Source organism: Rosa chinensis, chromosome 2, assembly GCF_002994745.2.
Source record: "Rosa chinensis cultivar Old Blush chromosome 2, RchiOBHm-V2, whole genome shotgun sequence".
Classification (NCBI taxonomy): domain Eukaryota; kingdom Viridiplantae; phylum Streptophyta; class Magnoliopsida; order Rosales; family Rosaceae; genus Rosa; species Rosa chinensis.
Genome location: NC_037089.1, coordinates 75,044,438 through 75,107,465, shown reverse-complemented (window position 1 = coordinate 75,107,465; position 63,028 = coordinate 75,044,438). Strand labels below are relative to the sequence as shown.

The 63,028-nt window shown below is 37.7% G+C and overlaps 7 protein-coding genes across 8 annotated transcripts; 5 read left to right on the top strand and 2 right to left on the bottom strand.

Annotated features, from left to right (window-relative positions):
- Positions 1-1,763: 1,763 nt before the first annotated feature.
- LOC112184999 lies at positions 1,764-2,360 on the bottom strand. The gene has a single exon (XM_024323216.1). The coding sequence runs from the start codon at positions 2,358-2,360 to the stop codon at positions 1,764-1,766; it is 597 nt and encodes a 198-aa protein (XP_024178984.1).
- A 7,530-nt stretch (positions 2,361-9,890) lies between these two features.
- On the top strand, positions 9,891-13,673 carry LOC112189956 (L-ascorbate oxidase homolog). Its single transcript, XM_040515376.1, has 8 exons — positions 9,891-10,427; positions 10,589-10,698; positions 10,950-11,220; positions 11,683-11,785; positions 11,891-12,236; positions 12,517-12,882; positions 12,972-13,050; positions 13,201-13,673. The coding sequence occupies exons 1-8, from the start codon at positions 10,287-10,289 to the stop codon at positions 13,411-13,413; spliced, it is 1,629 nt and encodes a 542-aa protein (XP_040371310.1). The 5' UTR covers positions 9,891-10,286; the 3' UTR covers positions 13,414-13,673.
- A 1,671-nt stretch (positions 13,674-15,344) lies between these two features.
- LOC112184998 (glycine-rich cell wall structural protein 1) lies at positions 15,345-16,487 on the top strand. Its single transcript, XM_024323214.1, has one exon. It carries the CDS (start codon positions 15,345-15,347, stop codon positions 16,485-16,487), a length of 1,143 nt encoding a protein of 380 aa, XP_024178982.1.
- A 1,155-nt stretch (positions 16,488-17,642) lies between these two features.
- Positions 17,643-23,601, top strand: LOC112185830 (DNA repair protein RAD16). The gene is made up of 16 exons (XM_024324152.2): positions 17,643-17,976; positions 18,237-18,344; positions 18,695-19,806; positions 20,014-20,136; positions 20,220-20,293; positions 20,457-20,520; positions 20,632-20,778; positions 20,861-20,946; positions 21,235-21,304; positions 21,397-21,522; positions 21,971-22,201; positions 22,394-22,498; positions 22,577-22,729; positions 22,864-22,952; positions 23,067-23,147; positions 23,228-23,601. Exons 1-16 carry the CDS (start codon positions 17,931-17,933, stop codon positions 23,298-23,300), a joined length of 2,688 nt encoding a protein of 895 aa, XP_024179920.1. The 5' UTR covers positions 17,643-17,930; the 3' UTR covers positions 23,301-23,601.
- A 116-nt stretch (positions 23,602-23,717) lies between these two features.
- Positions 23,718-28,786, bottom strand: LOC112185831 (dihydrolipoyllysine-residue succinyltransferase component of 2-oxoglutarate dehydrogenase complex 2, mitochondrial). Its single transcript, XM_024324154.2, has 15 exons — positions 28,637-28,786; positions 28,198-28,260; positions 27,993-28,070; positions 27,762-27,822; positions 27,660-27,684; positions 26,782-26,849; positions 26,601-26,675; positions 26,360-26,415; positions 26,194-26,238; positions 25,791-26,066; positions 25,609-25,703; positions 25,126-25,216; positions 24,865-24,975; positions 24,219-24,413; positions 23,718-24,133 (listed from the first exon to the last, which is right to left on the bottom strand). The coding sequence occupies exons 2-15, from the start codon at positions 28,231-28,233 to the stop codon at positions 23,942-23,944; spliced, it is 1,404 nt and encodes a 467-aa protein (XP_024179922.1). The 5' UTR covers positions 28,234-28,260; positions 28,637-28,786; the 3' UTR covers positions 23,718-23,941.
- A 2,381-nt stretch (positions 28,787-31,167) lies between these two features.
- On the top strand, positions 31,168-33,462 carry LOC112189545 (B-cell receptor-associated protein 31). Its single transcript, XM_024328889.2, has 2 exons — positions 31,168-31,577; positions 32,829-33,462. Exons 1-2 carry the CDS (start codon positions 31,295-31,297, stop codon positions 33,218-33,220), a joined length of 675 nt encoding a protein of 224 aa, XP_024184657.1. The 5' UTR covers positions 31,168-31,294; the 3' UTR covers positions 33,221-33,462.
- An 18,276-nt stretch (positions 33,463-51,738) lies between these two features.
- Positions 51,739-58,076, top strand: LOC112189342 (dirigent protein 1). Of its 2 annotated transcripts, XR_005807098.1 has the most exons (2): positions 51,739-52,575; positions 58,055-58,076. XR_005807098.1 is itself a non-coding variant. In XM_024328653.2 (1 exon), exon 1 carries the CDS (start codon positions 51,883-51,885, stop codon positions 52,417-52,419), a length of 537 nt encoding a protein of 178 aa, XP_024184421.1. In that variant the 5' UTR covers positions 51,739-51,882; the 3' UTR covers positions 52,420-52,679. The 2 variants fall into 2 exon arrangements, 1 of the variants encoding a protein (XP_024184421.1); XM_024328653.2 differs by lacking the exon at positions 58,055-58,076 and having other exon boundaries at positions 51,739-52,679.
- Positions 58,077-63,028: the final 4,952 nt, after the last annotated feature.

The window sequence follows — 63,028 nt, the reverse complement described above, 5'->3', positions numbered from 1 at the left end:
ATGGAGAGGAAATGGTGAGACAAAGAAGATGAGATGGATGAAGGAATGTATTTTGAGAGTGAGAGGAGAAGTGTATTTATAGCCCAAAAAATGATGAATGGAGGGTGGAGATGAACATAAATGAAGGGCTAGATATGTTAGACAAATTTGTAAAAAATATCTTCCCACTTGTTTATCACTTGTTCAACTTGAATTGATTTTCCTCCTCAAGATTTTCCACTTGGTTGCAACTTTGATTTTCCTCCTCAAGATTTTCCACTTGCTTGCAACTTTGATTTTCCTCCTCAAGATTTTCCACTTGGTTGCAACTTTGATTTTCCTCCTCAAGATTTTCCACTTGCTTGGAGGTCCTAAAAATAGAAACTAATAAGAAAAATAGAAACTTTCCTAAAATGAAAAATGGCAACTTACTAAAAATGATAAATAGAAACTACAAAAATATAAACTTTCTACAAATAGGAACTTTCCCAATCAAAGAATGGAAACTTTCCTAAACAGGATTTTAATAAGGAAATAACGTAAGAAATGTAGGGAAATGCAGTTAAAACGTCGCATTAAAATGCTCCTATCATGTACTGTGCCACAATGCCACATTCTTGCAAATATAGTGCAAATGGACCTTTGTGCTGGCCTTTTTCTGAATATTTTCCAAAGTACTCAACTCCTCTACCAGATCTAACAACCTTTATAAGTCTTCCAGTTTGTCTTTCAACCTCAGTTTTAAAGATTTTGAAGGTATCCAAGGCTTGTGATTTTTCAGAAATCAAATAAATATAGCAATATCTTGAAAAATCATCAATGAAAGTAATAAAATAACAATTCCCACAGATGGTATTTACTGAAAAAGGGCCACAAACATCAGTATGCACTAAGTCAAGCAAATTTTCACATCTTTTTTAACCTGTCCTTCTAGAGTTAGTCATTTTTCCCTTCAAACAATCAATGCAGGTTTCAAAATCTTCAAAGTTCAAAGGTGGTAAAATTCCTTGTTTAATCAGATTCTTCATTCTTTCCTTAGAAATATGGCCAAGTCCTTTATGCCATAAATAAGATGAAGAATTATGATCAAATTTTCTTTTGACAGCAGGAGTACTTTTGTTCAACATGAAAATTTCCTGATTTAGATTTGAAACAGATGATGCATTAACACAATCCACAAACTAGTAACCATCTATAATTTTAGCTTGACCAAAACATACTGAATCATGATAGAATAACATAACTTTATTGTCACTAGAGAACTTGAAACCATTGTTTGATACAAACTGAGAACCAGAAATAAGATTCCTACTTATACTAGGGATACAATAAACATTGTTTAATTCTAGTACATTATTGTTCCTAAACACAAGCTTGACAATTCCTACAACTTTTACAGCTACTTTTTGGCCACTTGCAATGCACACCTTTGTTTCATTCCTGTTTGGGATTGTTATTCTTGATAATCCCTGCAATGAATTGACAATATGTATAGGTGAGCCAGTGTCAAACCACCATGAATTGTGACGTAGAAAATAATTTGTTTCCAAATTAAAGACTGATTTTGACAGAAAATTACCTTTCTTAGTTAGCCAAGCCTTGAAACCCTCACAATCTTTCTTAAAATGCCCTGATTTCTTGCAAAAGAAACATTTCATCACTATAGCCGGCTTAGAAGACTTACCCTTATTGTTGTCAGTCTTAACTGTAAGTTTTGAGGTGCTGCCTTTGTTGCAATTGTTTCCAAACCTTTTCTTGTGCTGCATTTTGGTGACTAAATTCACTTAAATATCTTTTCCTTTCTTCTTGACTTCATCTTCGACTTCAACATAGAGTGAGATCAATTCATTCACAGTCCACTGCTCCTTCTGAGTCTTGTAGAGTGATTTCAGATTATCATACTCTTCTGGTAGTTTGTTTAGCAGCATGTAAACCATAAATGAATCTTCCACAGCCATATTCAGTCCCCTTAGTTTTCTAGCAACATTAGAACCTCTCATGATGAATTCTCTAACACTGCCTTTCCCATTGAACTCCATTCTCATGAGTGATTTCATGAGATTATTTATCTCATCCCTATCTGAGATTTTAAACTTCTTAGCAATGGAGTTAAAGAACTCCTTGGCATACTTAGAATCTGGAATGCCTCCTTTCACATTGTCAGGTATGCTTTTCTTGATCATGATCAAAGCCATTTTGTTGTGTTTGTGCCATTTTTCAACCTTCTCTTTGGCCTCCCTGCTTACAGTTGGTGTCAATTCCTCAGGTGGATCCTCCTTGAGCACATGATTATAGTCAAGTATTCCCAAGTTGAGCTCAATGTCTGATTTCCATTTTCTGAAGTTTGATCCATTCAGAAGCTTAATTTGGCTGATACTCATAGGGAAATGCTGCATATCAATAAAATTTAGTAAACATTCTAGTTTGCCAAATACCATAATATTTTCGAGTCCCAAAATGAAATGAAAGTTCATGTTTTGAAAATTCATCCATGCCAAATCATATAAACAGAAAAAATGAAACTCAATCACTTTCAAGATTCTGACAACCTTTGTGGTGTACTCATCTCTAATGATATCTAAATGTTCACAGTTCTGCATATGCACAATCATAAACCAAATGCTTGATGCATGTTTCTTTGGAAATTAACATCAATTTGATTTTAAGTTTTATGATGTGATCTTCGGGGCCGGCCCTGAGATATCTGGGGCCCTAGGCGAACAAAAAAAAAAGGGCTCATGAGGTTGTGATCTATATTTTACTTCTTTTAGCCCCATAATTCTTTTTAGTGAAGTAATAAAATTGTAATACCCAGTTTCCCTATATTGTTATAGTATATGAAATTATTGGTGAGATAAAGAAATAAATGTTGTACCAATTATGAAAGAGACGCTGATGTTTGTGGTGGTTTGGAATTCATTTTTGGAATTGACTTCTTGTTCAACATTAAGAAGTTGCAGCAGCAGTGGCCATTTCTGTAACTGGAGGAAGCAAAGCATTAAATCACACTTAGAATTCAATCTCTGCATGTGCTTATCCAACAAGTGGACTTAGAAGAGGTGCATAAGTCATTAATGACTTTTGCTTTTGCTCTTATCATTTTGGTGTTGATTACAAATTTACACAATCACATACAAACATCAAACATGATTACTGCAGACATTGATTTTATTTTTGCTTTTGGTTTTTACTTTTGTTAGGCAACTCCTTTGTATTTTTTTTTTGGGCAATAACTCCTTTGCATTTTGAATTGAGGGAAATTTAGGCAGCAATTATCCACTTTCAGTTTCAAGGCATTCACTGACAGTCCTAACTGTGTGGATATATATGAGTTCACCAGATACAGAAATCACTTGCAGATTTGAGTTTTGAATAAAAAACTTGATCTTGGATTTTGATTTCTGCTATATATGTGTTTGGTTACTTTTTTGAGGCAACTCCTTTGTGTTTTGAATTAAGGGAAACTTAGGCTGTAGTTGCATGAGTTCATTGCAGTAGCCATAACTGTTAATTTGATTCTTAACCTGACATAGCACCTCATAAAATTTCTATTGGAAAAAGGATTAAAATATGCTTAATTCTCATAATCACTTATTAACAATTAGATAAAGTCTACATAAGAGCCTCTTAGCAATATCAAAAATAAAAGCTTCATTCAATTTTTTAGAAACTTTCTGCCCCGCAGCGTAGATCTATATTGAGTCCCTAACTAAACATGTCTAAATCCCTTAAATATGCATAATTACAACCGTGATTTGCAGATATACAAGATGCTTCAACTTGAACCTAGTGTAGATCTCTCTCATTGCTCATTACATTTCACAGCCGGCTTATACGCATGGAATAGTGCAGAGGTCATGGTAATCCAATACTTAATAATAGTCATCAATAGTAGAAGATATGGATCTCGACGGATCTTTCATTCGATGGAATATTGAATAAGGTGAAAACGACTGAAAACAATGGCACAATTGATTTCATTCGATGGAATGCCCCAGGTTTGTACGAATTTGTGGCTCTCATAAGGCCACCTCTCTTCTTGTTAGCAGCTGTAAACTTACAGCCTGCGCATTCCATTTCCAGCCTCATCTGACCATAAAATCTGAATGTTAGGTTTTTCGAGTCTTTGACAAATACAATACAAGACTGATGAGTGAATGACTGGCACAATTAGCAAAGGCCTTTCATCCTTGGTCCCCTTGATTCGTTAATGCTTTGGACATGTGCAGAACCCCCAATCACATCTCAGTGGTCCCAAATGTTTAATACATAAATGGAGTTGGCTACCTCATTTATTTTGTTGCAGTCCAATTGCAAAACTAGAGTACGTTAACCTGCAAAGCTCAGACTATTAGATTGAGTGGTAGATATACAACCAATTTCTAAGCTATATGGTAATTGAAGCATTCAATAACAGAATGAATGAGATATAGGATTGAACTAGGACAAGAAGAAGTAAAATTGCTAGAATTGTAGGCCTTTCCATGTAAGAACAAGAAGCAAATTATAGCTAGTGAATATCTATTTCTCTTAGATAGTAACTGATCGAATTCAATGGCTCATTCTTGCCAATTACCAAGGCTTCTGTAAAATTTAAAATTGATGAATAACAGATCATAAACAAATCAAACAAAGTATTGATGCTGACTAAAAAAAAACATTGAATTAAAAATTGAAAATAAGTCATCTAATCTTCCATAGGCTTTCCAATTCCTTAATTGAAAACAATATGTGAAAGCCGGATTGCTTGCACAATTTTTTTTTCTCCCTCTCTTTCTTTCTCTAATTTTCTACATTGATATAAAGAAGGGAAAAAAATTTTGAGGCCCATGATCATCAGGAGCCATAGGCACATGCCTATTGGGCCTATACCCAAGGCCGCCCCTGGTGATCTCGTATGAAGTAGACAGAATAGGTAGATAGTTTCTTGTATACTATGCTACTTTGATAGCATGAAGTAAATGAAACTTATTCTGTCAGGTTTATTCATGTCTTTATGATCTTCCCAATTTTGGAGAATTTTTTTTTTTTTCATTAAGGACGATTAGACCTGTCTCAAAGGGATATGTCTAAGATTTTCCTCCTCACCCGGATCCATCTCAAGGGGATATTACCTCTCCAAGATCTGTCTAGAGGATATTTTACCTCACTTGAATCTTCCTCAATGAGATTTCTTCTCACTTGGATTTAGCTCAAAGAGATTTCCAACGGTGCTGGAATAGCAATCAAATTTAAACGATATATATTGAAACTATATGCAGATTACTGTGTGATCCCAGAATTCAAATTGCAAAACACACAGAACATGTAATTCACATGAATATAGACATGCTCTGATACCAATTGTTAGAACTGTACATGAAAATAAATACAAATCTACATCCCAATGAATACATGTAGATAGACATTTCTATGCAAAATAGAACTAGGATTGATACAGCATCAACAATACCAGATTTCCAGAAAATATTAAAACTAGAATAACTGCATACTTACTTGAAGAATTTGATTCATTCATTTTGATCTTCTCCTGATTACACCTTTATGATTCTCTACAAGTAGATGTGACTAATTTATGAATGAGAAAAGGGACTTGTATCAGCAGGGACCAAAACCTGATTATATATGAAGCTTAGCCATGCATGACAATTTCTTCCATCAAGAAACTGTCATGCCATTTCAACTGCTTTTTCAAATTTCTCTTGATCAGATTTATCCTAATAACTGTACTCATTTGAATTTAAAATCAAAACAGATTAATGAGGTGGACTAACATGATTTAATTAAGTCTGCAACCTCAATTTGATAATTGAATTCCATACCAGTCACATATATATGTCTATGTCCAGCTTAATACAATGTCTTGTTCTTAAGACATCTAACACAAATATGCACCATAATAGCTCGGATCTCAGCTTCCACTTGGAGAATGGACAGTCTGATGGAAGTAAGAGCTCTAAGAAAGAACCCATCACAAGTTCACAACACACAATTGGGCTTTGGGCTTGACATACTTCAACACATAAAACTTTCTTCAATTTTGGGCTAATACATACTTCAACTACTCCACATAACTTTTTGGGTCCAATGAACCAAAACCAGGATGAACACAAGTGTAGCTTTGGCAGTTCCCAGAAGCAGATGAGCCCATGGGTTGATTAGCTCATGGTGGTTCTTCTAGTAAATGCCGATAACAAAAGAAAACGCGTCAATTGTCAATTGTTTATGCTAGAAAATCACCTATGACATAGACTTGTATTTTCTCTGGAGATTTTCATTAACATTAAAACATTAATTACGATGAATCATGAAAATATGAAAAGTGAGATGAATCATGGAAATATGAAGAGTGAGTTGGTGGTTGTGGTGCTATTTTTTGGAATTATAAGGGTAAATTTCTTGGTGCTTTTGTCTTAAATCTTAAGATTCCTAGTTCGATTGCAACAGAGATAATGACTCTCATAAAGGCTATTGAGTTTGCTTGGGTTCGGGATTGAAAACATATTTGGTTGGAAGTTGATTCATCTCTAGTACTTAATTATATTTGTACGCCTTCTCTTGTCCCTTGGTCTCTTTGAGTTTGTTGGTTAAATTGCTTATACGAAATTTCTCAGTGGAACTTTAGAGCTTTTCATATTTTTCAGGAAGGGAATAAAATAGTTAATGCTTTGGCAAATCATGGTACGTCTTATTCTAATTTGGTGTGGTGGGATAATGCTCCACCTTTTTAGTATTGTATTGTAATAGTGACATTCGAGCATCTTTAACAGACTCTCTATTTTGACTCTTTAGCTATTTTAGAGAGCATGTTTAGTTTTTTATCAATTTTAACAACTGCACCAGACTCGTAAAGTGGCTCTTAAATATAGAGAGCGAGATGAGACTCTCTATAATTTAAAGAGGTTTTTGAATATAAGTCCAATTTCATTCCTTCATAATGGATGCAGTCTATAGGTAATTTTCTTATCAATCTAGGTCCATTGACTTTTGTCATTATATTTTCATGCCCATTTTGCCCCTTGAGTTAAATATAGAAACAAATTAATTGCTTTTAAGCATTAATTTATTCCTTTTTTTACAATTTGAATTTTGAACTTATGATGAGCCTGCAAATAATTCAAAATATAATTAGTATTATAAAATTAGTAAATAAAGATGGGAAATCAACCTAACTAGGAGGTACAAAAAAAAGTTCATCAAAACATTCTAGCTAAAAGATACGTATAACATAAGTAAGAGATATAAGTTTAAGGATTTCTTCTAGTGTAGGTATACCATAAGTAAGAGATATGTACCTAAGTAAGAGATATACGATTATGGATTAATGTTATTTGATTCCAATAATCGAGATATGTACCTAAGTAAGAGATACAAATTTACGGATTAGATTTCTTCTATTGTAGGTATACCATAAATAAGAGATATGTACCTAAGTAAGAGATATATGTTTACGGATTAATATTATTCGATTACTGTAATTGAGATATGTAACTAAGCAAGAGATATGAATTTACAAATTAGTTTTTTTCTATTGTAGGTATAAATATTAATCGAGATACATACGGTGAGAAAAACTACCTATTTATGAGGTATACTGAAATGCAAAATTTTGGAGCTCTTAATACATCTACCACAAAAATTGCATAATTTTTTACTTTGTCAAGAGGAACCCAAAGGCTTCCTAGGCCCAAGATAAACTCCTTCGGCGCATGTGAAATGCTCCAACTGTGCATTGCAACACAGTGCCTGGCCACTTTGACAGCTTCGGGATTCGAACCTAGGTTGGGGAGCACACCCAACTAGGCAAAAACCACTAGGCCACTTGCAGTGGTTACAAAAATTGCATAATGTTTACCTTAGAACAAGATTACAATAGTGGTTTGTCAACCAACAATACATATATATATACATGTGTGTGTGTGTGTTTTCCTTTCTAGGTTAAAGGTCAGTTAAGAACGAAATGTAAAAAGAAAAAATGAAGAAGAAGAAGAAGATCAAAATGAACAAGAGCTACCACCTACGGATGGAAGGAAAAAATATAAAATCGAACACCAAAATGATCACAATCGTATAGGACCGACAAAAAAATACCTTGACCATAGAAAACTTCAATGTTAAAGAAGGAGAATCACATTCATAAAAAACATAACATTACATACAAGAGCCATAACAGCCATAGCCATAGAAGCTTTGGTGTTGAAGAAGAAAAGCATTATCAAAAAATTGCTTTACAAAGATTCCTAACTTATAAAAAACTTCTTTTAAATTAGAATAATTTTAGGAATGATTTACATTAAATATAGTATTGATGATTCCATAATTTTATGCTAGATCAATAAGAATAATTTAAGAAAGACATATATCAAATATGATATTAAATTATTAATCAGATTGCTAATTTTAATCCTATTCATTCTTGTCTTTTATGTGCAAAGACATTCAATAAGGGCATATTAGTCATGTAAGAAAGAAAAATTGATGAGGGTTGAGTCAAGAAGATGGAAAAGATTTATTACTGAGGTGGCAGCTGAGTCATTGGACCACAATTAATAAAAAAATTGATGCGGACTACAATCAATATAGGGTCTAGCTTTTGGATTTTAATCAAATTACAATTAACTCTAATTTAAAACATTCATTTTAAGTTATTTTATGTAATTTATAAATACATATAAACTATTTAATCTTCATTTAGAAAATAATATAAATTTAAAACTACATAAAATATAAAGCACTTATACAGACATATTTCTAAATTGATTAGCTAAAGACGTACATCAACTACTCCACATAACTTTTTGGGTTTAGGGAACCAAAACCGGAATGAACACAACTACACAAGTGTAGCTTTGGCAGTACTCAGAAGCAGATGGTGTTGACTAGCTCATGGTATTTATTCTAGTAAATGCCGATGACAGAACAGAAGTAGAAAACGCGTCAATTGTCAATTGTTTATACTAGAAAATCACTTATGACACATACTTGTATTTTCTCTCGGAGATCTTCATTAACATTATAACACAATAATCTTACAATATCCAGAGCAATAATCATTTGAGTTGGGAATAGAGATCCCATACTAAAACATATGCACTTGAACCAATATTTCAGGTTATAAATGGATTAGAAAACACTTTATTGTGTCGGTGGGTTGCTTAAACAAAATGCTAAACTACTAAAAGCCATGAAACAGAAGGAGCTTAGTAGCTTTGTGAATCTGGGAAGTACACTAATCTTGACTATAAGCATAGAATATTAACATATAAAATGTGTACATGGCCAGCTTGCTGCATGTTAAATTAATGTTTTGGAACCCAAGTCTTCCATGGTCAGTAAGATCTGTTGCCCTTTTTTAATGCATGGGCATCATTCTAATTTCATTGTCCAACTTCTGATTCAGTGCTTGAAGTCAGGACTCAGGAGGAGTAACCAATCCATTATCATATTGTCTGCTCATCAAAGACAAAGGCTCATGGTATAATTAAGATACCACCATAGGTCATGTTACATCGCAGCTGCACCAGTACTAACTGTACTATGCAGAACCTGTTAAATCGGAAATCCGAGATCTAAACCTAAACCTTCATTCAAACAATTTGGCTTCGTATTATAAAATAATTAACTCTAAATTAGCAAGAAGTGTTTCGAAGCGATGTTTCAGTGAAAATGCAACATAATAATATGGATTAAGAATTTTACTATACACATGATAAATGTTAAGCTCTTTTTACTTAAAAATGATTTCTACATAAGCAAATGAAGCAACCAAGGAAGTGACTTTCCGAAAATCCCAAGAGACAAATCAAGAAATCTCTATATTTTCCCAATAATTAAATAGAATAGCTATTTTGAAAAGAAAAAGACCAAAAATTTTAGATTTACTTCACTCAGTCCAAGATACGCGGCATGGACAGAGGCAGTGACTGCAAGATGCCAAGAACTAATCTTTCATACAGATACAGCTCATAGACACTAACAATTGGCCATTTTTTCTTTCTAAAAACAAAAGACCAAATCCCATCAAGAAAAGCAAAGACAGATCCAGCATTATAGATAACAGACTAGACTAGCCGCTTCTGAGAACCCTCTATATAACACCTTCTTTTTCTTTCCTGAAAGAAAATTAAAGAAGAAAGAAAAAGCAGAGGAAGGTGAGGGCTTTACAGTGGGAAAGAGAGGCAAAGACTGAATCTTTATCTCTTCTTGAAGGTTCATATTTGCATTTCAGTAGTCCCATTTGTTATCTCCATTTCTTTCAGGAAGAGATATAAGATTGGGTTTTGGGAGAAGAAGAGAAGAAAGCTCATATGGGACTCTACACAAGTGTGTGTTGTGTCTTATTGGTTGCTTTGCTTACTGTGAGCTTCACTAATGGGGAAGATCCATATAGGTTCTACAACTGGAATGTCACCTATGGTGATATCTATCCCCTTGGTGTAAAACAGCAGGTAATTTCTCTCTCTCTCTCTCTCTCTCTCATATTCATACACAGTTACACACACAAACAAGCACATTTTGTCTTTGTGCAGTTCCTCTCATCTGGGTATCTTTTGTATTGAGGAAAAGAACAATGAGTCACTGCTAAAATGAGTTTTCAAACAAATTGCAGGGGATATTGATAAATGGGCAATTCCCAGGGCCACAGATTGATTCTGTCACCAATGATAACCTTATTATCAGTGTTTTCAACAGCTTGGATGAACCTTTTCTCCTTTCTTGGTTAGTGCTCTTCTCCCTTATAAATGCATATATTGTCTATTGCTAAGCACCAGTTACTAACTGTATAAATGCTTTTAGCTTATTAAAAAGTGAAGGCATGATTCAATCACCTATTGAATATGCATGTTTTAGTCACTTTAGTTGAATATAGTACTTGGGCCAATTGCATGTGACATAAAGTGAACACCTTTGATTGCCTAAAACTCTAATGATAATTGGTGTGACCACTAAATGCTGCAATTGTTGTGTAGGAATGGAGTGCAGCAGAGAAGGAACTCATGGCAAGATGGGGTCTTTGGCACAAATTGTCCCATCCCACCAGGACAGAACTTCACCTATGTTCTCCAGGTCAAGGATCAAATTGGAAGTTACTTTTACTTTCCTTCCCTTGCCTTCCACAAAGCTGCAGGAGGATTTGGTGGCATCAAAATAGCAAGCCGACCTCGTATTCCGGTACCTTTTCCTCCTCCTGCTGGAGATTTCACCATTCTGGCCGGAGACTGGTTCAAGCAAAATCACACTGTAAGTAGCATTGCTTGGAGGTTATGTTAATTAATTATCCACGAACACGTTTTGATGTTGCATCACAAAGAAGTGCAATTTATGAGGAAATGTTTTCTAATCGGATAGTCTATTTAGGAGCTAGTGGCGTCTATCTCACCAAGCTGCAAAGTTGTCCCTATTGATTTAATTTGGCCCGGCCACTTAGTTTAGTCATATAGTTTCCTTGAAATGAATACAAGGTGCTAGATGAAATGCCTCATAGGGGCCAAAGTAGGCACCTTATTGTATTTTCCTGCCTTCACAAAGAAAATTCACAAATCCGCTGCCATTGCTAGGCTGACAATCTGGAACAATTGGTTAATTGATTACGTGGAATATTGTTTGAATCTGTAGTAAATATGTGTTAACTTTGACCACAGATCTAGTAGAAAATGAGGCATTTGATTTATGTTAATTGATGGGCTTGTCTGTATGTTACAGGATTTGAAGGCAATTTTAGATGGTGGGAATAATCTTCCCTTCCCCGACGGACTTCTCATCAATGGCCGAGGATCAAATGGGAATACATATACAGTTGATCAAGGTAGCTAGTCAATACAAGTTAAGAACCATTTGCGTGTGTGGTCTGGATTCTGGAATACAAGAGAAGACTCACAACTTTGATTCATGTGTTATACTTGCTTTTCAGGCAACACTTACAGGTTCAGAATATCAAATGTTGGAATTGCAACATCCATCAATTTCAGAATCCAAGGTCACAAGATGCTGCTGGTTGAGGTGGAAGGCATTCACACCTTGCAAAACACGTACAGCTCTCTTGACATTCATTTGGGGCAGTCCTACTCTGTTCTGGTCACAGCTGATCAACCACCACAAGATTACTACATTGTTGTCTCTACGCGTTTCACTTCACAAGTGCTCTCTGCAACCTCCATTCTTCACTACAGTAACTCAGCGGGAAGTGTTTCTGGTCCTCCACCTGGTGGCCCAACTACTCAGGTTGACTGGTCTCTTGAACAGGCTCGGTCTTTCAGGTACTTAATGTCATCATTGTGTTCTGTTAGAGAGCATATACCTTGTATTGGTAGTCTAACTTTTGAAATAGATTCTGCCTTGTTCATTTATTTTGGTAAGTATGAGATGTCATACAAAAAGATTATATCTTTTGCACTATCATTCCAGTCATAGTATTATACATGTATCAAACTTCAATCTTCATTTAGGAAATTGTAATTCTATACCTATTAAGTATCGAATGTGATATGCACAAAAAATGAACCTCTCTGAAATCATGTGTTCTATGTATCTAATCAGGCGGAATTTGACAGCAAGCGGACCGAGGCCTAACCCTCAAGGCTCATATCATTATGGATTGATCAACACCACCCGTACAATCAGGCTTACAAACTCTGCTCCGTTAATCAATGGCAAGCAAAGATATGCTGTAAATAGTGTCTCCTTCCTCCAACCTGACACACCACTTAAAGTTGCTGACTACTTCAAGATCTCCGGAGTATTCTCCATTGGAAGCATCACAGATAGCCCCACTGGTGGTGGTGCTTATCTCCAGACTTCTGTCATGCATGCTGATTTCCGAGCCTTTGTTGAACTCGTGTTTGAGAATCCGGAGGAGACTTTGCAGTCATGGCACATTGATGGTTATAGTTTCTTTGTTGTTGGGTAAGTCAACTTTTCTATTTCAGAAGTTCAAATGAACTATTTTCGCTGTTTGTTAAGTTTCTTAAACAAGATGGTTTTGATATGGACAGTATGGATGGTGGAGAGTGGACACCAGCAAGCAGATTAAGATACAATCTGCAGGACACTGTTTCTCGTTGCACTGTTCAGGTAAACTCGACAAATATTTCCCAAATATTCTTACACATGACAAAAAAAAATTGGCTAAGTTTAGCAGTAGTTGTCCTAATAACTATGTAAGTTATGTGTTCATGGTTTGTTTTAATGTGACTTTTCTGACCTCAATTCGACATTTCACAGGTGTATCCCAACTCATGGACTGCAATTTACGTGCCTTTGGATAATGTGGGAATGTGGAATGTGAGATCTGAGAATTGGGCAAGACAGTACTTAGGCCAGCAGTTCTATCTTCGTGTATACTCACCAGCGAATTCATGGAGAGATGAATATCCAATTCCAAAGAATGCACTTCTGTGTGGTCGGGCATCAGGCCGGCGAACTCGGCCTCTGTAAGCAAAATTAGTAGCTTTGTAAACTGTCGAGAGTGGTTGTCAGGGCCTTAGATGTGAACTAGGAAAGAAGATATATATGTCTGCAGAAGTTGTAGTCAGGGCTTAACTCAAGCCATTTCCAGACTATACTTCTAGGGAGGTTGGTTGCGCTTATCGAGGAATGATTCATTTCTTTTTGTGTGATCCATTATGAAACTCATGGATCCTGTATTCTTTCTTCTTTTTCCACCATTTTTAATCAAAAACATATATTTAGCCCAACTCTGTTCCTCTTGAGTAAATTAAGCGCTGTTAGATACTGTCATTCTTTACAGCATAGAATGTCCACAAGCACTGAGTTTACATCTCTTTGGCTAGCAGAAGATCGAGGTTACTGATGAATACGGAATACCGTTTTGGCCAGACTGAGCATTTTGTTATAGCAGTTGCATCTAACCAGAATCTCGCAAGCAATTACAAACATAAACACACTAAAAGCACCTCGTATGAATATGTAAAACATCCAGAATACGTGCATTGTATACAGCTCTTAGTCTCTAAGCTACTGCATTACCTGACAAATTTCATAGAACCTAGTAAATGCAAATATTATGGCACTGAAGTAGTGAAGGGGACTACAAAGTTGACTAATTTCGACACACTATCTCCCAGATCACAAACCCTACAATTTCTTACCTAAGTCAGCCTCCCCTCCATCATAGATATAGAAGACGTTAATCAAAGACAGTAAAAGATCTAATAGTTGAGGTACATTAAAGCTTGATTGACTACAAAATGCTGGTATATCATTATCTGAAACAATAGTTTCAACTTTCAACCAAACTACCTCCGGTGAATTCATAAAAGCAAAACACTGTGGATTTTTGAGGAACACTAATCTCAGTAGATCTCTACTTGTCATGGAGCTACATCTAGATCGGCCTAAATTGATAAGAAAAGATACATGGATCGCATTTCTTAGTGAGATGAGATATTTACAATACAATCATGGTATGACCTACATACATACAATTGCTACTTTCATCAATTACTCAAATGAAAATTCAATTTACCATTTTGAAAATATTGTACACTTTAATTACAAGATTTTCATGATAAGTTACAGCTTAGACAACCTTTAACTTGTGGTTAAGATCGACAAAATGCTACTTAAAATTAACATGTAGGAGAAACATGCATGTGTCGAAGAATGTCTGGTTTTGAGATATTTACTATAAGAAATAGCGTGTCCGAGACATACTATTGCCCATCATACCACTGCACACTGGCCACTGCCGCCATAAATATCCACGTCAGGAACCATGTTCATCTATTTTCACTTGTCGAGTATATATATGGAGATCGAACACCATCGAGATCCCACTGGACGAGGCCACTTGGATTTGCAATTTGCAGAAGGGGTAGGTAGTGTTCATTAACTTCATTTAATCTCAGCTACATATCAACCCCTCAATAATGGTCCAGCGTCGGTGGCTAGCTAGCTAGCTAGAATTGACCGACTTCAAGTCTTCAGTATCTCTGGCCTCACACCAATTAAGTAGTTAGGTATCTAAGCATGCAATCATTTATATCTAATGGATTTGGAGAAAGAGAATACGCTAGGTCCCAACTGTTAAAATCAATTGCCTTTCGAATAAGATTCAGGGTGAGACTTGAGCCAAAGTCAAATGGTCGTTATAGATATTTATGAACCCAGGTCATCGTCTAATTTGACTTATTTCCCATTTATTGTTCCCGCCAATTCCCCAACGGTTCCGACGCGTCCAATGAAGGCTTGAACATGCACACATTAAAAGCTTTTTGGTGTTATCAGTGTATAAGTGGCTGGTGATCGACATGAAGCCTATATAAAGGAGATGGTATTAATCGAACAGAGCAGAGCAAGCTAATCCAGCTAGCTGATAATTCAATCGCCTTGAGAGAAAAGAAGACATGGGCGTCTCTCGGAAATGGCTGTCTTCGAGTCTTCTTGTGCTCTGCATTGTCTTCCAGTTGAGTGCTATGTTCGCTCAGGGTGATGACAAGGTTGACAAAGCTAGATTTCGTGATGATGATTGTGGATGGGGTCGCCGCTGTGGTGGTCGCTCTGGTCGTGGTAGGGGTGGTGGCATTGGAGGGGGAGGAGGTTTTGGTGGCGGTGGAGGTCGTGGTGGAGGAGCTGGAGGTGGTATTGGTGGAGGTGGAGGTCATGGTGGAGGAGCCGGAGGTGGTATTGGTGGCGGAGCTGGCGGTGGCTTTGGTGGTGGTGGTGGGGCTGGTGGAGGAAGTGGTGTTGGGGGTGGGGCAGGTCATGGTGGAGGTTTTGGAGCTGGAGGAGGTGTAGGCGGTGGAGCTGGCGGAGGTGTAGGAGGTGGTGCTGGTGGAGGCGGTGGTAGCGGAGGTGGTGGTGGAGTTGGCGGTGGTTCAGGGCAAGGAGGAGGCTTTGGAGCTGGGGGCGGCGTAGGTGGTGGAGCTGGAGGAGGTGGAGGTCTAGGAGGAGGTGGTGGCGGTGGATCGGGAGGCGGTGGTGGTGTGGGTGGTGGTTCTGGTCAAGGAGGAGGTTTTGGTGCCGGCGGTGGTGTAGGCAGTGGAGCTAGTGGAGGTGGAGGTCTAGGAGGAGGAGGTGGTGGAGGATCTGGAGGCGGTGGTGGTGTTGGCGGTGGTTCTGGACATGGAGGAGGTTTTGGTGCCGGCGGTGGTGTAGGCGGTGGAGCTAGTGGAGGTGTAGGAGGAGGTGGTGGCGGAGGATCAGGAGGCGGTGGTGGTGTGGGTGGTGGTTCTGGCCAAGGAGGAGGTTTTGGTGCAGGCGGCGGAGTTGGTGGAGGCATTGGTGGCGGAGGAGGTGCAGGAGGAGGTGGTGGTGGAGGAGCAGGAGGAGGGGGCGGTTTGGGTGGTGGTTCAGGCCAAGGCGGAGGTGTTGGAGGTGGAGGAGGCATAGGTGGCGGAAGTGGTGGTGGAGTTGGCGGAGGTAGAGGCGGTGGCCACGGAGGAGGATTCGGAATTGGAATTGGGATTGGTATTGGAGTTGGTGCTGGTTCTGGTTCTGGTCAAGGAGCTGGCAGTGGAAGTGGATCCGGTGGAGGTGGTAGACATTAAGACTTGTTTGATTTAGAAACAACTGCATGCTTAAAGCATCAGTGTTAAATACTTGAAGTGAGAGTTTATTTAGTGAAGTTACTACATGTATTTAGCCACATTGAGGCTCTGAAGTATCAGAAATCAATTGTATTATCAATATCAATGCAAACCATTACCTAAAAATGGGCTACAATTTGGTCAAATTGCATTTTCAATCCATGTAGTTTGCTTAATCCATAACACTTGCCTATGCACTAAAATCTCCAAATTAAGTTACTTCATGTGGCTCAACTCCCTACATTTAGGCCATTGATCATATAAAGCACTCCAGCCCAATAAAGCTTCACTCATTCCTTCAACACATCCGGTATACTTCCAATATTGTTGCACTTGTTTGGGAATCTGATATAAATTATGGAGGTATTCTATATGCTATCTAGTCAAGGCATGCTATTTTGTGTCCTTTTCTATTTTGTATTTTGCCATTTCTTAGAGAAAGTGAGCTAGTTGGTGGAAAAATGAAACACGCTGACCAAAACAGTATTACTAATAGGCTAGGGGTTGAAAAGAGACAAAAGCGTATCATTGTTATCGTACATAGTCCTAACGTCATGAAAATAGACCAAATTATAAACAGAAGAAGTTTTCTTTAAAATTAAGTCGGAAAAGAATAAGTCGAACATGAAACTTTTGCCACACTATTTTGTCAAAATTTAGTTATAAACGCTAGTGAGCTACACATATAAGACGTGTTTAATCAGATAACTCGAGCCAAAGTTTTTTTTTTTTTGACTTTCAACGCATGTGAAATGAATGCTCCAACTATGCATTGCAGCACAGTGTCTGGTCATTTTGACAGTTTTGGGGTTCGAACCTAGATTTGAGAGTACACCCAACTAGACAAGAACCACTACGCCAGTTACCGTGGTTAACTCGAGCCAAAGTTAAGAAAGACGAATCCGTACCGTGCTTTGACTAGCCGACTCTTCTATTTTTATCTTAAAATTAGTATAAAAACAAAGCTTGCAAAGGAATGTTTGACAAGAAAAGCTTGCATAGGACGATTGACATCCCTAATTATCCTCCAAAACGACAGAAAAGGCAAGACTAATTTTCCATGGAAGTTAATTCCAAGGAACCAAGTTCCAAAGAGTCGCGTCCCTCCGAAACCCCTTACGTGTCGCAATTCCACCCCCTTCCCACCACCTGATGCAATCCCGACCCTCTACTCAGCTCCAGCTCCCACAAACCAACCGTCTAGATCTCTCTACTCCCTACCGCAGCCGCACTAAATCCCAGCCCCTCCAGTTGGCGACGTGTATTAAGTTCCCGCTGCTTCCCATGCTATATAATAATGGCACTTTCCCGCCGATCCCTTTGACGATTTTTTTGTCTCTCTGACTCGCAATCAAGAACCCTCTTTTTTTTTTTCCCGGTGATCGGCAAAACCCTAATTCCCTAATGGAGCTCCGTTCTCGTAAAAGGCTCTCCGGCGCCGATTCCGATGGTATGTGCCCAGACTCCCATTTTGTTATATCTGCTTAGTTTGTCCGCTACAAAAAAAAAAGTTGGGGACTTTTCGGTTGCCGAAAAGGTTTTGTAGTCTAAAGTATTGAAATTTATGAATGTTGGTGAGGAATTTGGGGTGGGAGATGTGATTTTTGTTTTGGGTTTTTTTTGTTGTTGTGTGGTGGTGGGTTTAATTTTGTGTGGGAACTGGGAAGTTTGCCCTAAAAAATGTGCGTTGGAATTGGTTGTGGAAAGCAGGGATTGAGCAGCGTGAGGAGGATGGGAATAGCGAGAGCAGTGGGAGCTCTGATGAGGAAATCTACTTGCCCATTTCTTTGGATTCGTCTTCGGCGTCTGATAGTGAAGGTAAATTGATTGTTTGTTTGTTTTGGTTGGTAAATTGATTGAGGTGAAAATGTAGCAAAGCCACGAAGGTGAGGTTGATGTTTTGTAACTAGAGATGAATGAGAAATTCTGGAAAGAACTCGTCTTTGTTGAATGTGGTGGTGGAATTTTAGTTATGTAATCGCTGTTTTGATAAAGGTTTTAGTGGAGTTTACTATGGCTGTTTTTTGGTGGATAAATTTTTTTTTTTTTGTTAATAACAAGTTCAGCCGAATAATCAGCATTGGTGGGAAAAGGAAAGCAATGGCTGTTTGATGTAAGATTGGAGTTTGTTATGAAGGTGGCTTGACATACATTGAATTTCTGTGCAGGTGAAGATAACCAACAGAATGAGGAGGTGACTATTAACTTAAATGATAGACCAAAGGGCAAATTGAAGCAGCCTCTGCGAAAAAAGGGGAAGGTCGAGCAAAAGAAGAAAAGAGAACAACCAAGTTCGGAAGAGGAAGTAGTGGATTATGGCAGTTTTGATGAATTACAATTGACTCCACAAAAAGCAGTTGAAATCGACTTTCTTGGCTTGACAAGGAGAATCAAGAAAAAGAAGTCAAGATCTGGTGGGCGAAAGCCAATTCTAATGTGGAATGTCTGGGAAGAGGAGCATGATAAATGGATTGATGAGAATTCATCAGAAGATTTTGATCTCAATATTCAGAATAATGTGGTAAATGAAGTTGCTGAGACACCGTCTGATTTGATTATGCCTTTGCTGAGGTATCAGAAGGAGTGGTTGGCCTGGGCTCTGAGACAGGAAGAGTCTGAAACTAAAGGAGGAATCCTTGCTGATGAGATGGGAATGGGGAAGACTATACAAGCAATTGCACTTGTACTTGCTAAACGGGAGATCAACTGGACATTTTATGAACCAGGATCCTCTACAGGCTTGCCTCACATTAAAGGAACCCTTGTAGTTTGTCCTGTGGTTGCTGTAAGCCAGTGGGTAAGTGAGATAGAGCGCTTTACTTCAAAAGGAAGTACAAAGATCCTGGTGTATCATGGAGCCAATAGAGAGAAGAGTTCCAAACAGTTCTTGGAGTATGATTTTGTCATTACAACGTACTCCACTGTTGAAGCTGATTATAGGAAGCATGTGATGCCTCCCAAAGAAAAGTGCCCATATTGTGGGAAGTTGTTTTATGAGACAAAAATGTCTATCCACTTGAAATACTTTTGTGGGCCTAATGCTATCAGAACTGAGAAGCAGTCTAAGCAACAAAGGAAAAAGCATCTGCCATCAAAGAAGACATGTGAGCCTTCTAAAGAAAAGATCAGTGGAAGTTCGGGCACGAAGAAAGGAGCTCGCAGAAAAGGATCAAAGCTGCAGAAAGATGATGATATGGATTCAGAAGATGTTGTACGGGACATGAACAAAAAGAATTCAGTTTTGCATGCTGTGAAGTGGAACCGGATCATTTTGGATGAGGTGCGTCATAATTGTTTTGGTACTATGGTAATGGGGATAAATAAAATAATGTCTATTTTAAATAACAGGAATAATAACCAGCATCTTTTAGTCAATTGTGGATGTGGAAATTGCATCAATTAAATTGATTCCTTTGATTTCTATCCATGCTTTGTTTAATAATGTTCTGCTAACTTTTACTGTGCCTGACATCTTGTTCAAACATAGGCACATTATATAAAATCTAGGCGTTGCAATACTGCAAAAGCTGTTCTTGCTTTAGAGTCTACATATAAATGGGCTCTAAGCGGCACGCCCCTGCAGAATCGTGTTGGAGAACTTTACTCATTGGTAAGTCGACTATACTTAGTTATATTGACTATAATCAGGGTTTCTTGGTCATCCAACAACATATTTGAATTTGATTCACACAGGTCCGCTTCTTGCAATTAGTCCCATACTCATATTACTTGTGTAAGGACTGTGACTGCAGAACTCTTGATCATAGGTACGTCCTAAGAATGAATGTTACTATGACTTGCCTGCCTAAAGTTGTTGGATACATTACTGTTAGACATATAGGACAAGGGGACAAAAATCTAATAGCTATACTTTTATTTGAATTATCATTTGGCTTAAATGTTCAATAAGTTTTTGGTTTCTTTTTGCAGTTCCACACCACAATGTTCGAATTGCCCTCATAGTTCTGTTAGACATTTTTGTTGGTGGAATAAAGTGAGTCTGCAATTTATTATCCTTCTTTTTTCTTGTCATTTTTGCATCGTTTAATATATTCACTGAAATATTTATGTGCTTACATGTATTGTGATCCTTGATCCTTGCAAGAATGTGGCCACACCAATACAATTATTTGGAAATTCATATAATGGAAAAAGAGCCATGATATTGCTAAAACACAAGATCTTAAAGAACATAGTGCTGCGACGAACTAAAAAGGGAAGGGCTGCTGACCTTGCACTTCCTCCTCGAATTGTGAGTTTTATTGCAATATGCTTATCTTTCAAATTCTGAAGTCTAGATTTTCTGATGTTCCTTTTCTATTGTACTTACGTAGGTTTCATTGAGGAAGGATACCTTGGATATCAAAGAACAAGATTACTATGAGTCATTATATACAGATAGTCAGGCATTATTTAACACGTATGTCAACTCTTTCATCTTTTTCTTTTTTGGGAATTTCTCATGTTTTATATGTTTGTTTTTATGTTTCTAGGAAGTTGACGTTCCAGCAAAGAATCGTTGCTTGAACTGTGTTCTAGTTCAGTCCATCTAAAAGAAAAATAGGATCATGTTTTGTTAGTATGGGCAATGGTTTGCCTCTTTTGGCCTATACATGCTTATCTTGATTCTTGAGGCTACTGGCCTTGATAATAGCCTTGAACTTTCCTACTAAATCCTTTGGCATGGTGTATGTTTTGTTCCATACAGATATGTTGATGCGGGAACTCTTATGAATAATTATGCTCACATCTTTGATCTTCTCACACGCTTGCGGCAGGTAGTATAATCGTTGAAATGTGGAAGTATTCTTTAAGCATTCTTGATTTTGAATTGTAGTTATGGCTCATTTTCCTTGTACTTGCGCTATAGGCTGTTGATCATCCTTACCTTGTTGTGTATTCTGCAACTGCTGCTTTAAGAAATGGAAACAAGGCTAATATTGATAACACTGAGAAAGTTTGTGGCATTTGTCATGATCCAGCAGAAGATCAAGTGGTTAGTTGATCCTTTCTTCAAGCTAATAGCTTTGTCATGTAAAGTTGATTTTTTTTTTTCCTTCATGATTGTGGGATGCCAATTATGGTTACTATTTTATGATTATGAAAGAGTGGCTCAAGTATATTATTTGCTAGTAGAATTTGGCCAATAGACAAAGTTGAAACTGGAAATAGTTATTTAACTTCATTGTTGGGAAGTAGGAATGTGTTTTTGCTCTTGGTGTATGTATATTCTGGATTTTTACCTCGGCAGTTCTCCGAAGAGAAGAGTTTCTTTATTTAATTTTGCATCAATTACTTTACCTCCTCTGGTAGTAGTGAATAGGGAGCTGATTGACCAAATATTTTCAAAGATTTGAAGTTACATCCTCAGCAATCCGCTGTTTATGGTCCAATACCTGTACTCTTATTGATTTCCTTCTACATTATGTCCTTTGATGTTCCAGGTTACTGCTTGTGAACATGTCTTTTGCAAGGCATGCTTAATTGATTTTTCTGCTTCCCTGGGACAAGTTTCATGCCCTACATGCTCAAAATTGCTTACTGTGGATCTGACTACAAGTGTGGGTGCTGGTAATCAGACTACTAAAACTACCATTAAGGGTTTTAGATCCTCAAGCATTTTGAACAGAATTCAGCTTGAGAATTTTCAGACTAGCACAAAAATAGAGGCTTTGGTACGTAAATTGATGAGAAGGCCATTTTTCTTATATTCTTCATAACTTTCGATATTGTTGTGAAAGCCACTGAATTTGGCCTTATATTTGACACCTGGTACATGTTAGCGATTTTCACTTTTATATTGCACACTGCATCCCTGACTTTCCTGTATCCTTTTCTTTAACTCTGACCGGATTATATGTCTTCAGAAAGAAGAAATCAGATTCATGGTTGAAAGAGATGGTTCTGCAAAGGGAATTGTTTTTAGCCAGTTCACATCATTCTTGGATCTCATTCACTACTCCTTGCAAAAGGTAAAACTAAATTATACACAGCATTTTTTGGTTTTTGCGGTAATAAAGTACAGACTGTAATTTAAAGAATTTTTGCAGTCAGGTGTCAACTGTGTTCAGTTGGTTGGAAGCATGACCATGTCTGCGAGGGATACTGCTATAAAGAGATTCACTGAGGATCCAGACTGCAGAATTTTCTTAATGAGCTTGAAAGCCGGAGGTGTTGCTCTTAATCTTACAGTCGCATCACATGTGAGTATTTTCTGTGTTTTAAGTTACTTGGAGAGTCGGAGTTATGGTATACATATGAAGATCAGGTGATTCAGAGGCATTTTTGAAAATTCTATTTTTAGCACATATGAAGTTCATGTGTTGGAACTTTATAGGTTTTCTTGATGGACCCATGGTGGAATCCAGCCGTGGAGCGGCAAGCACAAGATAGAATCCACCGGATAGGGCAGTACAAACCGATCAGGTTCAAATTTTGCTTGCTTGTTCTGTGTCTAATTCTGTAGATCCTATAATATTCCTTCAAATATGCTTTGCTGCTTGAAAGGTCGGAGTTCTAACAGTGTTGTGTATGTTACAGAATTGTGAGATTTGTAATTGAGAACACAATTGAGGAAAGGATTTTGAAGCTACAGGAGAAGAAGGAGCTAGTGTTTGAGGGGTAAGTGAGATTTTACTGGCGTTCTTTCGTCTACATTTTCCTGATTCAGGATCTAAAACCATCCTTTTTGCCTTCTACAGCACCATTGGTGGTTCTACAGAGGCTCTCGGGAAATTGACTGAAGCTGACTTGAAATTCTTGTTTGTCACCTAAGCAGATGACCCCAAGATGATGCAAAGAGTTTTTTGTATATTAAGTTATTAACTGTATCAAAAAAGAGCTCAAATGCCTCTAGGGCCTCGCCGAGTCTCTTAATATTACATTGTCACCTGCCATTAGGTTCTTGAGATGTAAAATAGCTACAGCTGAAAATTAAGGAACAAAAATTTTGTGAGGCCTCAGTTTCAAGAGCCTCGGTGAAACTAGTTTTTAGTTCCAAGTTTCCTTTTTGCATCGCTTAATGAGGCGGTAGAAATGCTTAATGCACTTCCAAGAAAATTAATTTGAGCGATCACCAAATTCCAGATTTGATTGATGAATCAGCTACAATCCTTGAAGCCAAGGGAAAATTAATCCTGTCTTCATATGTGTGGGTGTGGAGATAGTTGCGTGATGAATGACTTCAGAATGTTTTAGTAGCCAAATCCCAGATTCCTTGGGTTGACAAATGAACTTTGCTTTTTTTATTAAAACTCCCTGTGAATAACAACAAAGTAACCGAGTATTAAGGAAAAATGCATTCAGGATGATTCATCCCCTTGTCCTATAGAGCATTCCAACTCTCCAATCAAAAAGACATCGACAAACACACTTGCCGTCCATAGCCTATAGTTGCAAACAACCACTTAATCCTTTTACACGTCAAGGAGAAGTCTGCGAGGGTCTTCCACAACATCTTTTATACGGCGCAAGAAGTAAACAGCCTCTCTTCCATCAATGAGACGATGATCATATGTCAAAGCAATGTACATCATTGGCCTGGGAACAATATTGCCGCCAACGACCATGGGACGGTTCACTATGGAGTGCATGCCCAAAATAGCAGACTGCGAGAGGAAGCAACAATAAATAAATATAGACAAAAACAGTTAAATGTGATGTTCTGCAGAGTATAGGTCTATAGGACAATACCTGTGGAGGGTTGATGATTGGTGTACTCAAAAGGCTTCCATATACACCACCGTTTGATATAGTGAATGTGCCTCCAGCCATCTCATCAATGGATATGGAACCATCTGCCGCCTTTTTAGCCAGAGTATTGATCTCCTTCTCTATCTGAGCAAAGTTCATACCACCAGCATTGCGGACAACTGGAACAACAAGACCCTTCAATAACAGGAATTTGATTTTGTTAGTTCTCGTGTGACAAGGCATGTTCATGTCAAGAAGTTGAAGGAGAAGCTAAGCAAACTCGAACTTACCATTACAGTAACAAAATTTAAGGGGGATTGAAATTTACACTCCTTATTTTACAATCCACACTCCATGTTTCTTTTTTTGGTAACTTCAATTTTGTCTTTAGTAACTCAACTTTTGTATCTTTATAAGAAGTACAACCAAAGATGGAAAGAGGGAGTGTGGACTACAAAATGGGGTGTGTGGATTTCACTCCCCAATTTAGGCATGCAGTTGCCCCACCAGACAATTTCTTATGTTGAAAGAACAGGTTAACCACAGAACTTGACTAGATATTTCATATAATATAACAATCTGTTACTACATCCACATGAATTCGAATAAAATTTCTCTTAAAATAAGGAACAGAACAGTGGCATACCTTTGGTGTCCCAACTGCGATACTGATATCAATGTAATCCCTGTATATGATATCATCGCCATCAATGACAGCATTGACAACTGGCAGCTGCTCGAGTGCACTAACAGCAGCCTGAAACAAATTATTATCTTACTTACTGATGGCCCACATGCATAATCTGTAGTTAAAAAAAAATTAAAATGTATAGATACTTTGTACTTGCCATGTTCATTTGGCAATGAACAACAGTACTTTATACACAACATGCTAAAACACACGTACTTTCACAAAGCCCGACATAAATCCCAATTTCACTCCGTGCTTTTCAACAAAGGCATCCTTATAGTCTGAACGGAGCTTCATCAAGTTAGTCCTGCACCATACAGAAAATCAATATGTCAAGAAAAGTACAGCAACTGCATAACAATGTCATCAACTAACTTAAAATTAAGTGGCTTCTTAGTTCACTTTCAAAGTAAGTCGAAACTTTCACATCCTTCTTTCCCATCTCACAATTTATAACAAAAAGACACTAGAAAGTGCTTCAAGAGCCAAATACGATATTCACCAAATTAGTTACTACAGGCAACAAGTTCAACAAAATTTTTACGTAAAATGATGTCAATAGAGAGTTCTATGATTGATATTGCATATTTACATAATAATTAATCTTAGAAGTCAGTTAGAAAAGATTAGGAAGGCAAGATACAAGCTGTTCTGAAATGAGACATCATTCAACCAGAATAGTAGGATTAATGAACTTACATATCAACCTCGTTAAATGTGGTTAACAGAGCAAATGTATTCTGAGAATCTTTCAAGCGTATTGCCACCCGCTTCCTTAGTCTTGTCATAGGAACCTGTAGATGTAGAAACCAACTTATACTTGACCAGTGTTGAGCAATAAACTCATACATTTTCTCATGAACAAGGAAACTAAAACTTACTCGTCTTTCCCTGTCTTTGGGAGGAAGTACTGGTTCCGAAGCCACATGTTTAGGCGGTGGTTGTGAAGAAGGTGCTCTACTTTTGGGTAATACCTCCTTGACAGGGGCAGGTTCTGCTTTGGGAACTTGTTTTTCGGCAGTTTCCTTTTCTTTAGGAGGTTCTGGCTGACTAGAAGCCTTTTCTGATGGAGCAGCTTGCTCTACACCTTCACCTGATTTTGAGATGATGGCAATCTTAACACCTGGCTCGACAGTCTCACCTTCCTTAGCCACAAACTATTAACCATTACAAGTTCAAGGTAAAAATAAAAACATCAGTACCAAGCAGGACAAGTGATTGTAAGCAGTGATTATAGACATGCTACTTCAAGAATCTTCTATAGTGATGTTGCTGAAACATTACCTTTTGAATAACACCAGCTTCAGGACTAACTACATCAATTGTCACCTAGTGGTAAACAGGGAAGATATACGTAAATCAACATAAATTTGTGGAAAGCCTTCTGCATTCAAGAATTAGAGTATCTAAAGAAATTACCTCATCGTTCAACCAAAGAAAAGAAAAATACCTTATCAGTTTCAATCTGTGCTATAGGCTCATCAATCGCAACTTTGTCACCAGGTTCTGCAAACGTGTCATAAGAGTGAGTTACAAAACAATTGAATACATATATAGAGTAAACCACACCACATACAAAGACTCTCCACACAAAATGTCATCAGCATCAGTCTAAAAAACTTAACTTATGCAAAAACACACAGACAAAGAAGGAAATTGGATAGAAACACAAAGTAAAAGCATCAACATACTCTTTAGGAATGTTGCCAGAGTGCCATCAGTAATAGATTCACCCATGAAAGGAACAACAGCTTCAACCAAGTCTCCTGCAATATTCAACAGTTGAAGGATGATGAGTCTCACATGCCCAAAAACATGTAAATATATCAAGAGCCATGAGATTATATTGGGTGGGCATATTTCATTAAATACCATCTGAAGAAAATGATCTCTTCTGCAATCCGATAAAAGATTCTGTTTGCATTAGTGAAGTAGCTACCCTGCAACCAAGAAAAAATGAAACATCACGTCAGACTTGCACAATCCAGAAATAAAACTGACTGCAATTTTTATAAAAATATGATATTTCTTCCAGTCACTCTAAGTGCAGGCTTAGGCCACACATTCTGATTCTCACCATAGATTAAGGTCTTAAAACACATCAAAACATCTCATAGCTCTTGGGTCAAGTCGGAAAGACCTTTGGAGCGTATTCTGAGTTTTGTATAAGCACAGTGCATGTAAAAAGTCCATGTCAAAAAGATTGGAGAACCTCTTGTTCTCTATTTCAAAGATCAAATTGTTGGGTAGTACTCAACTCAAGTTCTAACTCCCAAAAAGTGGTCTATGCCACACCAACCAAAAGAGATGGAAAACGGCTCTAAAAGAAATGATAGAAGTATGAATCAATCTATTACTGAGGGCACTTTCATCTTGGATTCCATGATCACTCCTCAATTTGAAGTGTATATAATACATAATTTTTGTATCATAAACAGAAAATCAGGTAGCAGGAGCACAACGAAGGTTCAGAAAAACCACAGATCAGATATAAAGAGCCTTGGTCACATAGACAAGGTGAGAGAGTTTTTGAAATTACACAGAGATTTGGTTTGGAACTCAAAAGAATAATCAGGACTAAAAGACTTGCAACAAAGCTGGTGTTCACAAAAACCATTTTCATGCAAAGCTCACAGGGGCTGATAAAAGTTGTATCCACGATAGAGTATTGCTGACAGTACAGTGTGACATGGATCTCAGGAAAGAGAGGAATATATCGATCATCAATATAAAAGAACAGAGCTCAGTACCTGCTTGGCTTTGAAGCATAACTCCCTGCAAAGTAGGAATTTAAACAAATTAATAGGAAGCCCCAACAAAAACGAATCTTACTTGTATGAACTTAAACATACCTAAGGCAATGTGGTAGCTTGACCTCTGAATACACTCAAATCCTCTCCCATTGAATAAAGCCTGCATGTGATTAAAAGGTATCAGATGACTCTCCGAGGCAATCAAAACACAATAGCAACAGAAATATGTTTACACGCAATTGCAACGGCACATCCAAAATAAATATATCCTCAAAGGAACCTTTCAACTAAAACAAAACACAAGAGCAACCGAAACTCGATTTTCAGTACCTCTTTTGGCACAGTCCGGTAAGAATTTGGCGTGGAGGCTGCAGGCCTAACCTTCCACGCTTGTCCCAACACCTGAGACTGTTCATCCAACAACTTATGACTATTAGCTTCAATAATTGCGAGTTTGTGACACGAAAACTACTAAAGCATGCAGATTAGGATCAAAAATTGACACGGAAAAATCAATGGAGGTTTGATAAAGTACCGAAGAGACTTTCCGGCGTATAGTCCCCCAAATCATTTCTCTTCAATTTTTCAGCAACCTGACCTGAAAAAGAAAAAAAAAATCATATAACCACGTCTCAAACCAGCACCAGCAGTAACTCCATTTCAAATAAAGCAAAAGGAAAAAAAACAAAAAAAAAAAGCAAATCAAATCCGAGCTTGGATAGCTCTGAGCAAATAGTACGGCAGTAGAATACGATTTTTCGCTTCATCGATGAGGTCCAAATTGAGGTGGAAAGAGAGAATAAGATTGAGATTGAAGAATTAACTACGTGAAATGAATATCATCGTCTCTATACCTAAAACCCGGACTTACGGGAATTTAAAACGACCTAGATAAAGAAGAAAAATGAGAAAAAGGCGAATGCGTAGCTGAGAATCATAGAAGCGAAATTGAAGAGAGAAGAGAGAGGGTTTACCTGGTAGCGGAAATCAGAGCAGGGATCCAAATGTGCAGCAAAATACACAAAGGGAAGAAGAAGAAGAAGAAGAAGAAGAAGAATATGAGCTTCTAGCGACTTTCACGCCGACCATCTAACGTGCGTACTCATCCTTCTATTTTCTTTTTCTTTTTATTTTTGCCCCTAATTTACACTACTTTTCGTAGTTTTGGCCAAACAATAAAAAGGAAGATATTTTCAATTTTTTGTTTTTATTTGTCGTTTTTCCTTTTTAAGTCTTGTTTTATATGCCGAAAAAGGCAAAAATTAGACCTCGCTACAAAAACATGTGCAGAAGACCCTTTCAAAAAACAAAAAAAGGTGCAGACTAAATTCATTTAATGAATGGGTGAAGTAAAGGTAAATAATCTATTAATTGGAGTGTGACAAGTTCTTGGCTATCTTAAACTGAAGTTTAAGTTGAAGGTGATTCAAAACTACTGATTATTTGACGGTCTGATTTTTTTTTTTTTTGTCAGATAAGAGAAGGATTTCTAGTTTTCTACACCTTGGAGAATCAAAACTCTGGTGCATGACATCTTTGAACTAGTTTTCATTTTCTAGTATTTAGCGAGATGCAAATTCCATTACTAATGCAATTAAGTGTTGGCCATATTGCCAGTGTTTTCATGACGGAGACAATCAGACAATCACTTCCACTTTCCGTCCTTGATGCTATAATTTTGATGTTTTATGGGCTAAACTTTAAAATTTTCCGTTCCTACATTCAGGAAAGAAAAAAAATCTTATTATGAAATATACCGGTATTTCATAATGTTTTATGAACTAGTAAATTGTCGATGTTTCAATCAACACAGAGTTCCCATCAAAATTTCAGCACCGTTAACTCAAAATTTCGAATCTTGAGATTGGCCGAAGGTGCTGCTCCAATTACTTGAGGGTAGAGTAGATGCCTAGGGCTAGATGGAGATGCCGGAAAGTAAACAAAAAAATTGGGAATGTGGCCCAGGCAAAGGAAGCCCACAGCAAGAGAACCAGGTGGATACGCAACGAGGTCCAAATCTTTCCCAAACGGGCTGAAACTAGATCCACCAGCCCAACTTCCAAACATTGTTGTATTAGGCTCCAATTGTTGAAGCTAAATTATGGAAGTGAGAAGAAAGCACCCCACTGTTAACAATCTTACTTAATTTATGACTTGCTAACAACAATTGAAGCAGTGACTTAGTATTTTCGTTGACTTGTAGTTATTGACTTGTTGTTCTTGTTTGTGTTTTGGACCTTATGATATGTTTATCATCATTATTGAGTTAATTCTTAGAATTTGTTTGAGATCTTTTCTATAATTGACAACAATGATTTACCGTTTCTATGTTTTTTTTAAAATTTATAGCATTTGCATTTCGGTAATCGAATTTTAAAATGTTTTCTAAATAATAATTTTTTTTTATCAAATAAACAACTCAAATGTTACAACTAGTTTTTTTTTAAGTCAAACTTACAACCTCCCACTTACAAATGAGAGACTATGTCACTAGACTAAATGGTACTGGGCTAAATAGTAACTTTTTAATTTTTTTTTTTTGAGAATGTTTTTAAGTATGTGTTTGAATAAACACTTGAAAAAATACATTCCAAAACTTTAGAGCAACTCCAACAGGTTCTCTATATTTTGATTTTTTTCTATTTTAGGAAAAAATAAGTCTCTTTTGCTCCAACAGCTTTTCTATAACTATCTTCATTTTAGGGAAAGTGAGGAAAGAGAAAATTAAATTCTCTAAATTTACAACAATCTCTAAATTTTTTTTAAAGAATTATGGAGATTTTAAGAATTGTTGTAAAATAGGGAATCTGTTGGAGTTGGAGAAGAAAAATAGACTAAGCTTTGCCTTTTGCTTCCCTATAATACATAAATTATAGATAAACTATTGGAGTTGCTCTTACTGATTCTATTGAAATTGCTTGTGTATAAGTTTTAGCTGAAAATGAGTGTAAGAAGTTCTATTAAAAGCAGGGTTTTTTTTTTTTTATAAACATTTCACCACATTTTCAAAAAAAAAAAAAATCTTAAATGGCTAAGCACATTGTAGTGTCACACGGTCACTGTGCTTCTTCAAATCTCGCTAAAGGGTAATTTTACAACTCAAATTTGCATCAAATCTTACTAAAAACGATTATGACTTGAGAAAATAATATTTTTATATAACCAAATCAACAATGATCTAAAATCGATTGAAAAAATCGATAAATATCAGTATTCAAAAATTAGTTTTAAAGATACTATGGATACCGCTTAGATATCATAGGTAACATCAAATATGAACATTTCAAAATCAAAATTGAATCAAAAGCCACTTGAAATTTATATAAAACAAAATCCCACACCCATAAAAAGTTAAAAACAATTCCAAACTAAACCCGTGGGGCCCTAGTGAATTATTAATAAATGATGACTCCTCCTCCTTAATTACAAGCCAACCACTCACGCGCAAGTCACGTGCCTAACACCGAACGAGACCCAAAAGGCACTCACCTACACCAGACTCAGAGACCCAAAGCAATTGCAATCCACCCTTCTCACTCTCTCTCTTCTTCTTCTTCTTCTTCTTCTTCTGCTTCCTGCTTCTGCTTCTGCTTCTGCTCTCAGATCTAGGTTATAGGCCGCGGAGACCAAAGATGATGCAGCTACTGTACACGGTGATCTTCAGCCAAATGGCGCTGATTCTGACGCTGCTGTTCAAGACGCCTCTGAGGAAGCTAGTGATTCTGGGCCTGGACAAGCTCAAGCGGGGCAAAGGCCCAATCGTGGTCAAAACTGTGGGCGGTACTGTGGCCGCTGTGCTCTTCGCCAACGTCTACAATCTCAATGAGATCAAGAACCGAACCAACGAGTCCGGCATGCTCAACCCTACCGACGAGGTCCTCATGTCCATGAAAATGCTCGAGATTTCTCTCATGGGTAAAGCCTCTCAGATTAGCTTTCGAGTTTTATATTCGGAGTTATCTTAATTGAATTGGGTTTGAGCTTAAATGTGGAATTGGAATTCATTTGTTCAGGTTGAGAATGATAAATTGGTGGTTAGAGTAATTTAATTTATGGTAGTCTGTGCTAATTTATATGGTAAGAGTCTAAGTATTTGGTTGTTGAGAATTAAGATGAAAGGAACAGTGAAAAAGAAAGTGAAATTTTTGGGGTTACTTCCATATCAGTTGAGCACATGAGCATGTGGAATTACAAATTGCTCTGTTGTCGTTCTGTTTTGATATTTGATATGTTACGAGTTTATTTTGTTGGATTCTGTTTGTGCTGTTGGTTGTTTTTAGATACCAAAAGAGTGATAACTTATACAGGTTCATATGTATGGAGCGTTACTGAACTGATGGACTGTGGTGTCCTTGCTCGATCTATTGAATTTATTTTAGGTTCAATTGTCCCAATCAGTTAGCTGGTGACTGATTTTAATACCTTAGCTATGCTAAACTCGTGTCTCTTGAACTGGTTAAGTGGTTACTAGAGGACCTGGTTGGGCAGGTTGTGGATGAGTCAATCGGTTGGGCAGTTTGAGTTCATATGTCATGACATTGGAAGAAATGGCGTGATTTAACATAGGGAGAGTTTATATCTAGCATGAGAAGTGTATAGATATCTCTCCTGTCTTGCCTTTTGTTTTTCACTCCCATCAGCATGAAACATATTACCTTAAACCAACCAAGTTGGTTTAGGTCTCTAACAGAAAAATTAATTGGCTGCTAGTCAATATCTGAATTTTCATAATATCTTTGAACCTGCTCAAAATTTCCTTACTTGTTGAGTGCTGATGTTAGACAAAACATGCTCCCGGTTATGTTATTGGAGATACCATGCTCCTGATATTTTCTTTTTTGTACATTGAGTTTATTTTACTCGATATTTTGTTATATTTCTATTGGTGTCAATATCGTTGATATTTCCGATAACACCTCTGTGTTTCACCCTTAATATTACTTTGCCTATATTTAGTTATTCACTACCTTGATTTTAGTTTTTGCAAAAGTTCTCTCCCCCCTTTTGGCTAGGCAAGATCTTTGACCATCAGGGGCTGGGGCCCCAGATATATTTCTGCTGTTATATGGAGTTCATTTTAGTGTGTAAATTGATGGGAATATCTCACAAATTGTGTTTAGTTTATTTGGTCAATTTTTCTAGTAACTTCAATACGGTGGAATGCAGGGTTTTTTCTGTTCCTTTCACTGATGATTGATAGATTGCACCATTACATAAGAGAACTTCGATTTCTGAGGAAGGCCATGGAGGCTGCAAAGAAACAAAACCAAACTACTCAAGAGGAGAAAAATGAGGGCCACAAGACCTTGGTACAAGAGAATGACACATTGAGGGCAAAAGTTAAGAATCTGGAATCTGAATATGAGACCAAAGAAAAGAAGGCAAAGGTAGCAGCAGCTGAGGTAGAGGCCCTAAGGAAGCAATCTGAGGGACTCCTCCTGGAATATGATCGCTTGCTGGCAGAGAACCAAAATCTTCGGGACCAGTTGAAATCAATTGATCAGAGCATATCACACTCTGATGACAAAAAAAGACGTAAGACGGTGGTTAAACTGTAATTGTCAAACATCTTTTGTCAAAATCTACCTCTATGAGGGTACTGTAGATCTGGATTGAGGCAGAAAGGAAACTGAGCGCACTTACCCAATAGGGACTAATATGGATATATAATGGGTTGCCAATGGTAGTCAAATGATGCAACAATGTAGTTAATTTTCAGTTTTATCGGATAAAGATTCCTCGGAGTAGTAGTTATACTTCTGCATAATCAACTGTCCTTGCCAGAGTCATATTCTATCAACACTAATTTTGTTTCTTCTTTTGTTTTTTCTTTTTATTCTTTAGGTCCTATCTGGTAGCTACAAGTTCATTAGTTTAAGCTACAAGTTGGCTATATTATGATATTGTAGGGAGTCATGGTAACAACGGGGTACTGGCCATAGACTTTTAGTTCTTGAACAACTCGATTGTTTGTCATATATGGAAATGCGTGATGACTAACAGGTTCTATTCCGTAGATAGAAACCATATCCCTTGACCGCAACTAACAGAGCAACAAATTTTATCTTCCTGGTCTACTTATCAATGGCGTTATCCTTCCTGCCAAAACTGCTGGTAGTATATTTGGCTCTAGCCGTGAGTACGACAGGTTCAGGCCGAATCAATACTGAGTTTAAGGAAACCCAACTAGCCATGTACTTAGAGGACGTCTTTGCTGGTCCGAATGCCATTCCTATTGCAGGTATTGGCGGAATGCTTTGGTGTTCATTCAATTTGCAACACTTTTCACCACGAACAACCATACAACGATGGGTCCAGAGCCATACAACAGTTGGCCATCATCAAGGCTTGTCCATGACTTCCTATCTTAATGAAAGTAATGCCTTTGTCTTATTTTCATTTGTGTTCACGAACCAGGAGTACAATGAAGCACTATTGAGATACAAGGAATTGGTAAACACACGAGCAAACATAGAGGGGTTGCTATGTCTGAAACGTATTTCCGAGCAGTCCAGTTGGTTGTTCAGTTAAAAGAACCAAAGTAAATTTACACAAAGCATGGGGAAGCATGGGGAGAAAAAGAGAGGAGACCGAGATCAAGGCGAGAAAAGGAGGAGACGAAAAAAGAGAGAGGAGAACAGGGGAAGAAGAATGAAGAGGAATTTGGGATTTGGATCCGCTCTGATCGAAATTCCAGGATATGCGTTAGGGATAAGTTCCGGAGCTTCCAAGAGACAGGTGCAATTTTTACATTGAAGCTGCTTAGATCCCATCAAACCTCATTTTCAATCTTTACATGTCACTGATTTTGGGGTTAGGTCATGCAGGTGTTGTTGAGATTGTTATTCATTTTGAAGCTTATAATTTTCAAGAAGGATGAGCGCAGTATCGAAACAAATTGACTGAGGTATATACTTTCAATAGTTTTCCTTAATCTGTTTCAGTTGTTTCTGAATTCTAACTCACTCAATTTAATGCCTTTTATGTTATGCTTTTGGTTATGATTTGTGTAGTTTGTTTTTTTAGTTTCTTCTAATCGATTGGAATTTAATTTGTGTAGGTGAAAGTTTTGGTTGTGCTTTTCCTTTGTTAATTGTGTATAAGGAAAAGAGAACTGTAGAGAGAATTAGGAGAATAGTTGTAACTTTTATTGATAATAAGAGCCTCTATATATAGATGATACATGTACATAATCTTTGAATACAAGGCATCCTATTCTAATTAGAACTAGGAATCTAGAACATTCTCTTCTATTACAACTATAGAAAGCAATCCTAGTTTGGTAAGGCACACACAAATCGAATATCCTTCAACACTCCCCCTTGTGCCGTCCAAACGTGATGTCATCGTGACACCATGACGCTTCAAATGTTGCCTTGTTAAAAACCTTACTCGAGTAATAAAAACCCTGTGGGACAAAAACAAGCTCGAGGACGAGAAAAAGAGTACAACACACCCTTCACTCTTCGAGATCAAACATGTAGATATCATGTCTCCCCCTGATGTCGACATTTCCCCATGATTGCTGCAATCATGAGAGTTCTGATAACTTTCTCAATCCGATACTATTTACATGTTTCTCGAAAGTGGATTTAGGTAACGGCTTAGTAAATAAGTCTGCTACATTATCCTCTAATCGAATTTGAGTCACTTCGATATTTATAAGTGTATGTTATTGCTGATAATAAAAGAACTTAAGCGATATATGCTTGGTGTTGTTGACTTTGATGAAATCTAACTTCATTTGTTACCTTATATATGCATGTAGGTTCATCTATATTTGGTAGACTTCAAACCACAAATTCCTCAAATATGTCTAATTACAAACCTTAGCCATATGCATTCACGCACGGCCTTATGTAGAGCAATAATCTCTGCATGATTTGAGGAAGTAGCGACAAATGTCTACTTTGTAGATCTCCAAGATATTGCGGTGCTTCCCATGGTAAAGACATAACCTGCTTGGGAGCGACATTTGTGAGGGTCAGAGAGATACCTTGCATCAGCAAAACCCATCAAAACATCACCATCATTTTGACGGAGGGGAGGAGGGTGACGTCGACCACTCTTGGTGGTGCCAGCGCTGGCCATCTCGCCAGTCACGGCTGTGGGGACGGCGACATTATGCCTAATGGGGTCTGATCCCATTCTTCTGTCATTCCTTTTTTCTTTGTAGGGATAAAACAAACTCATATCTATCATACTCTTTTAGTATCAAAAGATTGTCTTTACACCATTTTAATGGCATTGCATTGGCGCAGGGCTACATCTAGCGAATAAGTTCATAACAAATGAGGTGTCCAGTCTTGTATTCTGTTAAGTACAATAATGCGCCTATTGCACTTAGGTAAGACACTTCTGCCAATTAACACGTTTTCGTCATCATCCCTGGGACGAAACGTATCCCTCTTAAGGGCAAGACTACGGACGGCCATGCGAGTGCATCTTGACTTTATCAAAATTCCAAAACATTCATTGACACGGTATACAAGTTCTAAATCTAGACAAAACCGTGTTCTCCTAAGGTTCTTCATCTCAAACTCGATTTCAGGTGTTTAGCGGTTTCCCTTAACTCTCAAAGGTTCAAATTATATTCATCAACATAAACCGCGACAATTGCAAATCTGGAACTTATCATGGAAATGCGTGGGCATAGTTCATCATATCCCTTCTCAATTAAGTAGTCACTTTAGTGAGCATTTCATCCTCATTGCAAACGTGCTCCGTGGTCTAGAGCCACTTGATTTGGATAAATGAAGTCCGTAAGAACCTTCATTATATTCCGTATCTAGATCCCCATAAAGATACGTAGTGACCACATTCATAAGCTACATGATCAGTTATTTGGAAACTACCAAACTGACAAGGTCGTGGAGTTGATGCGCCCAAAGCAAGCGCATAATTTAACCCTGAAATATCGTTAGTAGTATAAGCAAATAGGGATCGTTCTATTCCGGGGATTGAGGGTACACCTGTCATTGTTAAACAATTAAACAAAAGTATTATTTACAAAAATAAAATAAAGAATATATATATACAATTGTATAAACAAATAAAGAATTAAAATAATAAAGTATTATTTACAAAAATAAAATAAAGAATAAATATATACAAGAAAACACAAATAAGGGGGGGGATTAGGATTCTTAAAATTAAAATTAAAATAAATAAAATAAAGAAAATGTAAAAACATATATACAAGGGTGGATCGCAAGGAACAAAGATCAAAACCACATCCATATGTAAGAAATCCAATTACAATTCCTATAGTTGATTTTAAATGTCATGAGAGAGGAGTTGATCATGTGAAACATTCGAAAGCAAATGATTTCCCATATTTTACTTTTCAATGCTAATTAACCTAAGCGAAAGCACCTAGATTAATCCTATCAAACATGCAATCAAGCCCTAGAAAGCTAGTCAATCATGACATGTTCAACGCATTAGACATAGAGAAAGGCTATCAACTCAAGTGTACAACTTAGTATGGAAAAGTCCACCTAATTGCAATCCTCTTTAATTAAATTCGGTCTTTGCACAAAACCTTTACTACTTTGATTCAAGTTTACACAAAACGAAAAGTCGATTTCATGTTCTTAAACCTAGCACCAATTATATCAAAACCCTAAGTGTTTGCAACCACATAAGATTAAAATACAAAAGTTTTCTATCATGCAAATTTAATTAAACAAACCCACATAAGCAACATAAAAATCAACATATAGAAATCACAACTTTATCTCAAAACATATAAACGGGCTTTAAACTTTGCCCTTAACATTATTTGTTAACTAGAAACAAGTTCATATGAATTCAAATAAGGAAAACAAAAGATCATTACAAGGAAAAAGAATGAATTACACCGTGAGGGGAGATGGAGATGGAGAGCTTGAATGTTGGAATCTTGAATCTTGGAAGCAAGTCTTCAAGGTGGACGATGGAGGCTATGTCCTCACGGCTTCTTCTTCTTCTCTTTACTTGAAAATGCAAAACTAAGAACTAGAGAATGGAAAAGGAAAGTGGAAAGGAAATGGAGAGACAAAGAAGATGGAATGGATGAAGGAATATATGTAGGAAATGGTGACTAAGGAAAATGGAGAGGAAATGGTGAGACAAGGAGATGAAATGGATGAAGGAATGTATTTTAGAATGAGAGGAGAATGTGTTTATATAGGGAAGAAAAAGAAGAGTGAAATGATGAGTGGAAGAAAAATAATGAAAGTGGAGTATGAAAGTGATTTGTAGAATATGGAAAAGAAAGAGAAATGATGAAATGAAAGCAAAGCATGAAGGTGCAGCAACATGGAAGTGATGATGATCTATTAAAGAGATTGTAGAAAAAATATATCCAAGGAAAAAGAGAAAAGCATCTAGCTTTCTTCATGTGGGTGGGAAACATGAATATGTGGTGTTGAGCTGTTTTCAGGTCAGTTTCTTCCCCTTTATTCCTTCAATTATTTCTCCAACAAGACTTCATTATATGCCTTTGACTTCTTCATATGAAATGTTCCACTATGAGTGTAGATCATCCTGACAAATTTTCAGAGCTTCAATCCATGTGGTTGGGCCGGAAATGCTGCTGGACCTCTTACAGGTCCAGTTTTTCGGTTTTGCTTCTGTAGAAAATTGGGCTGATTGTTTGAAGGCCTTCCACTCATATTTTTCTCTGGCACTCTTCATAAGAAATGATCATTTGGGTGTCTAGAATGGATCTGGAATGTTTCAGCTCATTTGAAGTTCATTTGGTCAGGCGGCCGCTCCTTCTTCCTTGCTTGGCTCTGATTCTCCTAGCCGGAGTAAGAAAATATTCAAGGTTGACTTTTTAGTGCATTTTCATTCTTCTCCATCTTTTCTAGGTAATTATGGACCTAACGCTCATTTCACCTTCATTTACTCCAATGTACCTAAAAATAGAAATTGAATTAAAATCGATTCAGTTAAGGAATTAACTAAGCAAAATGTGAGGAATTAACTATTAAAATATCACATTAAAATGCGCCTATCAAATTCCCCCACACTTAGCTTTTGCTAGTCCCTTAGCAAAACAAAACAAAAAAAATCCAAAACAGAACAAAGACTTGACAAAAAGCAAGTAAATGACTCTATTGCTCCTAACTGTTGTCTCAGAGACTCCAAACTCATGGCTTTCACGTTAAACACTTAATCAAAATCACAAAGATAATTCCATGGTTAATAAACCTGTGACATTCATATGACTAAGCAAGATATGGAGAACTTAAGTTATACAGTGAATGATAGCATGTTTCGAACAAGTCCAATCCAAACTCACAGGGCATACTCTCGATTTTTCTCTCAGAAATGGCTATGCTTAAAAGCTTCACACTCAAGTATATGCAAGAGAACAAATTGTAAGGCAACAAACAGCTTGCATATTTCATCAATAAACACATTTTGTGAAGAATTTTTAAAGACCTCATGAAATGACTAAGTGCACAAATGGACCTAAACCATAAGCTCGACTGCGTAACTGACTCCACTAACCAAAGATTGCCCATCTCAAGGATCAAGTTAGCACTTAAAACAGGTTGTAATGGGGCTAAGCTAGGGTTTTCGAAATGAAGATTAAGGATACAAAAAATCCTAAGGACCTAGCAGAGCATATAAGGACCACCTTATGTCATCATTTTTGTAGACCAAATATCATTGTTTTGGGCCAAACCTTCACTCTAACCAACATGGGAATGGACAAAGGCGTAATTTTCAACCTTGAGCCTTCTACAAATTTGCAAGTCCAAAACCACACTTCAACATTTTCCCAAGAGTTTTCTTTTCAATTTTTCTTCTCTTTTGCCTCTTTTCTTTCTTTCTTTCTTTTTTTTTTTTTTTTCAAGGCAAAATTTTTTTTTTTCTTGGATTTTTCCCACCCCATACTTGTCTTTCATCGTCACCCCTACATACTATGTCATGCTCTACTAAGTCCTTAAGGCAAGGGTAGAGATATCCTGTACTAAGCTCATGGTAGGGTAGTGAGGGTGATGAAACAAAGGTTTTCAACGTAGGCTCAAAGGGGTTCATTCTAAGGAGTCCCACGACGGGCACAATTGGGGACACATGCTTGTTTGGCTATGGTGGTTACCCTAATGCCTTCTATTCTATCCAGGATCAGTGCATATTATGGCATACAAGTTTTGACAGTCACAACAGCCGAGTTCTAGTACTCTCTAGTCCATTAAAATCTATGGCACGTGATCATTGGATTTTCAAAAGAATGATGAGGTTTTGCAAATACAGCCATGAAATTTTGAATTTATCAGTAAGCACTCCAAAAGAAAGTATTTTAGCTCAACAGCTCACTTGGGTCAAATGAATCAGACTTAATCCTATCATGCTTAATGAACCAAGTTACAATCCTATCTCAAATCTTCATACAAGCATCACAATGTCGATTAACCACAGAATTCAATTAAGTCCTATTTTGATTGTGAAAACCTTCAGCCATGAATTCGGAGACATGCTCATCCTACACATTAGGAGCATCCTAAGACTCAAACACACAAAAACACTCTAAAACCAACATTTTTTTTTTTTTTACAATTTAATTTAATTTCAACACTTAGGTACGGGAACAGGGAGTCTCGATGTGCAATGGGACTGAAACAGCTACCCTTTTTCAAGACTATGTTTAATCCAATATACCTTAGTGTATCACAACATCAATTAAAAACACAATAAAAACACAATCCAACAACAACTATTTTTCATTTTTTTTTTTACTAACTACTAAAAACACAATAAAGCAATAATCATTCCCCCATACTTAATTCATGCATTGTCCTCAATGTATAAACAAATATAAATCATGCAAAGCATAAATCAAGCATAGAAGAGAAAGTTAACACAACGAAACCTAAAACAACCTAAAATTCATGAAAATAAAATAGAAGGAAGAGTTCAAGAAAGCAAATCTGCGTTTGATGTCTCCTCCACAGATACGGTTGAAATGGGTTGCCTCCCATGCAGCGCTTAATGTTTAAAGTCTTTCAGCCTAGACTTGTACCTCCATTTACTCCTTTGGAGGAGCGGTATGCGGGCGAGTGGCAGCCCTCTTGCTGGTTTCAGCCTTCGGAGGCGGGTCCTCATGTTGTGATGCAGTAGCGTCCTTGCGAGGAAACCCAGGAGGATAACTCTGCAAGTTATTGACTTCCTGAGCAAGCTTGTTTATTGCAGTGTGACAGCGGATCAAAGAGCAGTTCATCTCAGAAATGTAATCGATCATGCAATTGACTCTCCAATCTATCACCATAATACCATCGCGGAGAGAGGAACGCAAATCATCAATGGAATCCGACAAACTTTCCAGGGTGGCCATAGGCCGAGGAGCACGAGCAGCTGGTGAGGTAGAAGACTCTCCGGGATGCAGTCTGGGAGAGCGACGAGGCAGAGGAGGGGGACTGCGGGTACGCTCACGGATAGGACGATGGTCCCATGGACGAGTAAGTCCAGCTCTAGTGGCCGCTTGACGACCTTCTTCTTCCAAAGAGAGAACATGGCGTTGATTGACGCCCCTGCGAGGGGTAACCTTGGTTCGAGCCATGAGGAAGTAGAAGGAATTTGAAACTGCACGCTTAGACAAACCTTAGTAAAATCTGGAGGAGACAAAAAAGGATGTATATGTAAAGCACAAAATAGGGTAGAAATCTCAACAGGCACACGGTTTTAACAAAGCTTCTCCGGGAAGGAGAAGAGTTATGACAGTTCACGGCCCAAGAAACTCCCCCACGTGTAAATATTCCTTTCTTTTCCTGGATTTATGGCATGCTTTCGGCTATAGCTCCTCGAGATTCGTTTGATTCCCCCACGCGTCCTTCTTTTCCTTGATTCACGGCAATTAAACCTGCTTTCAGCTGTAGCTTGTCTGTCACAGCTCCTCGAGATTCGTTTGGTTCCCCCACGTGTCTTCCACGCGGCAACAACTTTTCCGTGTTTGCGGGTGACTTTAATCCAACGCGTAGATTTAATCTCAGAGGTCGTCCATCCAACGGTGGAGATCTGCTCACTCGTTCTATAATTAGGTGCATTCTGAGGGAGCGACTATTCACTCCAAAAGAAAATTCTTCCGAGTTCCATCCTTTCTCTCTCAACCCTTCAGCCTTTCTTTCGAAACTCCAATCCTTTCTTCATCAACATGGAACCACGAACTCTGCAACTAATGGAGTTACAAACCCAGCAACAAATGGAATTACAAGCCCAGCAACCAACCGAGGAGGGAGGAAGCATCCAAGCAGCCGGGAGTAGTAACCGGTGGGCTCCCACACCGCCTCAACTAAGAATCCTCAAGGGCCTTTACTATGATAAGGGTTTTAAGTACCCAACTCCAGAGCAGATTCAAGAGATCTGCCTTCATCTGAAACAGTATGGGCAGATCGAGGACAAGAACGTCTTCTTTTGGTTCCAGAACCTCAAGGCTCGTGAGAGGCAGAAGTTGAAGGAATTTCGGAACGTTCCGGTTGGTGGATCTCTCGATCTCAATTTTGGTTCCACTGGTTCTACTAGTAATGATAGATCCACTGACAGATCCATTGATCTAAACTTTGGGTCACGTGTCGGCTATGGTGCTGATGGATCGATCATGGAACAACGAGGAGAATATCACCAGGAGATTGAAACCCTTCCACTATTCCCCATGCATGGTGAGGACATCTTGGGCAACATGAAGACTACTTCTGAGGGAGGTGGCGGTTATGGCGGTGGCTCTCACATTTCCCTTGAGCTCAGTCTCAACTCCTACAGAGATGCAGACATGGCTTAGTATTATTATTATTATTATTTTTTTTTTTTTTAATTTTTTTTTTTTTTTTTGTAAATAGCTGAATTTAATAAGACTGAATGAATTTTTTTTGTAAATAGCTGAATTTAATAAGACTGAATGAATGCAAATTTTTTATTTTATTTTTTTTTATTTTTTTTTTATATAAAGGACTCAAAAATAAAAGACAAATATATATATAGGACTCAAAATGAAAGACAAAAATATAAATCTCTTCCCCCACACTTAAATATTGCATTATCCTCAATGTAATCAATTAAAAGCATGCAATGTAATAAGTAAGCATAGATAGAAGACATTTACGAAAACAAATCCTAAAATAAAAACTAAAGAGAAAAATTGAAAAATAAAAAGAAATAGGGAAAGAGAAAGCAAATCTGATTTGCATGGGTTGCCTCCCAAGTAGCGCTTGTATTTTACGTCTTGCAGCCAGACGGTACCTACATTAAATAAAGTTAGTAACTATAATTAACAAAGAAATACAAAATAAAAACAAGTATAACTATTAATTACAAACTACAAGTATAATTAACAAGTATATTGTACATAAGACACAAGTTAAGTATACAAGTGAGTATAAAACGTGAAAAGTATTTTTACAAGTTTTAAAGTGTGAAACAACAAAATAATTTACACATATAGAGTATTCACAAGTATTTCTTTTATTATAAACATTATTGATATCGAATCAAATTTATAAGCGGTAAATCAAGTGGACGTGCGGCCCAAGTATAGTCGCCTAGACACAAACTCCCTTTCAAATCGTTTGGGCAACCTTACTGAAATGGCCAGGTGGGAGAGGACGAACACGAGAGGAAAAATCCATTTTGGCATGAGCTACTCCCACATAGTGGTTTAGGCCCATTTGCAAGCACTTCTGGATTCAAAAACCCGTCATGAACGTTGTCCCATTCCTAGACACCATTCCACATAGGCTATACTTACTAAGATGAAAAAGTTCATAAGTGTGAAAACAGTTCAACAAGTGTTAATAAAGGCCGCCCTCAACCTTAAGGGACCTGAGCTAGGTACCAATAAGGGGTTTAGGCCAATATTAACAAAAGAGACTTCACCTATTCCTCTCAATTTACAATTAAAATTCGCGTTCAATAATATAAATAATAATTTAAACTAAGTTTTAAACAATTTATATACAATAAATATATACAATAAATGACACAATTTAACAAGTGATTTTTCAATCCCCGGCAACGGCGCCAAAAATTGATGCCCTAAAAGCAAGCGCACAATTTAACCCTGAAAATATCGTTAGTAGTATAAGCAAATAGGGATCGTTCTATTCCGGGGATTGAGGGTACACGTGTAATTGTGAAACAAATAAAGAAAAGTATTATTTACAAAAATAAAATAAAGAATATATATATACAATTGTATAAACAAATAAAGAATTAAAATAATAAAGTATTATTTACAAAAATAAAATAAAGAATAAATATATACAAGAAAACACAAATAAGGGGGGGGATTAGGATTCTTAAAATTAAAATTAAAATAAATAAAATAAAGAAAATGTAAAAACATATATACAAGGGTGGATCGCAAGGAACAAAGATCAAAACCACATCCATATGTAAGAAATCCAATTACAATTCCTATAGTTGATTTTAAATGTCATGAGAGAGGAGTTGATCATGTGAAACAATATTCGAAAGCAAATGATTTCCCATATTTTACTTTTCAATGCTAATTAACCTAAGCGAAAGCACCTAGATTAATCCTATCAAACATGCAATCAAGCCCTAGAAAGCTAGTCAATCATGACATGTTCAACGCATTAGACATAGAGAAAGGCTATCAACTCAAGTGTACAACTTAGTATGGAAAAGTCCACCTAATTGCAATCCTCTTTAATTAAATTCGGTCTTTGCACAAAACCTTTACTACTTTGATTCAAGTTTACACAAAACGAAAAGTCGATTTCATGTTCTTAAACCTAGCACCAATTATATCAAAACCCTAAGTGTTTGCAACCACATAAGATTAAAATACAAAAGTTTTCTATCATGCAAATTTAATTAAACAAACCCACATAAGCAACATAAAAATCAACATATAGAAATCACAACTTTATCTCAAAACATATAAACGGGCTTTAAACTTTGCCCTTAACATTATTTGTTAACTAGAAACAAGTTCATATGAATTCAAATAAGGAAAACAAAAGATCATTACAAGGAAAAAGAATGAATTACACCGTGAGGGGAGATGGAGATGGAGAGCTTGAATGTTGGAATCTTGAATCTTGGAAGCAAGTCTTCAAGGTGGACGATGGAGGCTATGTCCTCACGGCTTCTTCTTCTTCTCTTTACTTGAAAATGCAAAACTAAGAACTAGAGAATGGAAAAGGAAAGTGGAAAGGAAATGGAGAGACAAAGAAGATGGAATGGATGAAGGAATATATGTAGGAAATGGTGACTAAGGAAAATGGAGAGGAAATGGTGAGACAAGGAGATGAAATGGATGAAGGAATGTATTTTAGAATGAGAGGAGAATGTGTTTATATAGGGAAGAAAAAGAAGAGTGAAATGATGAGTGGAAGAAAAATAATGAAAGTGGAGTATGAAAGTGATTTGTAGAATATGGAAAAGAAAGAGAAATGATGAAATGAAAGCAAAGCATGAAGGTGCAGCAACATGGAAGTGATGATGATCTATTAAAGAGATTGTAGAAAAAATATATCCAAGGAAAAAGAGAAAAGCATCTAGCTTTCTTCATGTGGGTGGGAAACATGAATATGTGGTGTTGAGCTGTTTTCAGGTCAGTTTCTTCCCCTTTATTCCTTCAATTATTTCTCCAACAAGACTTCATTATATGCCTTTGACTTCTTCATATGAAATGTTCCACTATGAGTGTAGATCATCCTGACAAATTTTCAGAGCTTCAATCCATGTGGTTGGGCCGGAAATGCTGCTGGACCTCTTACAGGTCCAGTTTTTCGGTTTTGCTTCTGTAGAAAATTGGGCTGATTGTTTGAAGGCCTTCCACTCATATTTTTCTCTGGCACTCTTCATAAGAAATGATCATTTGGGTGTCTAGAATGGATCTGGAATGTTTCAGCTCATTTGAAGTTCATTTGGTCAGGCGGCCGCTCCTTCTTCCTTGCTTGGCTCTGATTCTCCTAGCCGGAGTAAGAAAATATTCAAGGTTGACTTTTTAGTGCATTTTCATTCTTCTCCATCTTTTCTAGGTAATTATGGACCTAACGCTCATTTCACCTTCATTTACTCCAATGTACCTAAAAATAGAAATTGAATTAAAATCGATTCAGTTAAGGAATTAACTAAGCAAAATGTGAGGAATTAACTATTAAAATATCACATTAAAATGCGCCTATCAGGAGTGCAATGACATCCATCATAAGAGAATATGTCTTCTCGTAGTCGATTCCAGGACGTTTTGTGAGAAACTTTGGGCCATAAGGCGAGATTACCATATCTTTTTCTCATCACACTATTTAACGAAAATCTATTAATGTCAACAGGTTTTATGTTAGGAGGTGTTGGCATCTTAGGCCCGAAATCCTTCCTCTTCGTTAGTGAATCCAATTCAACATGGATCGTATCTTTCCATTTAGACTGATTTTCTCTACGTTGTCATTCTTCAACGGAGTAAGGTTCGATGTCATTGGTCTCAATAGTCCCACGTCCTCATGTACACTAGTGTAGTTTGTAGAGATCTCTATATTCACATGAATTGGTTCTAACATTGAGGCGTCCCCCAACGAAGTCTCTTAGACATAACCACAATCCTAAATATTCTCATGAGATGGATTTTGAGTATCAATGATCAATGGATCAAGTTGTGCCAAACTCGCTCTCTTTCTAGAGCGAGAATCTATCGAACCTATGGGTCTCCTACGCTCTCTAGCCGAACTGGCCTATGGCGTCATTATGCCACCTTGTGGCGTCACCATACCACCATCCATGGTAGTGGTACCGTGCCATCTCCTCAGTGTGGCACCATGTCCTCTTGTGGGGACATCCATCCTTACAGACATGTTTGCAGCAGGTATATGTGATCTCGTTACTTTTAGGGGATCGAGATGAGACATAGTGGGGACAGACTACGACAATTTTTGTCGTTCCTGTTGAACGTTGACGTTCTAATCTCCCCCTAATAACAGGAAGACTGTCTCATGAAAGTGACAACCCACAAATCTAGTGGTAAAGAGATCGTCTGTCAAGGGTTCTACATAGAGGACAGATAGTTGGAGATTTATATCCAACATAAATATATATATATATATATGCATTCGTTGCAATGACCCATTTTGATGCGATGTGGCAGTGCAAGTGGCACATAAACCGCACACTCAAATATGCAAAAGTACGAGATATTGGACTCGCACCCAATCACTAGCTGTAACACAAATAAAAGTTTAGCGGCTATGAGTCGTAGACGAATTAGCAAAGCTGTATACGATATTGCATAACCCAAAGCAGAAATATTGGTACGCATTACCAATGTCCAAGCTACCATCGTAGTTGTCTAATGGTGGCTTTTCCGCGAGACCATTGAGGTGTGTACATGGGAATATGATGCTTAATATCAATCCCCAATGATATGCAATAGTCATCGAATTTTTTTGATGTAAACTCTCTAGTATTATCAAGTCGAATTGACTGAATGGAATGATCCGGGTAGTGAGCCCGTAGCCATATGATCTAAGTCAGGAGTTTATCATAAGCAGCATTACGAGTGGACGATAGCGCGACACATGACCAGTGTGTCCGCACATCAACCAACACCATAAAACATCTAAGCAGTCCGCAAGTTGGTTGAATCAATCTATAGAATTCCCTTGGATTCTATGTAAGAATGAAATTATTTCTTTAGTGTCTTTTTCATAGGATGGTCTCAATCCTAAAAACAGGTTTTACAGAACGAAAAATTGGCCTTATAATCAACCAATGAAGGTTTTGGTTGAGGCATAATGTAACAATTGACTTTGAGAAGTAGAGAGAGGAACCAAGTCTCCATACATGGCGTCAAAACCATGATTTTGCAGCGGGGCGATCACGGCGCCGGCGTTGGCCGGCCGGTAGTGCATGGCGGTGAGGCCCCAAGGCGCGGCGGAGATGTAATGATCTCTTTGAATCGACTTTTGCTTCGTTCTGAAGAATGAATGTCTGTGTGAAGTCTTTAATATTATGAATCATCATATATGTGTCGGTGTCCCAAAAGTCATCTCTTATGATGTCATTGGACTTAATTACTTGAATAGTAGTTACATATAACCTACTAGAGCGATACATAAGCTTTTCTAATACTCATTTTTATCCGCAGTCATTAGAGGTAATGCAAATGAACTTATGTGCATTCTTACTACGTGTTTCCATATAAAAACCATTGGCTCTTATATAATAAAGTTCGAATTAAGGCATGTCCAAGATATTAAAGAATCGACACTTTAATAGCCAATGATTATATCAAAGTTTCGTAACCAAAAATTTTATCCAAAATAAAAATCAAACTAAGACAAATTGTAGTCACTCAATCCTTTTGGTAACTCCAATTAAATATGACCAGGAAAATAAGAGGAGATGTTGGTGGAGCAAAGCTCGCTTAAGTACCACTAATCTCAACTAGTTTCCTAGACATCATACTTAATTAGGTGAGCCTAGTGAGAAAGAGCTAAGACAATTGTCATTTATTGATTTAAGGCATAATTGCCATTATATAATTCTTGGAAAATAAAAGACTATATGAAAAATCTGCGGCATTTTATCTTCATCGCCAGATTTAAAGTCTCCTTTAACTCGATGTCATGATCACCGTTGATCAGATACTCCATAAAATACCATGAAGAGGGTGCTATCTTGATTGAGGTGTATTGACATAATACACCAATGGCGTTGGAATAACAAAACCATGGCCAAAAGTGGCGCCATGGTGTCCAACCCTTATACCCTCAACGTCATGATTCATTTGGTCATGTATTTGCCAATTACCTTCTTGAGCAGGTTGATCATATGAATCATATTGTCCATGGCGATTTCTTCTATCCATTGAACGGTGCTCATGGTAGCCATCTTGAGGCCTACCAAATTCTATATTCACAAATTCGTGGTTGTGTCTTTCAACACAAACCATAGCTCCAATTAGCTTATGGAGATTTGTGATCCGTCATTCGTTGATTAAGATTTGATAGAATGCAGATAATCTTAATTCAGTGATGGGGAAGGTAGTTAGGGTTTTCTCAATCAATTGTGCTTCCAAACAATATTTCATAACTATTTCAAAGTTAGAGAAGTAGAGATTATTCCATCGTGCTTCTAAGTTCGGAAGATCGTGAATGTTAACTAAAACGCTCACGAAGCGCTACCCAAAGGTTTCTAGCGCTATCCTCATTCATGTACTCAAACTAGAGTGCCATCTCTATGTGGCCCTTCATCAGGGTAAGTGCCCTGGAATTATCTATCTCAGTTTGAGAGTCTTGAGCGGTTCCTTTAGAACAGGATTCTTGGATTGTAGGCAATAAATCAAGGGCAATTAGGTGGAGCTCAACATTATGAGCCCACATGAAATATCCCATGTCAGTATAATTCAATGGAGTAAAATCGAGCTCGTTCAAGTTTGACATCCTAAAAAGGAAAGCAAAAACGGATTAGTTTAGAAGTCAATGCTTCCACGAAAACTAATAGAAGATTTATGAGCATTAATGCTACTAAGAAATCGATTTCCAAGAATATTTGGATTAGACCGAAATAATGAAGTTTGAATTGTCAAATTTTGACACTCACAGACACTCTTAGTCCGTAGCTTACGAACGCTCTTAGTCCGTAATATTTCGATGCTTCACGAACACTTTTAATTCGTGGTTCACGAAAGCTTTTAGTTCGTATAGCGTGAATCCCCACGATTATGCTTTTATAGAGTCGAATTCACGTTATAGAAAGGTAGGATGTAGAAGAAGGGAGGTTGCAAGTCCCCTAAGAAAAAGAAGAAGAAATTAAAACAGAAAGCAGGAACTTTAATCTTAAATACTTACTTGGATTTCTTTTCTTGTTCTTCTTCTTGGTCTTGATTTTGAACTCGAAGATGATGGCACACGGGTGTGTAGGAGAAGGAGGACTTGCGGCGATGGAGGTGGTGCACGGGTTTTGGGGTTCTAGGGTTTGATGTTGCGCAACAGGATGCTTTGCAGAAAAATTTTGGCTTCTAATTTCAGGGTTATGGCTCATGCTGATAACATGTTTAAGGAAAAGAGAACTATAGATAGAATTAGGAGAATAGTTGTAACTTTATTGATAATAGGAGCCTCTATATATAGAGGATACAAGTACATAATCTTTGAATGCAAAGAATCCTATTCTAATTAGAACTAGGAATCTAAAACATTCTCTCCTATTACAGCTATAGAAAGTAATCCTAGTTTGGTAAGGCACACACAAATCGAATATCCTTCAACAAATTGAAACTTTTTTGATTTAGTTGTTCATGTGTGGAATTTGGTTTTGTTGTGTAGCCTGTGCTTTAGGTTTTGGCAATCATTTAATATGAATCTGGAGGTTGTGCATATTGAATAGCTCAGAGAACCAACCTTTTTCGACAGTCTCAGAGGGTGAGGAAAGAAAAGTAGATTTCATTAGTTCAACACTCTAGGACTGAGTCCTTCATATCATAACTCAGCTAAGGCATAAAAAAATAATAAAACATGAGAGGTGACTTGTTTAACCAAGAACAGTTTTTACTTGACAATTTCAAATACTGCAGTTTTCTGACCCAGTCACCTTTAAGTTAAAAACTGTACAACTTTGTTAAGAATATGATTTTGTGGCTTTATAAATAATTGTAGCAGACATCCTAAAGAAACTTTCAGAGTTGGAATCACCTGAAAAAGAATTTCCTACAATTACTTGTGAATTTTTAAAGTTCAGTTACAGATCCAGGTTTTTCTGCAAAACTGCTGCTGTGTGCTTATCTTATTCTTAATGCAACTTTCTAAAGCTCTAATTAGTGCAAAACTTCCACGTACTGAAAATAGACATTATAATGTTTTAAAGAAAAGAAACCACACCTTAATCAAAGCTTTAAAGAATGAGTCAAGGCTCTGTAAATTTAACTTTAAAAACTGCATATTTTTCCTGCCTGATACTCGACCCTTCCTAATGATCTGAACATCAAAGTTGAAAATAGAAAGAAATTATTCCATAGCCAAAAGCTGAAAATATGCAAGTGTGTACTCAGCAAGGTCTTCATCACCCAAGCTGCAATACTGCTGTGAGCTTCATCACTTCCACCACAGAAAAAAGAAGAAGAAGAAGAGGATAAAAGGCGTTAGCTGTTTATAATCTTACCTTTGTTTGTATCACAATAGTCAGTGCAGTTGACAATTAGCCTTCTGGAAGTGTCTTGACTTCATATACTTTTGTGTATTTGATATTCAGGGATTTGACTTGCTAGCCTCTATGTGAGACTGAAAATTTTTAATTGCTTTGCATATACTTTTGTGTGTTTGATATTCAGGGATTAGACTTGCTAGCCTCTATGTGAGAATGTGAATTTTCAATTGCTTTGCTTTTGCAAGCAGGACTTGATGATTGTGTAGCTATTTGAGGCGAAAAGTTTAAAGCGTTCTGCTTTGGTAGCTAAGAAATTGAAATTGAGAGATAGTTTGAGGTTGAATGTTGAGATTATGACTTGGAAATGGGACTTTGTATGTATAGTAGTAAGGAGGTGGCTAATGAGTATAGAACGTCATATTCGAATGAGTATAGATAATGGGGCCAAATGTTAAGCCCTTGAATTGGTAGTAGGACTCGATGAATGTGTAGTGTAACAGGTGTGTAAATATTTGCAGCAAAGAGTTTTCTGCTTTCTGTTTTGATTGCTAAGAAATTGAGGTTAATGTTATGGCCAAATGCTGTTGTTTCCTTTTGGTCGATGAGAATCGGCATTCAATTACAAATTGGTTGACTTTAATATGGTTTTGTGCATTCATTTGGGAGAAAACTAATTAGTATCCATTGATATATTGTCTCAAAGCAAATCACTAAAACAAACATGGACAAGATGAAATAATCATGATAAATAAAATAAAAGCTAAACACATACGTGAGCACTGCACTTCCGAACGCGCTTACTATAGCCGTACATAATGTTATGTATTAAAAACCCTTAAATAGACTTGGTGCTTAAACAAATCTAGTTTTCTCATAATATCAACGAATACTACCACCATACGTAATTGACTAGTCAATTACTGCCTCTGTGTTCATATTATAAATAGAAACTATAACCTTCACTCTGAAAATCACAGAGCAATTCTCACAAAGCTCCTCATCTCCCTAGCCCTAGTTCTTGGTTTCCCAGTTAGCCCCACATATTTAGTTTCCTCTAGTTGCTATCAGTTAAAGCAATTACCAAGGATAACTATAGACAGAAACCCACCAACTCTTTCATATACCAATGGCATTAAACTTGATACCCAAGTTACTGTTGGTCCTGGTTCTATCCATGACTACATTTTCCGCCATAGCCAGTAGCAGTAAAGAGTACAAAGAAACCCACATGTCCATGTTCCTTCAGGACTTCCTTACCGGTCCAAATGTCACAGATATACCAGTTGCGGGTGTCGCTGGAAAGCTTTGGGCCTTCAATCAATTTGGAACACTTTACGTCAATGACAATCCTCTCACCGAAGGCCCAAGCCCACAATCGGCAGAGGTGGGCCGAGCCCCAGGTATTTTTATGGCTTCAGCACTGGACGGATCTAGTGGCCTTGTTGCGTTTTCAGTTGTGTTCACTAACAAGGAGTACAATGGCAGCACCATAGAGATACTAGGAAACAGTAAGATATTGGACCCGGTTAGAGAGCTTTCGGTGGCATCCGGTACCGGAAAGTTTCGGTTTGCTAGAGGGTACGCTACGCTTGAAACTTATTTTCTGGACATTCCGAGAGCATACTCGATCGTACGACTCAACATAACAGTGGAACACAAGTAGAGAACTAAAAGAGTGTGTATGAGAACTGAATAGGGAGCACTTGTTCGTTTTGTATGGACTTGTGGTTGCCTTAATTTGGTTTTTATTTAGCACCAGTTTTCCAGCGTTAAAAGGGGTATTTCTTCTCCAACTAAAAATAAAAGGAAATCTAGCTATGTAATATGCAATAATATTGAATCGAAAACTGCCTATGCATTTCGAGAGTCCACAGATTAACTTTCGAAGGGGTATTGGGATTATGACAAGTAGCTTTTGAGAAATGCTTTGTGATTTTTCAGTGATGGTTATGGTTTCTGTTTATAATTATACGAGCAATAATTGCTACTTAGTGATCAAGCTACATATACAACTTATTTTTATCTGACAATGTGAGAGTTGTTTAAGCAGCACGTTTCACCATTGGAACCATATATAAAGATGACTATCATAAGAATATAGTCAACTTAATTTTAACATGCTATTCTGTCAACTTGAATATTTTTTTTTTCTTTGGTTAAAATAGAATTAAATGGTCAGAGTCTTTTGTATTTTAGAGTTCTGTGACCTTAGTTTATATGCTGGCTGAGAGACATCTAGCCTTGTGTGTGGTTTAGTTTGTTCGAGCAGCCTTCAAGTCTTAAAATATGATCTTAAGTATCTAATGTATTTTTCAGATAGAAATAGTAAACCAGGAAGGGCAACAATGCGACATGGTGTGCTCTCTGTTCACTTCATTATCTTTTGAAAGTTCTCATCTACATCTTTCTTCTTTATTTCAATATATGTTTGGAGAGTTATTGTAGGTGTGAGAAAGATAGTTGCCGGCGAGTTGTGACATGTTAGTAAGTTACAATTCTAATATTGTAAAGGTCACGAGTTTGATTCTTCCTGATATATGTAGGGGGTGGGCTAAGGGTAAAAAGAAAATAGAAAGAAAGATAGATTCCAACAGTATGAGCTTCTATAAATGCTTTTGGATAAGGACTTCAGGGATATACTCTGAATTGTGTATCTTAAACTTTAGCAGAACAATGCTATAAACATGGCATAACTCAGGAAAGATCTGATTTCATTAATTAGCACTAGTTTTGCAGCCTTAGAAGTGTGCTACTAATAATATATATGATTTCTATGTAATAATTCTTTAGCATTTTATAGGGCATGAATATTGTCTAATTAATTAATAAAGAGTTTCATTGAAGTTTTTAGAGAAAAATAAATTTCATTCAATCACGAAATACATTGATGAGGACATAGATCAAAACCCTAAAGAGAGAAGGCATTTATATATACCATGAGCCGATAGGGGCTCAACTATAACCACAATACATGTCTATTTTCACAGTTAGTTAAATCACATATATCCAAGATTCTTAGTAAAATCCAGTAATCAATAGCATAAAAGACTACGTTCTCTTCTACACTGTGTGTCAAAACTGTTAACCTTCATACAAGTCAACGTGCAAAAGGTCTTGACCAGCATTATGGACTACAGCTGTTCTCCACTCTCCATATAGTGGTGACCTGTCATGGGGTCATGTTGTAGGTGTCATGCTGACATGATTTTATCCTAGATATTTTCTATTTTCAGTTGTAATAATGGTTAGGGTGTTTCCCGGACTATATATAGGGTCTTGATGTAAGAAGTTGGGAGTGTTGCGTTTATTGAAGCAACTCAGAAAACAATTGTTCCAGCTTTTTCCCTCTTCTCTCTTTCTTCTCCTCCATTGTTGATAGCTTGAGATCTTCAAGGTTTAGTTATGGTTGCTATGTTATCAAAAACTACCAATATATCATGTGCAAGGATAGCATGTCAGCAGATTGACCACAAGAGTAAACCAAACATAAGTCTAATCGTCCTTAGAGATGACGTCATAACCATGGCACCGCAACATGACTCATTTTCAACTCCAAGGATCGGGGACTAACCGAAAAAACCTAACAAAAATAAAAAACCAAGTCGCCCCAGCCCTCCCCTACCTTTCCCCAAAGCTTCGACACGACGACACCAACCTAAGAGCATTCATTGGAAAACCAATGATTAACCAACTGATCTCATCGTCTCCTAGAGGTTAAAATGGTGGCCACCACACCCTTCCACTCACCAAACCATCAACCCTTTGCCATAGGGCCTGACCATCACCAACATACCACTGCCCCCATCCATGATGATTCAACTATGAACCCTGATATCCATCACCACTCCACCAACCATAGCCACCACGCATCAAGTTCAGAGAAGCCCAACCATTGAACCCTTGTCTTCTCATCCACCGTCATGCTCCGCAAACCGCCGCACTCGAGCAAGCATAGAGGGGTTACAGTCGTATCAGGAACTGAAAATTTTCGATTTGCTAGATGGTATTGCTATATCTGAAACGTATTTCCTAGGGCTGGGAGTTTAAACCCGAAAACCCGTAAACCCGGACCGGCCCGTGAAAGCCCGACCCGTTCGGGCCGGGCCCTATTTTTGTTTTCACCAAAACGGTTCGGGCCGGGCCTTCACTTTCAAAGTGACGGTTCGGGCCGGGCCTTGACATTCAAATTTGAAAAAGCCCGTCAGGCCCGTATTAAGTAAAAGAGAGACACATGTCAGTTTTTTATTGCTCAATATAAGGCCACAAAATATTATCATAGGATCAGGTATACTGAATTATATTCCCCACTGACCTAAACCTAAAGTGAACTAAATGACTAAATCACTAAATGTCTCTCGCAATCTCGGCTCTCGCCTCATTCTTCCCCCGAAGTCCCAAACGGCCAAACCCGATGAACAGAACCCATCTCAAACCCGAGACTGAGAGAGACTGAGAGAGGCCGCCATCTCAAAGAGTCAAAGGCGATCTGAACAGAACCCAGCCGCCTCCTCCGGCCGCTTCCGCCATGTCCGCCAACACCAAGCCCTCTCTCTCTGTCTTCACTTCCTTTTTAGCCTTCAATTCATCGATTTAACCCAAACTCGATCTGAGAGAGGCCTTCTCCTTCACAAAGGCGATATGTACCGAGCCCAGGCGCTTCTCCTCCGGCCGCTTCCGCCATCTCCGCCATCTCCAAGACCTCTCTCTCTCTGTCTCTTCACTTCAGTCTGCGCCTAATTCATCGATCTGAAAGACTGAACCTTCAGCTAGCTTACTCGATCTGGGCAGGTTAGTTTCTCTTTGCTCAGTTTCTCTTAGTTTCTGTTTGCATTCCAAGATTAAGTATTTTGACACAATCATTTCTTGCAGGACTGGAGTCTTCCACCCGGTCTCCAATTCTCACCGATCCGCCGCTTCTGAGCTCTTCACCCAGGGATCCTTCGACAGGTGAATTTAAGCCCTAATTGAAGGCTGAAATTGATTTCCTGTTGGTTTCTGCGATAAATGAGAAGATATGAATATTCTCATTCATGATTCATTTCAACTAAATGTGACTGAGAATTCTAAGATTTGAAGTTTTCAATTTCAGTGTTCACTTTGGTTAATTTGTGAAAAAAATTAGAGTAATTTGGCTATTTAGTCTCTGTTGAACTGCTTAGTGATTTTGGTGTTGGTTAATTTACTTCATGCATGATTGATTGATAATGTGTGGTTACTGTAGTCAGTGCTTTTTTGTGTGTGGAACTAATATGGACGATATGCAATTCAGTAATTGTTTGATTTGGTTGAATATCACAGTTTAGAAGTTTGAAACTTCTGAATATAGCAACTGTTCTTGTGGCAAATTCTGAAACCCTAGACTCTAAGCCTTTTGTTTTTCATGAAGCAAGTTGCAGATGCTTTGACGATATTTGGGGCTGATCATGATGTGTACCTATAAAGTATAAACTTTGTTCTACTAATTCTAGATTATGCTGGTCCCAACTCCCTGCTTGTTGCATTTGCCTTGCTGTGTGTAGTGCTAGTTGACCCCAGGTTGCAGCTTGAATGGTTTGTTATCTAAATCGATTTATGATGCTTGTTGTAGGGACAAGTGTGGAAGCCAATTAATGGATGGCTACATTGTTGGTGAACTGCTGGATTGAAGACTGGAAGAATGGCTACTAAGTTACTGTATTTGAATTAGGACTTTCTAATTTCTATTTCATTGCATATTTGTACTTGAATTTGGACTTCATATTTAAATTTGGACACTTTGTATTTCAATTGTAGCTTTAATTGTTCTTCAAGAGTACTTGAATTTGGATATTATGTATTCTGGATGACATATAGCAGCAAAGTAGATAACTAGATATAGAAATGGTAAAATACAGGTTTTTGGGCCCGAAAGCCCGCAAGCCCGGCCCGAACTGAAACGGGCCGGGTCCGGGCCCAATGAAAAACGGGCCGGTCCCGGGCCCAGTGAAATTATTATTGGACCCGGCCCGTGCCCAGCCCAGTATTTCCTAGACAGTCCAATTGGTTGTTCAGTTAAAAGAACCAATATCACAGTGCTACATTACTATTTTAAGATTTGCTCTTGTCTAGTTTATAGTCTGCAGCCAGAGTAGGGTCTTAACACAAATCTATTTACCAAGGATCTGTTGCTACTGAAGCTCAGATTAATTAAAAATTAAGAAAACCTAGAAAAACGTGGAGCTTATAATATTAATAGACTTAGTGCTTCAACAAATCTCAATTTGGATCATGATACCAATGAATAATATAGTCATACATAATTGACGAGTCAATTATCGCCTCTGTGTTCACTATTATAAATAGAAACCAGAACCTTAACTCGAAATCACAGAGCAATTCTCACAAAGCTCCTTATCTCCCTAGCCTTCCTGATTTCCCAGTTAGCCCCATATATACTGCTAATTTCCCTAGCCTTGCTTCTTTAGTTTCCTCTAGTTGCTATCAGTTTTACACTTTTACGACTTTTATCAACTGCTTAATCTTAGGATCCTTAATTCCTTTAATTATCGTTGCCGTAATAGCTTAGATTTAGTATCTCAATTCCTGCGAAGTATATAATATTTCCTATCAAGGATAAGTACAGCCAGAAATCGATCCACCAACTCTTTCATATACCAATGGCATTAAACTATATACCCAAGTTACTGTTGGTCCTGGTTCTAACCATGAATACATTTTCCGCCATAGGCGGTAGCTGTGAAGAGTTCAAAGAAACCCACATGTCCATGTACCTTCAGGACTTCACTGCCGGTCCAAATATCACAGACATACCGATTGCGGGTGTCGCTGGAAAGCTTTGGAACATATTATGTCACTGACAACCCTATCACCGAAGGTCCAAGCGCACAATCGGCAGAAGTGGGCCGAGCCCCAGGTATTTTTGTGGCTTCAGCGCTGGACGGATTTAGTGGTCTTGTTCTGTTTTCAGTTGTGTTCACAAACAAGGAGTACAAGGGCAGCACCATTGAGATACTAGGAAACAGTAAGATAATGGAGCCGGTTAGAGAACTTTCGGTGGTATCCGGTACCGGAAAGTTTCGTTTTGCCAGAGGGTATGCTACGTGTGAAACCTATTTTCTGGACATTCCGAAAGCATACTCAGTTATTCGATTCAACATAACAGTGCAACACAAGTAGAGAATTCGAGCTGAATAGGGAGCACTTGTTCGTTTTGAATGGACTTGTGGTTGCCTTTGGTTTTTATTTAGCACCCGTTTTCCAGCCTTAAAACGCGGTATTTCTTGATTTTCTTCTCCAACTAAAACTAAAAGGAAATCTAGCTATGTAATATGCAACTATCTTTGTTTGTCATCGTCATGCTTGATTTTATAGGATGAAGCTCATCCTTTTATTATAGATCTTTATCGAAGAGATACGTTTAGTTTTCTAAATTTCCAATTTCTTTGAGTTACATTTTATTTATCCATTCATCTGTCTTGAATGAAAGTAAGCACCTCTATTGATTTTCTGTTTTTGGCCAAGGGCATGGCTGTTGTCCTCTTTTGTCTGTTTGTAATCCTTCTCTCTCCAACTTTTTTTTAACCAAACAAAAGAAAGAAAGAAAAAATAATCAAGTTGACAGAATAGCATGTTAAAAGTTGAGTAGTTGACTATATTGAGTACGTTCTTATAATATAGTTATTTTTATGGTTCTAATGGCCAGACTAGGTGCTTAAACAACCTCACAGGACACAGGCTCACATTGTTATAAAAATAATGTTAGAAAGTTTTTTAAATTATAAGAAAAACAGAGAAGTAGTGTCTGAAACGGTTTATTATTAATTATCGAGTATTTGGAATAATTAAATATGATGATTTACTTGTTTGCTAAGTATTGTCCAAGTCCCTTCTCTTTCGGAGTTAGGGTGGGAGTGAATTAGGGTTTTGCTGTAGTACGACTTTGAGTACCGCCGCTCTGTCTTTAAGTGGATCTTCCGTTCAGTCACGGTGCATGTGGGGATTTATCTACGTTCTGCAGAGGCTGTGGTTGGTGTTGGAGCGAGTGATGTTGAGAATGGACGAGGTTGTGGGGGATTTCTCTCGCCGTTTTGCCATTCACGAGGAGGATTGGATGAGCTGGAAGTAGTAACAGTGGACAATCCAAAGTCTTTGATTGCTGAGAGATTCTGGCTTGTGGGGAAAGTTCTTACCCATAAGAAGATAAACGTGGATTCTTTCAGGCGTATTATCAGAAGGATTTGGCTGATGAAGGAGGAGTTTTCAATATTGGAGTGGGAGAGTTCGGAGCGGTATGTGTTTTCTTTCAAAACAGAGGGTGATCGACTCCGAGTGTTACAAGGAAGTCCTTGGTCGTTTGATAATTCTCTACTGGCGTTGGCGCCCACGGATGGTTTGATTGACCCAGGTATTGTCGAACTCTCTAGTCAAGAATTTTGGATTAGGGCGAAGGGGCTATTGCCGGCATTGTTGAATGACAATATGGGAAGGAAGATCGGGGGTAGTATCAGGAGTTTTGTGTTGACAGATCCAAAAGTCACTGGGGATGGTAGTGGGAGTTTCTTACGCATGAGGGTGAGGCTTCGACTTTCTGAACCATATATTAAGGAAGGGGATTAGACTGCAATTGACACCTATGGATACACAGATGAGCAAGATTACCTTTGAATATAAGCACTTGCCTCATTTTTGTCTCTTCTGCGGCCTGCTTGATCATGTGGGGACTAATTGTCAAGCCAGAATTGAGGGTACGGTCACTGAGGAAAAGTATGGTAGGTGGAGGACACTATCCAAGGATGTTTTCTCTATTGAGCTTTATGGCCAGCTACAAGGACGCTTATTTGGTTTATGATAGGAGCATTTTAATGTGATATTTTAATAGTTAATTCCTCACATTTTGCTTAGTTAATTCCTTAACTGAATCGATTTTAATTCAATTTCTATTTTTAGGTACATTGGAGTAAATGAAGGTGAAATGAGCGTTAGGTCCATAATTACCTAGAAATGATGGAGAAGAATGAAAATGCACTAAAAAGTCAACCTTGAATATTTTCTTACTCCGGCTAGGAGAATCAGAGCCAAGCAAGGAAGAAGGAGCGGCCGCCTGACCAAATGAACTTCAAATGAGCTGAAACCTTCCAGATCCATTCTAGACACCCAAAGGATCATTTCTTATGAAGAGTGCCAGAGAAAAATATGAGTGGAAGGCCTTCAAACAATCAGCCTAATTTTCTACAGAAGCAAAACCGGAAAACTGGACCTGTAAGAGGTCCAGCAGCATTTCCGGCCCAACCACATGGATTGAAGCTCTGAAAATTTTTCAGGATGATCTACACTCATAGTGGAACATTTCATATGAAGAAGTCAAAGGCATATAATGAAGTCTTGTTGGAGAAATAATTGAAGGAATAAAGGGGAAGAAACTGACCTGAAAACAGCTCAACACCACATATTCATGTTTCCCACCCATATGAAGAAAGCTAGATGCTTTTCTCTTTTTCCTTGGATATATTTTTTCTACAATCTCTTTAATAGATCATCATCACTTCCATGTTGCTGCACCTTCATGCTTTGCTTTCATTTCATCATTTCTCTTTCTTTTCCATATTTTACAAATCACTTTCATACTCCACTTTCATTATTTTTCTTCCACTCATCATTTCACTCTTCTTTTTCTTCCCTATATAAACACCTTCTCCTCTCATTCTAAAACAATTCCTTCATCCATTCCATCTTCTTGTCTCACCATTTCCTCTCCATTTTCCTTAGTCACCATTTCCTATACCAATTCCTTCATCCATTCCATCTTCTTGTCTCACCATTTCCTCTCCATTTTCCTTAGTCACCATTTCCTATACCAATTCCTTCATCCATCTCATCTTCTTTGTCTCTCCATTTCCTTTCCATTTTCCTTAGTCACACATTCCTTCATCCATTCCATCTCCTTGTCTCTCCATTTCCTCTCCATATTTCTTTTCCATTCTCTAGTTTTCTTGTTCTTCATTTTCAAGCCAAGAGAAAGAGAAGCCATGCAATACATCAATTTCCCAACCGCCATCCACCCTTGTGTCGTCCCTAGAAGATTGCTTGCTTTCAAGGATCTTCAAGTTCTTCGTCTCAAGGCTTTATCATTCATCTTTCAAGGTGTATTATATCCTTTCTCTTGTTTTCTTTGTTTGATTTTGTAAAACTATGAATTCTAGTTAACAAATAATGTTAAGGGCAAAGTTTAAGCCCAATTTCTATGTTTAAATAAAGTTTTCGAATTCTATAATTGTGATTCTAAGTCGCTTATGTGAGTTTGTTCGATTAAATTTGCTTTACAGAAAACTTTTATATGTTTATCTTATTTGGGTCGACACTTATAGGATTTGCATGTAATTGGTGCTAGGTTTAAGAACATGAAATCGACTTTTCGTTTTGTATAACTTGAATCAAAAGTAGTAAAGGTTCTGGACAAGAATCGAATTTAATTGAAGAGGATTGCAATTAGGTGGACTTTTCCATAACTAAGTTGTACACTTGAGTTGATAGCCTTTCTCTATGTCTAATGCGTTGAACATGTCATGATTGACTAGCTTTCTAGGGCTTGATTGCATGTTTGATAGGATTAATCTAGGTGCTTTCGCTTAGGTTAATTAGCATTGAAAAGTAAATTATGGGAAATCATTTGCTTTCGAATGTTTCACATGATCAACTCCTCTCTCATGACTTGGAAGAACAATTATAGGGTTTGAATCGAATTTGATTACATGAAATTGATTTTGATCTTTGTTCCTTGCGTTCCACCCTTGTATATATGTTTTCACGTTTTCTTTATTTTATTTATTTTAATTTTAATTGTAAGAATCCTAATCCCCCCCTTATTTGTGTTTACTTGTATATATTTATTCTTTATTTTATTTTTGTAAATAATACTTTATTTGTTTATACAATTGTATATATTTATATTCTTTATTTTATTTTTGTAAATAATACTTTTCTTTATTTGTTTCACAATTACAAGTGTACCCTCAATCCCCGGAATAGAACGATCCCTATTTGCTTATACTACTAACGATATTTTCAGGGTTAAATTATGCGCTTGCTTTGAGCGCATCAGTTTACTACCAACCAAACAAAGGTGGTCGGTGAAGGCACCGGAGGCTAGTATAGGTGGAGTTATACGGGTACAAGAGGAAGTGGATGGCCTAGTTGATGGGACGGCTGAAAGGGAGGAAAGGATGAATGGTTTTGTTGATTTTTGCTCTGTTTTGAAACGTCGGAAGCTCGCGTTGGAAAATCTGGTTGAAGAAGTGGTAATGACTGATCCTACCTCTATCATGGCACGAGTTGGGGATAAGGAGAATAGTGTGGTGCATGAAACAGATCAAAAGGGTAGTGTTTTGTTCAATGTCCCAATTAGTTCCTGCTGCTTCGGATTGAATAATGTCAGTCAGGATTCTTTAGCTACAAATGGGATTACTGGAGGCAATATTAAGCAGAGTAGGAATGTTAGTATTTCCCCAAAGAAAAAAGGTAGAAGCAAAGGAAAGATGGTGCCAATTGAAGGGGTGGCAGTAAAGGGGGCTATGGAACAGGGAGCTGTTTCAACGGGGAAAGGAAAAAAGAGTAAGGGGTTTATTATTTCTGGATCCCCAAGTAAGCGGGTGGATTGTCTGCGAGTCCTAATAACGGGAAAGGAACTAAAGTGATGGGAACTAAAGTGGTGGGACCCAAATCCCGAGCCCACCAGGAACAATGAGTCTCCTAAGTTGGAATGTGTGCGGGCTTGGGAACCCGTCCATATTCAATGCCCTCAAGAAACTTTTGAGAGTTCAAGATCCCGATTTTGTCTTCCTTATGGAGACAAAGAAGAAGAAGGCAACAATGGAGAAATTATGTGGCTCTTTGGGATATGTGAATTGTAAGGTGGTGGAAAGAATAGGAAAACAGGGAAGAGGACTAGTTTTTTGCTGGAAGGAGAATTGGAAAGTTGACGTCATTGATGCTAATTTGGGTTTCATTGATGTCATGGTTTCCATTGAGGGAAAACAGGTGCGAATGACAGGTTTCTATGGAAATCTGGAAACAGGGGAGCGACATCACTCTTGGGAAGTGTTACACCAGTTCTCACTTTCTTATCCCTATGTTGCTTGGTTCGTATTTGGAGATTTTAATGAAATCATGAGTAATGAGGAGAAAAGTGGGGCAGATTGTGATCAGCGTGCCAAATTGAAAGATTTACTCAGGCTATTGATGATTGTCTCTTACAGGGGATTGAGTTTTCTGGTCCATTATTTACTTAGAGCAATGGG

What these genes read in the sequence shown, in the direction of transcription:
- LOC112185831 (XM_024324154.2), bottom strand. Translation starts at nt 28,233, where the DNA reads ATGATTTGGGGGACTATACGCCGGAAAGTCTCTTCG. An exon ending in TATGCTTCAAAGCCAAGCAG is followed by an intron (nt 26,850 to 27,659) that starts GTACTGAGCTCT and finishes TCTTGGTTGCAG; the next exon opens with GGTAGCTACTTCACTAATGC. An exon ending in CACAGATTGAAACTGATAAG is followed by an intron (nt 26,239 to 26,359) that starts GTATTTTTCTTT and finishes GTTTACCACTAG; the next exon opens with GTGACAATTGATGTAGTTAG.
- LOC112185830 (XM_024324152.2), top strand. Translation starts at nt 17,931, where the DNA reads ATGGAGCTCCGTTCTCGTAAAAGGCTCTCCGGCGCCGATTCCGATG. An exon ending in TTGGAGAACTTTACTCATTG is followed by an intron (nt 20,137 to 20,219) that starts GTAAGTCGACTA and finishes TGATTCACACAG; the next exon opens with GTCCGCTTCTTGCAATTAGT. An exon ending in AGTCAGGCATTATTTAACAC is followed by an intron (nt 20,947 to 21,234) that starts GTATGTCAACTC and finishes TGTTCCATACAG; the next exon opens with ATATGTTGATGCGGGAACTC.
- LOC112184999 (XM_024323216.1), bottom strand. Translation starts at nt 2,360, where the DNA reads ATGAGTATCAGCCAAATTAAGCTTCTGAATGGATCAAACTTCAGAAAA.
- LOC112184998 (XM_024323214.1), top strand. Translation starts at nt 15,345, where the DNA reads ATGGGCGTCTCTCGGAAATGGCTGTCTTCGAGTCTTCTTGTGCTCTGC.
- LOC112189545 (XM_024328889.2), top strand. Translation starts at nt 31,295, where the DNA reads ATGATGCAGCTACTGTACACGGTGATCTTCAGCCAAATGGCGCTGATT. An exon ending in GCTCGAGATTTCTCTCATGG is followed by an intron (nt 31,578 to 32,828) that starts GTAAAGCCTCTC and finishes GGTGGAATGCAG; the next exon opens with GGTTTTTTCTGTTCCTTTCA.
- LOC112189956 (XM_040515376.1), top strand. Translation starts at nt 10,287, where the DNA reads ATGGGACTCTACACAAGTGTGTGTTGTGTCTTATTGGTTGCTTTGCTT. An exon ending in CCCTTGGTGTAAAACAGCAG is followed by an intron (nt 10,428 to 10,588) that starts GTAATTTCTCTC and finishes AACAAATTGCAG; the next exon opens with GGGATATTGATAAATGGGCA. An exon ending in GAACAGGCTCGGTCTTTCAG is followed by an intron (nt 12,237 to 12,516) that starts GTACTTAATGTC and finishes GTATCTAATCAG; the next exon opens with GCGGAATTTGACAGCAAGCG.
- LOC112189342 (XM_024328653.2), top strand. Translation starts at nt 51,883, where the DNA reads ATGGCATTAAACTTGATACCCAAGTTACTGTTGGTCCTGGTTCTATCC.